Source organism: Amblyomma mixtum, chromosome 8 (assembly GCF_055824585.1).
Source record: "Amblyomma mixtum isolate Tamu chromosome 8, ASM5582458v1, whole genome shotgun sequence".
Taxonomy (NCBI): Eukaryota; Metazoa; Arthropoda; class Arachnida; order Ixodida; family Ixodidae; genus Amblyomma; species Amblyomma mixtum.
The window spans coordinates 130,262,711-130,334,799 of NC_143019.1; the positions used below are offsets into that span (position 1 = coordinate 130,262,711).

Genomic DNA, 72,089 nt, shown 5'->3' on the forward strand with positions numbered 1-72,089 from the left:
CTCATTGACTTTCTGGAGGATGTTTTCCTGGTCAGTTACCGGCACGCCATGTATCTCCAGATTCGTTTTTCTGCTCCTAAACTCAAGGTCATTTATATCAGCATGCAGCTGGCGTATTTCTTCAGCATTATTGGCGTTTTCTACATGTTCGAGCCTTTTCTTAATCTGTACGATCTCTTTATCCTGGTTGTCAAGACGATTTAGGATATCATCAGAATGATCAGACATAGTTTGAATTGAGTGTTCGATGTTGTCGACCTGCTCCTTAAGTGGCAAGAGGGCGTCGAGCTTGCGACTCAGTTCAGCAAACGCGGCCTAGTGGTTTGAGCGCCCGTCTCGGCTGCGGGAGGTGGGTGGTTCGAAACCCACCGCCGGGCACCCACCGGTCAAAAGGGTACAAACGTCCCCCGGCCTGGTGCTCGGCTCTTTTTAGGGGTGCAAGTTTGGGAGAAGCAAAAAAAGGCCACAAATTGGGCTTATGCCGCACGAGGCGGACTTATGGTTGCTTGGCGGGGGAACTTATCACTCATCCGTCAAGGCAACTGTTTGGTCTAAGACCCTTTTCCCAAGCATTTCACCCTAGAAGAGCCGAGCACCAGGCCAGGGGAAATCTTGTACCCATTAAAGAAACCGATGGGTACCCGGCGGCACTGGGGATCGAACCCAGAACCTGCCGAATGCGAGGCGGATGCTCTACCACAAGGCCACGCTTCGGTATATATGCATAAAGTCATTCGCTACCTTATATTCATAGATCCCTAGGAGTCCTCGTAGCCCTCCTGACACAGTGGTGCAGCGATGTCCAACTGCCTTATGATAGCAGGTCCTCCCAGCGGTGGGCCTTGTGCGGCCCTGGTTGCTATCCCCGAGCGACCAGTCATTGATTTAAATGCCACCTGCCACGATGGGTAGCTTCCTCATAATTCGGTGGGCAGGTTGTGATGAGGCGCAAAGCCACGTGACCTAAGTGGCCCACCTGCTTCCTAGGTTGCTCTCCAGGCACCACCTTCCATATTCATGCTCGGGATTTTTCGCGCGCAACACCGAAACCACCGACGCCGGATTTTCTGGGCAACCCGGTCGTTCACCCTATCGCGTTAAAATGTGCATAGTTTTCCCGGAAAAAGTATCCTTTTTTCTCTGTCGCTGCCACTGTCGTCTGGGTACACTCTACAATCTACACGCAAATACGTCTATATGGGATAAAAAAGGGGGGTAAGGTGTGATCTAGCGAACTGCGCTAGAGGTCAGTTTACTCCTTTTTACTGCTTTCTGTTCAGATTGTACCCTGCTTCGTCATGTAGCCACTGCAGAGGAGTCAGCAACACCCACACACATCGGCAGCCAAACTTCAGCCTCCCGTAAAGCCCACTCCCTCGTCCGTCCACTCTCACACTCTTTTGAAGCGAAAAGCTTCACTAGGCTCGTCAACACCGCGCTTCGCGTGAGCCGGAGGCCAGATTTGCCACTTCTGCGCATGCGCGAAACCGGTTGACGTCACGCGCAGCGCAGGTGGCCGGCGACTCCGCAATAAAAAAGAATAAAAATAAGGACAAAAACGAGAATAAAAAAAGTAATGGAAGAAATAAAATATCAGAAATTAAAAAAACAAACAAGAAAAACAGTGCGCCAGGAAAAACTCATATCTTGGTGGACACCCGAACCGTGCCGTAAGGGAAGGAAAACGAAAAGGAAATTGGTTTTAAGGAAAGGAAACGACGCCAGTCTCTCTCATATCTCGATGGATACCCGAACCGCGCCGTAAGGCCGTTGAGGAAAATGAAATCAAATGAAAATTGGTTTTAAGGAAATGAAATGCCTGTCTCTCACATCTTGGCATGCACCCGAAAGGAATGGACACCGCAGTACATGTCTCTAAAACAACCTTCTTAGTCAGCACCGTATTCACTACACGCGCGTCTCCTCCTCCGCCTCCGTACAGGCAGTGTGTGGACGGCCGAACGCCTCCACCGTTATCGCGGTGCTCCCAGTGCATTGTGCGCGAACTGCGACAGCCATGATGTCAAACCAAGCGTAACTGAACCTTTTCGCTTGTGTATCCATGCTTAACCACAGCTAAGCCAATGCCAATTTTTTCTGTGTACAACAGCCCTCTGGCTCCCTACCTGTGACTACGCCCTGCGACGAGGAAGCCAAGGAGGCGCCAAGCTGGAGAGAAGCCGTAAGCACCAGGACCCACGGCGCCGTCATCGCCATCGGCAGACAGTAGATGGACAACAAGCACGCTCAGGAGAGGCACGCTCTATCCGACTCCCGTTTCGTTCTTGTGGATGGTGCCGGCCTCAACAGAAGTCGCCGAGTGCATTCGGACGCATCTTTCCGGCGCAACGGTAGGCATCACAGCTATCGACAGCAGTGTCACGCGAGGGACCCGGATAGGGAGGGTGGTACTCTATTGTGCGCGACTGAAGTGTCGCGCTTTGTAACACGCCAACATGCAATTACGTGCATCATGCGTTGTGTCCACCGCGCGCCTCAGAGTCCGGGAGAAGCCGCTGCCAACTCTCGCCTAATGTTGGGGACGAGCGCCATCTTGCGTGATTCGGCTGACAGGGCGAAATTAAAGAAGCCTCCGTCGAATTCATTCAAGTGTGTCCTTGTGCGTGAGGTGCTTTGTTCGGATCGCTCCTTTCGTCGATATGCCGCTGTCGAAAATATTGATTGCCGAGCCTTTGTGCCCGCACGAGTCCTGTTCAATATTATTTCCTTTATTGTTACAGGTGCCGTCCATTGTTTTTCTTTATTTGTATCTTAAGGAGGAATAGTGAGAGTTCATCTTAGCACCCAAGTCAAGAATTTTTAGACAAAAATATCGGATACTCGAATATTGTAAGGTGCTAGTTAATTAAAAGACTAGCGCATAGAACTAGGACAAAGACAGAGAAGGAGACAGGACGAGCGCTAAACATCAACTAAAGGTTTACTACACCAAACATGTACTTAAAACACTTCAGTGGCACATGCGCACACTGAGTTACAAAAAACTAATCAAGAATTGGCAAACTGTTTCGCCAAACAGTTTGCCAATTCTTGATTAGTTTTTTGTAACTCAGTGTGCGCATGTGCCACTGAAGTGTTTTAAGTACATGTTTGGTGTAGTAAACCTTTAGTTGATGTTTAGCGCTCGTCCTGTCTCCTTCTCTGTCTTTGTCCTAGTTCTATGCGCTAGTCTTTTAATTAACTATGTCAAACCAACTAGCCCAGCTTTCCGCCTTGATTGTAAGGTGCTGTTCTGGAAATACTGAAGGTAATGGTGCATTCTTTCAATGCGCACCACAATCTTTTGCAGTTTTTCCATCGCGCGCATCGAGTAGGTAAGGCTGCCACAGAAAACCAATGGAGCACTTTTTTTGACCATAGCAAAAATGTCAATAGCAAGAAATGCAACCCTGCCAAGGGGATACCTGCTGATTTATTAATTTTTATAGCGAAATCTTACAATATATGAAAAACTCACGTTCATAAACTATTTCACGTTGGAAAATGCTTTCCTCTTGATTTACTCGTTATGTATTGCTCGTGTAGTCAGGCTCTTCCACTGTTATGTGCTATATGCGAACAAAGGGGGCGGAGGGGGGGGGGGGGGGGCTTTTTTTCGCTGTGTTGCAGGCTATTGTGTCCTTTATCGTTTTGTTATTTGTAAATGAAGTCCGCTGCGGAGCTCCGTGTTGGTGTTGGCGTTATCTGGAGACCGCACCTCCACCAGTAATGTAACGAGAAGAAACACATTTAGAGAAGAGAAATGAATATGTGTACAGGGAAAGGCACTCGAAGAGACGAACAACGAAGGGACGGGCAGAGCAGCACCACAACACGCATTATGTCCTCGTCGTCTTCCGCGCAGAGGTACAGCGCTTTGTTCTCGTCGTTGTCCGCGCCTAAGGCCATGACAATCATTAATTTATTGTACTGCTTTTCAGTGCGATTCGAAAACCATTTATTAGTGCTGCAGTGCTCGGGATATGCCTATAATTTTTTAAGAAATAGTATATAAATCTTTCACAAGAAAGCGATTCTTACATGAATAAAAATACTCCATTAACATCCCTGAGCAACTTCCAGCGTGCGAGGGCAAATATCTTAGAGTGTGGCTTGTTTTCAACCCGTTGTTTGTTAGGGTATCGCCAGATAGCATATATTTTCGAATCTAGGCCGGCCATGATTCGAAGGCGACACACGAAAGTTAATGCCGAACAAGAAAAAGGGGTAAGGTTTCAACGCAGTTCAACCGCGTAGACGTGCGAAACCATGTGTTTAGCCTGGTTGGCTCACGGTTTCGCTTTGATAAGCTCTAATTCAGGTTAAACTCTAATCGTGGTTAAGCTGATCTGGTCTGTTCGCGCCGTAGATGGACGTTGACGAAGACGACGATGCGCAATGCACAGCGCGAGAGCGTATTGCCACAGGTCTGTTTGTGACGCTGTTCAAAATTTCTTGCTGGAATCTCATCGACTGCCTTGCTAAAGCTTACAGTATTTTCTTTTTTATGCTTTATTATATTTCGAATTAATCTCTTGTTTTTTTTTTCTCTTTCCCTCTCTTTCTCTTCAATCCAAACTCGCACCTTTTTTCACTCCCCGCCCTCCTTGTGGTAGACTGTCCCGGTGTTGCTCTCCCGTGTGCTTTTATTTTGCCTTTGCTATGTACAGGTGAATAGCAACCGTTACCTACCGATTCTTGGCCGATCCCCCAGTGTGGGTATGTGCCATCTCTGTCAAAGGCTACAACAACAACCACAGCATTTTACCATCAGGCGTGATCAGCTACGGCGATAGAAGAGTGCTCTCGTGGCGTGTTCGAAACCCGGCCGCGGCAATATCGTTTCTGCACCCTCAAGGTCAAGGACGCCCGCAAGATTCTTGCTAGGGTTTGACCCCGTGAAGTAGTGCTTTCGCACTAAAGATCTTTCCACGAATGTAAGTCGACCGAAAAATCAATTCAGAACAATACGCAAACGACGTTTATTTCCATGAACCTGCTCCCGCTCACTCGTCCTTGTCATTCCTGACCTTCTTCTCGCCGTCCTCTTCGTACAGGGCACAATGTTCTGTGCCATCAAGCGCGTTGGAAATGCTGCACTTCTAGAACGAGCGCGCAACCAACCTTTCCGGAACGTCATCGCTGGCTGCCGCGATCCACCTACAACTGCTAGCGATGCGCGCTTGATCCGGCCTTTTGGAGTTAGCTCGCGCGTTTCACTGGTCGCGTGCAACGCCTCGTTCTCTTTCCAGCTCTCTCGCTTTGACCTGTGACGCAAAATATTTCACTTTTCAAGATAGCCCCGACATCTGCCGGAAACTAACAGAAGGCACTCTAAATAACAACAGACAACTAGCATTAGACACTGCAAGTGAATTCGGAAACACACTAACTAGACTTTATACATTCTCTTTAAATACTACTTTAAAGATGGTAATTTGTCTGACTAAAAGCTTGCGCTCCTGCATGTGATACATCTGTTTCATCTAGCAGCTGCGACAAAATTGATGACACCTTGGTGTATTTTGTCTGTTGCTTCTTCTTGCTTTACATTGCGCCTTTTCTTGCATCATTTGCTTGTTTGGTCCGTTCTTGACTGCGGCAGCACCACTATCTTGTATATCTTGTCTTGTAACCTCTCCGTAACGGCCTCCGGCAAATAGTATTTTTAAATAATAAATAAAAACTTTTCAAAAACACTGAGCACGAAGTGGCGAGCTATTCGATGTACAAGCAGCTTGTTGGATATGTGTAGTTCTGTACTAATACCAGAAACGTTGCACAAGAATTAATACCCGTTATTCTCCTCGCATCATCTTCTATGAAGGCCCAGCGTGAAGGCCCAGCGTGCCTTCACGCTGGGCCTTTCATGAAGGCTCATCGTTCAATAAATCACCTTCAAATTGTTACAGGCGCAGGACACACAAATGAAGGAATACATAGACAAACCGCGCTCTCACAACTGATCTCACTGTTCAAAAAAGAGACTATTGATACACGAACCTAGATAAGAAGCGAGGTACAAGGTGCAACACGAACAATAAACAGAACTCTACAAACAAAAATCAGTGTACTCCTTAACGCTGGTGATCAGCGGCTACTCCCGGGGACAAAGATGAAGCTAATCAAGCTGGCTGAAGACGACGCCGCTGTTGGTTTTGGTTGAGTACGCAGGGTGACCAGATCTTTGGGAGTCGCGGATTGAGTGCATTTGGCACGAAGCCAACGGAACGACACACACTGTCAAGCTGCCATTTTTTATTATTAACCCACACACAGAGCAAAGAAAAGGTGAAACAGCGACGCCGCACCAACGGATACATGGCGCCATCTGGTGACTAGCCATAACAATACTGACAGCTGCTGCCCAAGGGATAGCGGCAGTCGTTTAAGCGGGGAGCGGCTTCTGATCGCTCTTCTGTATCCGCTAGTAATAAAGTTTCACCATCACCGCTCCAGTCTCTATCTCTTTTTTTTATTCGTCTCATCCGACCTCTAACACCTTTATAGCCTGAGTCCCTTTCGGACGTTTGGGACAAGCCACAAAATTTTGAGGATGAAGGTAGCTCATTACGGAATTTACATCAGCGTTTTTGGCTCTGCGGGGAACCATATATTTTTAGTGTTGTGTGCAAGGCTCTAATTTGTGATGCCTGGAGTTGTGATCCAGCGAAGAAGAAGTTGATTCTTAGCGCTCGAGCACGGGGCACAGAAGAGGAGGTCAAGCTGCCCTCATAGCGTGAACCAACAACATCATGTGCTCATGTGTGCAGTAGGTAAGCGTCATTACCTTCTTGAAGGCGACAACAACAGCTCGTGCCACGCCACCGCAGTCCCCAGCAGCCGCCAGCTCAGACGCGTTTGCCTCAGCAGCCGCCATGTTCTCGGGAAACGGGCTGCTTCCCGGCGGCGACACGTCGGCGACCGCCGTCCTGCGCACGACGGACGGTGGCGAGTTCCGGGTGCATCGACCGTTCCTCCGAGCGACGAGCTCCTACTTCTCTGCCCTGTTCCACAAGGACAACGGGCCGCCGAGGAATGCACTCATCTCTGGGGTCAAGGGATCCACGCTCGAGACCTTACTCACCTTCCTGTACACTGGCCAGGTCAGTGCCAGCACGCTTCGCGGCTGTTGCAACGCAGAGGGCGCGCCTGCCGCCGTATTCTGCAGCTGATAAACGCAGCTGCAGAGGGCCCTCAAAGGAGTGCCGGCAGCTAATGGCGTTCATCTATTGTCCTTACGACGAGGTCAACCGACTTGTACTTGCTAAAGTGACATCGCAGATGGCTGGCAGGTGTAAGGCGATTGGCCGCGGCGTCCCGGTCGCAGGGGTCCCGACGATGAGTAGACGTCATTGCTTGCAGCGTCTCTTTTGAGGGGCGTTTGCCTCTGGGACTCTGTGTTTTTGAGTTGCACTTAACTATTGAGGGCATCATTATTTGCCACAGAGATGTCCCATATGAGCCAAAAGTTTCCATGGAAATTTCGTGCAGTGCCAGAGTTTCTCACCGGGCCCTTGCTGGAGAGTTCGCGTGGTAACTGCGGTGTTGCACTGCCCAAAAGGGCCGCTATAGGGTGCCTCCCTTTCTCGAAAGAAGCACACGTGCCATGAGAGCTCAGACAGAGCTCCACAAAAGGAACCACGGAAACTTCCGAGAGCTGGACACCTGGAATCTGGCGAGTTAGGCGATGTCATGAAGGCCAAATTCGATAAGGAAGGAAAATAAATTCCATTTATGTCGCAGATGCTCTTCGAGTGGAGGCTGCGCGTTAAAGAAACTGGAGATAGTCGCGCTTTGCCCCGCCTTGGAATGTCTGGCGTTCAATGATATAGGGAATAGACTTGTTATTGTGGTGTCACTAAGGAAATACCAATTTGAGTGGTAATTTCTTTCAGGATATAACTAATGTGGCTGTTGGTTTTATTTTCGACGGGCTGTCACGGAACCGCCCTCTATACGGCTCAAAGCACTTCATCCTCACGCCAGCGCTTCGATCAGAAAGCCTATATTCGTGGGTGCAGCAGTGATTTTCCTTGCCGTAACGCTAACTTTGTCGAGTTAGAATGAAAAGTCATGGTTTCGGGTCCGTTTTCCTGCAGCAGCTAGAAAACTCCGTCGATTTGAAAAACTCCATCAAAACTCTGTTTGCGCCAAACTTTACCTCTCATATTCCCCCCCAAAAAGGGAAAATTCGTCGAATGGAGCGTCATTGAGATGCTGTTGGCGTTACACTATTAGCAGTAAGCAAAATGTTTTATTTCTGCTCTACCTTGAGTTGCAATAGGAAAGAGACAATAGCGAGTTCTCCTCCATGTCTCTCAAACTGCACATCGCTACCTGCGCGCAGACAGGCTAAGGACTCAAGCAGATCCCCTCTTCGTGACGTCTCCAAATGAAGTTGTCTGGCCCCAGCTTGGCTACTCCTAGGATGTAATGGTCCTAAGACCAGATGCTTTTATCTGGAACGTTTATTGAAAATCCACGCGGCCTTAGCATGAGCCTGGGTTGGGATATGACCGCTGAATATAACTTACGAATTGGACGTCGCCATGTTTAACAGGAAGTTCATTGAACGAGTTTTTCGCTTGTGGTTTTCCAAGCCAGAGCACTTTATGAACACTGATTTGCCTGAGGAATGCTAAGGACGAGGCCCACCCTCCGAAGAAGAAGGGACGTTCCTGGGACTTTTTCAAGGAACAAACAAATGCTTATATGTATACCGGCCTTGAGAGTAATAAAATGAAATGAAATGAAATATGCAGATGTAACTGAGCGCCGAGGCGCGTCTGAACTTCAGCACGGAAGATCATGGACAGAGCCCACACATCGCACACCACACAATGATGAGTTCACCACGAGACCACTACGAGTCCACCTCGAGTCCACACTCCTGCGTCGGGCGCAGGTCTTATTATACCCATGAGTCACCCCAGTGTCCCTAGGTGTCTTTATGTAGCAGGCCTGACGTGCGCCCAATCTAGGATTGAAATTTCCATCGCGTGCCACGACAGGTGACCAAATGCTGCGACGTCACCGGACATGCGATGAAAGGCTCCACCGGCGAATGGCGTCTCATGGTGCGTGCAGGCCCAGTCATGACAACATGCATGCCGGCGTGTTGGGGCATAATTTACCCGGAGTTAGGTTTAAAGCATGATGTGTACATGTGAGAACGCGAGATACATTGCATAATTGTAACAATGTTGCAGGGCGGTAAATGTTTGTAGATAATCATACAGCCTTCATTAGGAAAATTTTAAAATTCAAGTATTTTCCCCCCAATGGATAAAAAATTCGTCAGTGAGGACGTCAGTGCAATGGGCAGTTTTCACCAGCTCAAAATTTGTCCGCTGAGGTGCCAGTACTCAAGCAAAACTTGTTGCTGGTCGAGTTGGTGCATATTCTTCGGCAAACGCTAGCGCAACATGAAACAAGCGCGTCGTCCTGTCTTCCTCGCACATGATTGTTTTATGTTGTGCCAAACTTTACCGTAGGTATCAGTAAAGCTCTCCCAGGAAGCGTACCAAAAAATGGCCCCGTAATGAAAGAGTTTGTTCAAAATGAGATGCGCGCAAAACTACTTTGTAGCTTTTCAAATGGTCGCAGGCAAAGTGTCCTTATTATCTGCTCAGCTCTGCGTACACCGAAGAGCCAGAAGTCTGCGATAGTTGTGCACCTTTGAATACTGGCCGTGCAGAGCGCCCATGTGGATTTTAACTTGTGATTCGACGTGATGAAGGCAACGAGCCACTGGAGCACACTGCAGGAGAGTTCTAAAACAAACTTCTCGTTAAAAAACGCGCCGAGCATATACCCTCATGGTAATAAGAATTTCAGTTAAATCTCGGCTAGCATGAAATGTTTGTTATCGGAGTCGCAGTTATTCTGATCAGGGGTGTGTAGTAGGTGCGTGGGGTGGCGTACATCACGCATTGTGTGTCCACCCACGTCCACGTGTTACGCACCATAAAGGACGGTGGCTAAACAATATACAGACCTCCACAGGAGCCTCGCAGCAACAGGTTATTCTGGCTGTTGAGAGTGCGGGAACTTAACCGTCAACTTTTCCCTGTTCTACTGTCACAACCCAACGCCCGATATGGTGGTGCCCTTCGACCTCTTTTTGAAAGGGCCCATAAAGGCATGCGACCGGCGTGACAGGTAGTATGACGCGTTACCGTGGCATTATGCAATGCCATCACCGCATTTTGATTAATTAGTGTGATCACGTTCAAGCTGCTTTCTTTGTATTCATTTCTTCAGTTTCTTGTTACATTCCTTCCTGCAACGCAAAACACCAACTCCGGAGTATCGGGAAACAAGCCCTGAACATATGCGACTGTAAAAATAAACGGTAGCTCTAAAAGGGTACCGTGCCTATACTGGCAGGTTCCTTGTAAAATATCAGTCCCTGAATACAGGGCACAAGACGGAGCACATCTGCAGATGCACTAGTCGAACCCAGTAGAGAGGTCGGCGATGTGTTTCACATGGTGTGAGCATGTACTCAGAATCCTCACCTTCCCCTTTCCCCCACCCCCACCCGAGAGGCATGGGAGACTGCCCTCCTCAACTGTTCCTCACTGGAGACCCAAAGGGCTCTGGTATAGCGGGCGCGAGGCGCGGCCTCTTCGTGCGGTGTCCCGGACTAAGGATAGCGACCATGTAGCGGGGTCTTCTGACCCCCGAACTCTCCGAGTATTAAAAAGTGTTTCATCACTACCGCCACCACTGCGAAACGCAGCAAGCGGTCGTTGAAAATTGGTTTTTGAGGAAAAGAAATCGCGTCGTATCTGTCTCACACCTCGGTGGAAATCTTAACTAAGCCATAAAGAAATAAATAAATGAGGGAGTGAAAGAACAAAGGAAGAAAGGGGTGCCGCAGTGTAGGACTTCGGACTAATTTCGACCACCTGGGTATATTCTAGGCACTATAGCCAGGGGTTCTTTAACGCACACTGACATCGTCACACAGCGCACGGGCTCCTTTTATGTTTCACCTCCATCGAAACGTGGCCGCCGCGGTCGGGGGTTCGAGCATGGGTACTCCGGCTCAGTAGAAGAGCGCCTTAACCACTGAGCCATTGCGGCACGTGCAAGTGGATTTTTTTTTCGGGGCGGCAACCGTGGCTATCGCCTTCGTCACCCGCCGCAGCTACGTCTGAACAGTGAGAACGTGCTGGACGTGTTGGAGGCTGCCGACATGCTGGTTATGCTCGAGGCCCGGGAGCAGTGCTTGCAAGAGCTTCCCAAGTTCCTGGTGCCCGAGAACTGCTTGAGCATGTTGCTACAGACTCGCCGCTACCGCTCCGAAAGTCTCAGCGAGGCCGTAATGGCCTACGTAAGAGCGCACTTCGACAAGGTGAGCAGCCGAAGGCATTCCATTACCCGGCCATGTAATCAGCACCGTAAGAATTGGTGCGACTGCTTCTCCTGCAAGGCAGAGGGTTCTGCTACTGGTCCCAAATTTCGCGTTACAATTGCTCGAATTCGAATTACAGAGCCTCTCGTCAAATGCAGACACTCCCTCCCCCATATTTCCTGACCTCTTCTTTCTTGTGGGATGCAACCTTGAACAATTTTACACAGACGGCATATCATCCATTCTAACAGGTTGCTGCCATACTGTTCGTTGGAACTCTTCGTGCGTGTAGGGGTATACCACTTCGCCCTTGCATGCACCCGATGCTCACAGCTGTCCAGCGAGGTATAGTCCTGCGCCCAGGTTGGAAAAGTTTAAGGAGACGAGAGGCGACGATGCTGTTCAGATCAACTCTATGCCATCCGTGTCGAAAGATTCAAGGTGGTCAACCCGCATGGCATTAAACTGACCGGTCCGGAACCATGCATATCCTTTTTCCACCCTGTCATGTATCTATAAGCATGAAATCCATTGTTACCTCAACGAGGTATCCCCAACCTCTTGTAGCCATTCATGTCCGGTCTAAGCGCCTATCATTTTCTTAATTTCAATCTTCTCAATAACCTGAGTTTCTTCTCTATCTACGCTACTCTTTATCTCAGTTTAAGTTTTCCAATCACGGTTTGGTTTAACGTCCCGAAGCTACTGAGGCTATACGGGAGGCCCTAATGAAGGGCTAAGGAAATTTCGACCACGTGGGGCTCTTTGACAAGCACTGACATCGCACAGTACACGGGCCTCCAGAATTTCGCCTCCGCTCAAATGCGACCGCCGCGGTTTTCCAATAATCGCTAGAACGCCTTGGCGGGCTAGTTGGTTAAGCATCCGGTGTTAAACAGCGCGAACACAGACCAGCACAAGAAACGAGGAAACAGACGAACACTGCGCTGACTATCATCTGAAGGTTTATGTTCGTGCCACTAAGTATATACATACATGGCACCGGTATAGAAACACAAACACGCAAAAAAGAAAAAAATAAAGCTTTTTAACACATTGGGTACTGCTTAAAAAGTTCAGTAACAAAATCTTCCTGCCAAGTACGGCACTCGAGCTTTCTACAAGTCAAAAAGCTGCTTTCTTCTGGTTATCCACTTGAGCTTCTGACGTCAATGGCCGAGTCGGTCCTAAAGAAGAGCATGTCAAGCTGAGCCACTCATGATGCCTAGAATCAGACACGAGTCGCAAACGTGTCGCTGTGATTCCATATCTGCATGGAATTTCATACTCCTGAAAAAGAAGTTGGGAAAAAAGTTGGTGTCTGTGTTCTCTTTTCTGCGCCTGATCATATGGCTTGCTTGTGCCGAGCTGTGAGTGACGAAAAGGGTAAGGTGGCTAAGTGCACAATGAAGAACCAGCAGCGCTTCGTGCCTTGCAATAGGGTGGCTGTTTATAACGTTCGTGTGCCCTGCAGTGGGCAGTACGTAGGGCAATCTGGATGCTGTATAAACTAAAGACTAAACGAATACTGCTATAAAATTTCAAAAGTAGTTTCTGAACACCTTAGAATTCATTGCAGGAATTGTGAATTGGCAAAAAAAAGAAAAAAAAACAGTTCGTGCCGCTGTATCGTGAAACAACAGTCATCGCAAAGACCCAGGACAAAATCGCAAGGGAAATAATCGAGGCATACAAGGTAATGAATCAGGAAAATGCATTTGTCAGCGGCGCTTTGTTTGCACTGCTGCAAAAAGAGCTGTCACTTCTGGGGTACTGATATTCTCTGTTGATTCACTGAGTTTTTTTTTTGTTGCTGTTGTCGCGTTTTTCTTTTTTCGCATTGTGTGTCTTTCCCGACCGGTGAGAAAGGGAGAAGCCCTTTAATGAAAAAGCACAGAATTTAGCAGGCATTTAAAAATTTCTAGCCTGCTACTCAGCGTGGGCAAGGAACTTTGGAAGATGAAGACGGGTGGACAGCGCTGCGGAAAAGGTAAAATAAAAGAAACATAAAGGGGAGAAAAAATGCGGCCATTATGTGCGTACTAAGGTACATCGGCAAGTAAGGGTTAACATAGGAAATGATCAAGTAGATAATCCGATAAATCGTCTAACAAAGCTTCCTGCGTGAAGAATGCATGAAGGTAACATGCAAGGCGAAATTGAAGTTTGCAAGACATCCAACGTAATTTATATATGCAAAGAAAAAGTTGGTTGCATGTCTCTGTTGCCTAAGGCAAGCTAAGAGACCTCAAACACTATCCATTGTTAGAGGCACTAAGGAGAGCTTCTCCATGTTATGTTCATAATGCGTACGCTCGTCAGCATAAGCAGGGCACTCAAGCACGATTTGTTCGACAGTTTTGTTCAAGCCGCAGTTGTCCCAAAGCGGGCAGTTTATTTGACGGAAACGGTATCGTAGGCCGTTTATACATGCAGCATTCAGGAAGTCGGTTATAAAGTAAGGTGTGAAGATGGGCTAGCTGGTTCTTGTTCAGTCAATTCATACCTTCGTGAAGACGTGTCTGCACTTCGTGTGGTGCAGTTTGTGACTCGTTTTGTTGTCCCGGCTTCGCGAAGTTTTAAAATGATCAGTCAAAGTGTTTCCAGATGGCGAGGAATTCTGTGTGGGAGTCTTGATCTTAGATGAGGGTCGACTGAGTAAAGTAACTTGTAGTGATGTGTCGGCAAGCTCCAGAGCCAATACATTTCTTCAGAAGCAAATCCGTTTCGGACGCATCAGATTTCGCCAAGAAATCAGAATGTATCTCCGATGTTGGTGGCCTTTACGCGCCACTTCATCTGCTTTTTCGTTGGCCAGAATGCCAGTCTGCTAATATCCACTGAAAAGTTATGCAGTAGCCTGCGACAATAGCTAAATGATGCAGATACCCGATGTCAATAGAAATGGGCTAATAATTGGTTTCCTTCACCAGTCTGGACAGGATCTGCAGATATGCATTGGAGTCGGTAAAGCAAACCCATCGGCCGGTGGTTTGGCGCGGGATATAGGAAACAGATTCTTTAGTGCCGTGAAGCTCAGCTGTCGTAGAGGATGTCTTCCGCTGCAACCAGTAATAAAGGACATGGCTTGTTGAGGGCACATAAAGGCCACAGGAAGAAGTTTCTTGAGCAGTTGAACCGTCGATGAAGATGTGGGCCTGCTCCGTATATTTCACGATTAAGTAGGCTCGAATAGCTTGCAGAAACGCTGCTCCAGGAGTCGAGGACGAAGAGCCGCTTTGCGATGGCGACATAGGTCACTTCATCGTAACGCAGAGACATGCGTCCGTTTGATTCTGCGATAGCTATATGGATACCTCAGTTGTGAAAGGCAGGTCTAACGCTGGCAATACCACTTGTGCGATGCCTGACTGACTATCTGCGGAGAGTGTCGAAGGCCCTGACCCCACACACAGCAAGCAGTCTATATTATTGTTCTCAGACTTCTTTCAAGGATTTTCGTTCATGCAGAGAGAGTGCAGCGGAGGGTTGAAGCTGTTGAAGTGGCGTATGCATACCTATAACGATCCGCCAATTATTGGTTAATGGTTGGAGCACATCCAGCGTAGAACCAGTCACGCCGCCTTTGCCGACTGAGTTTGTCCAGGTAGAGCCAAGTGTGGGAGTTTGTCCAGGTAGAGCCAAATGTGGCGTTGCGCCCGTCGGCAGGCACGCAGATCTTCGAGGTTTTTTGTCCGCATAGCTTTCCATCCAGCTCGGCTGCGGATAGCGCACAGCCTTCGAAATTCCTCATCATTTGAAAGTTGCCTATCATTTTTAGCTGTAATTCGTGTACTTTCTCTCAGTCAGTGAGCCATTGTAGATACTACTGATGTCATCTATGTATTTACGCGTAGTGGCACGGAAATAAACCTTCAGTTCATAGCGCTGTGCTCGTCTTGTTTCCTTGCCTCTGGTGCCTGTCTGTGTTCGAGTTGTTCGATACGGGATGCTTAATAGAGTGCGCCCGTACTAATGGCACTTGACTTGTTTCCGCTCGCCACTTCGGCAACAATGAGGGTTGGGCCTACAATCATCGAAATTTCCTGCCAAATCAAGCACAGTACGAATTTACTGAATATCGTTCAAGGGCCAGTTCCATCCGCAAGGTTTTAGTGACTGGTGTGGCTTTACGTGTCTTCAAAAATGTTCTACTTAAGTGGATGCTGCAGGCACACTTAAAATAAGAGCGGTTATACTATACTAGAAGCATTGCTCAAGTCTACTTGTAGCCTCCATCTAAGCGCGATTATTTCTGTAAGACACGGTACAGTCACACTAGTCACTAAAACCTTGTCCATAGAATTCGCACTTGAACGATATTCAGTATTCACAGCTGCGACAGAAAAGAGCGTTAAACGCATGTTCGGGAGGCGTCACAATGTCTGAAGCTGTCGCAGGATGTCATCCAAGGAAGGAGAGAGCGAGCGCGTGCTAGGAATAGAAAAGGGTATAGTTTGTCTCAGGGAAGCCCTATCTTATTCAGGAAAAGAAACGCAGTCGGGAATATTATGCATCTGGTGTTTCAAGAGAACCCCTAATCATTCATGCCACGAATCAAGCGTTGTAAACAATAACTAGCGGCTTCTAGACAACTGAATTGTCTGACAACTGGAATTCTAGACAACTGAATTCCGACCGCAATTGAAGAATGGAACCTTCTGCCGGACTCACTAACAAATGTGCACGATGCCGCAAGGTTTAAGGCGATGTTGTTAGATCACCTGGGTTGACATGGCTTTTTTTTCTTCGATTTGTGTTTATATGAAATCCTTTTTCCTGTATGGAGTTTTGCTGCCCTAACCTTTCTCCGACGTGTGTGGTGCTTGTTGCCTAAAGGCATTTTTTACCTGCACCGTTCTAACTATCGCGTTCTTTGCTTCTATTTATGTTCCTATATTGCATTGTTATATTTTTGTGACCTTTGTTTTCCACATCAACCTTGTATACGCTCCCCCCTTATGGAATACCCCGACAGGGGCCTTTAAGGGACAATAAATGTTGATGATGATGATGAACTGGGGCTCGAGTGCAGAAGATGGTTTCACTTTTTACGTGGAGAAGGCATAGGCACTGGGAGAGAAATGCTCTAAGTTCGCGCTTCTTGCGTTAGTCGCAAGAACTAACTACAGCTAATGCGACCATTGCAAATTGTCTAAAATATCTTTCCGTTACACCCATTCTTCCACAGTGCGGTTCAGGTGTTCACATTGTCAACACCCTGCAAGTCTGCTACCGCGTCTTTAATCACAAGTACTCATAACTCCCTAGAAGATGCGCCCTGCCTGTGACTTCTGTATGGCGGGGACGCGCGTGTCCGGAGCTGTGCTGTGAATCAAGAGTGAAGCGTCACCAGCACGTAGAGCTGACACTCTATCTCCGAGTGCCCCGCTGTAACGGGGGACGTAGCAGTAACAAGTACTACCTCTCACTATAAATGCCTGGTGTGTGTCTGGACCTGCTGCTCAACAGAAAACACGTATGACTACGGATCAAGAGATTCTAGGTTCGAATCCATGTAGGCTCGTTTACCCCTTACGGCTGCGTACAGGGAGTTATGATGTCATCGGGGACAGAGTGAAGCCACGTTGTACTGGGGACGTAGTACCAGCAACAATCCTCGCTGAAAAACATTAGTTGCCGTGTTTGCAAGCACGTCGTTACTTCTACCACGTTTGACTACTTCATTATTCGTGGCGCAGATCTGGCGACACAGCGAGGGCTTCAGGAAGATACCGGAGTGGCTGTTGTACGACCTGCTGGCATCGCCGGAGCTCAGCGTCCAGCGTGAAGTGGACGTGCTGGAGGCTATAGCGCGCTGGTGTTCTGCTAGGGCAGCGGACAGCGCCAGGCTGCCGGAGCTGCTGCTGTGCGTTCGTGTAGGCCGCTGCGAACCTCAGTGAGTGACCTGCCGCTCTGGGGCCACCGGAATCAAATGAAAGCAGTTTACTCAGCCTCATTCAGTACATGAGGTATTCTTGTTAAAAAAATGCACAGCGTGATTCTTGCTTGCCTAGGCCCCGAAGCGAATCTAATGAGCTGATAATAATTATCCTCAAATACAAAAGAGTAAGACGCACCAGTACGTTCGTAATTATGCGCATGATTTATAGAATTATGCACACATATCGAGCGCTCAGATAGAAAATCAAAAGCATGCAAACATGTTGTTTCTCATGGCTAATGAAGCGATCTACTTCCCAAGTGCCGATATTCGTAGGTAATAAGCAAGCACACTAACTTCAAAAACGCGTTATGATTGAACTCAGCTCTTTCGAAAGCTGAATTGTACCAGTATCTTAGAATCCATACCAACAGCAACCTCACGTAGTCCGAGCACATCGTGAAGCTTGCAGCTGAGACTTAGAAATCGCTCTGGTTAGGTAAAACTAGAACTCATTTCTAGCCTTACAACTACACTTTGGTGGATGTGAATGCTGAGAATCATTATGCGACAACTATAGACGTCTCTTACTGGAGCAAGCAGAACCTAGTCTGCCTGCCAGAACTTCAGCACGGCAGCACGCGCCAAAAATCATTCGTAGGGCAGGGTTTGTGGAATCGATTTCAGCAACGGCGATAATTATTTTTAACTGAAGACATAACTTCGCCTGAAACAAAACTATCAAGAGAAAAGCTGAAAAGGAGACGAATGTTGAAATAATTCGCAAAAACAGTATCAGCAACTCCAGCCGCACACTATGCTCGGGTTCCGGCGACACCTGTCCACGCAGGACGTCGTGCTCCAATTCAGAAATGAAATCCTAGGCACAGACCTCTCCCACCGGCCGAGAGCGATGCTTACACTAGACCTATCTAAAGCTTTTGATAATGGTAAGCACTCGGCAATACTCATGGGCCTCAGTAATCTGAACGTTGGGAAGGTGGCATACAATTACGTCAGCCTTCCTGAAGGACAGGACAGCACAAATACGATTCGGCTCCGCCAAATCCGACCCCTTCCATATGGGCGGAACAGGTACCCCACAAGGCGCGGTCCTCTCGCCGTTGCTTTTCAATGTGACCCTCCTTCAGTTCGCCCATGAGCTTCGAGAAATTCTCCACCCAGAACATTCTCTGTAGCGGACGATATTACCTGCTGGTCTGATACAGGAAATAATGGCCAAGTTGAGGAGACACTTCAAACCCCTACAGATGTCGCCCAGTCCCATGCCAGGAGCATTAGCGTAACCTGATCCCCGTGTAAATCGGAATTTTTGGTGTTTCGTGAAAAACCCTGGGACTCAAACCCCCCTAGGGTGATAACCGCCCTCAATGGTGCCCGCATAAACGAAGTCCAATCCGTCTGGGTACTAGGAATGCTCCTACAGAACAGTGGAAGAAATAATGCGATAATTGCCCAGCTCAAAGCAAGCGCCAGCAGTACGTCTCTCCTCATCCTCAGAATTACTAACAAACACAGAGGAATAAGGGAGGCGGTCACATGGCGACTAGTGCAAGACTTTGCCCTCAGCCGTATAACATGTGCTATCTCTTGCGTGCATCTATCCTGAAGTGAGAGAGTCGTTAGACATAATCATTCGCGCAGCATATAAAACCGCCTTCCACATACCCAAAAATACCTTCACCAAAAAACTGTTCAAGCTAGCGGTACATAACACAATCGATGAACTGGCTGAGGTGCACCTTGCAGCTCACTAGGAACGCCTCTCCCACACAACCGCAGGAAGGGCTTTCCTTAGAACACTTACAATTGGGTGCATCACCACAGCCACCCTCGGACTATCGCTCTTTAATCAAATTGCAAACCAATTCCTCTGCTCCCCAAAAACACGCACCCTGTGCATGAAAACGGCCGACGCGCCGCCAGCGCCAAAGCACTGCATAAACAGTACTCCCCCTTGCCGGAAACTGTTCACGTCGATATGGCGGAATATCCCGAGAAGAAAGCATTTCCACTCGCCGTCTTACACCCCCACGGACAACTCCTGGTGACGGACACCTCCCTCGACACCTGACTATCGATAGAGGCTGAGGAGGCGGCCATTGCAATCGCCATAGCCAGCATCAAGGCGGGATACATCCTCAGTGATTCAAAGGAAGCAATCAGGAACTTTGCTAAGAGAAGGCTTCATGCCCCAGCTCTCTCCATCCTGGCAAGAGCCAAATTATCCACAGAACAGTTCCGGCTGATATAGTTGCTAGCACATTCATCCCACCCTGGGAACACGGCAGCTCATGAATGTGTGCGAGGATTTATCAATCGGGCACAAAGTGACCAGTGCCCCTGGTTCAGGAGGTAGCGCCTGGTAACCTACCATGAAATCACCCTCCGCTAAAGAAACTATTGACTCAAATACCCACTCCCGCACAAATCCTTCTCCAAAGCAGATCACATTGCCTGGCGGCAACTTCACACGGGTACATTCCCGAATCCTTATATCTACTCTCTGATGTATCCCGCGGAATACTTTCAGCTGCACTTTCTGCAATCATTCTAAAGCAAACCTCAATCATATCCTATTCGAATGACCAGAGGACCAACCACCTCTGAGCTTCCAATTCTCAAACCAAAGTCAGTGGGAGACTGCGCTGCTCAGCCCTGACCTGGAGGCACAACACCGGGTGGTGGATTGGGTCCTGGAGGTCGCAATTTAGCGTGGATTTCAAGCCATCTAGCCCTGCCGAGAGGGCCCACGCGCTTTCTAAACCTTATTCCTAACCCCTGCTTTGTTTTTCATACGACAAATAAAAGTTTCTTCCTCCTCCGCACAAACTGCGCATGTTAACGCTATGACAAAAAACTCAGTGTTGTTACCATGCCCCAATTTTGAGAGTTAGCTCTGCTCTGAGCACAAATCATTTTTGTAGTGTTCTGATTTGAACTGCTAGGCTCTATTGTACACCGACACTTTGGCTGGTGAAGCAGGATGCAGCCAGACGGTGATGCGTATTGGCAGCCTGCTAAATTAGCCGAGAGAGCCACCGCCGTTGGCGCTGCCGTCAAAAAAAAACTTAAACATGCTGTGCTGTTGCTGATGCGTTGTAACTTTGTCCGTAGCCAAGGTTTGCATTTTGCGGATGGCGCCGACGCCGAAAGCGGGAAAGTGTAGGATAGAGCTAAGAAGAGCTAACGCTGAATAAGCGCCGCGTTCAAAGTGGCGGGATCGGCCCTGGCCTCAACGATTTCATTACGATAGAGCTGGAATGCAAAGCCCACCAAGTGCAGTGGTTTTCACAGCAGGCGGTAAAAATATATCCGGATACCTTCAGTAGAGTCGAACTTAGAGCCGAGAAGATTTTTTTAGCACGTCTAAACCAATCAATCAAGCACGAATGTGATGCAGCGCTAGTGTTCTTGCTCCAGGGTATTTCTAATCCATTTTAGTCTTTTATGATTACTTATTACAGCCGTCGTATTCGAATCTCACCGGCGGTTTGTCGTTTTTTTTTATGCTTTCTAACCAATTGTCTTTAAATAACTACGTAGTATTCTCCCACTTATTAACGCCATAAATAAAATAAAAAAATCCCCTTTGCTCTATGGTTTAAGGCTTATGGGGGTTTAACGTTCCAAAGCAACTCAGGCTATGAGGGTCGCCGTAGTGAAGGGCTCCGGAAAATTCGACCATCTGGGGTTCTTTAACGGGCACTGACATCGCGCAGTACACGGACCTCTATGGTTTCGGTGACTGTTGGTATCTTTCATGTATGTCAGAACGAGCCCCTCTTTTCCTTTCTCTTATCTCCTCCGTAGCTAACGAGGGCTTCGGTTCTGGCAGAACGTAGCGATCTCGCACAACTTGCACCCTCACCGCTCGATCATGTTCCTACGTGGCACTTGTGGTAATACAAGACATACGATGTGCCCTTCTATGGACGAGTGTGGCGCTGTAACGCTCATGGTTGGGTCACGCTACACGTAAATACCCCGAAAGCTAAAGATCGGACAGCGGTCTACGTAGCTCAGTTGGCAGTGCACGGGATGAGAAATTCGGAGGTTTTGGGTTCGGCTTCTACCGGTGGCATTTGGTTTTTTCTTCTGCATTTTAATCAATTATCTTAATATATTTTCTCTGGTATTCTCTCATTGATGAACACCACAAATTGAAAGAAAACCACACCCCGCGGAGGCTCAGTGGTTACGGCGCTCGGCTGCTGACCCGAAAGACGCGGGTTCGATCCCGGCCACGGGGGCTGAATTTGGATGGAGGCGAAATTCTAGAGGCCCGTGTACTGTGCGATGTCAGTGCACGTTAAAGAACCCCAGGTGGACGAAATTTTCGGAGCCCTCCACTACGGCGTCTGTCATAGCTTGAGTTGCTTTTGGACGTTAAACCCGAATCAATCAATCAATCAATCAATCAATCAATCAATCAATCAATCAATCAATCAATCAATCAATCAATCAATCAATCAATCAATCAATCAATCAATCAATCTAAAGAAAACCTTCAGTGATCTTGAGAAAAAACACAGCGCTTGCAGACAAAGGACCAGAACAAGAAGGACCCACAACTGCGCTGCTTGCAGACAAAGGACCAGAACAAGAAGGACACACAACTGCGCTGCTTGCAGACAAAGGACCAGAACAAGAAGGACACACAACTGCGCTTGTTCTGGTCCTTTGTCTGCAAGCGCTGTGTTTTTTCTCAAGATGTACCCCAACCAACTCAGCCCAGCAACACACCTTGCTTCAGTGATCCTTGGATTCGGTGGCTGTTGGCTGCCTTCATTTATATGCGACAACGAGAACAGACAACACGAACAGAGGAGTGTTGCTTTGGGACCTTTCATGCGTCTCTGGGCTGTTTATATTCACGCCGTTTTTTCTTCGGTCGGCCCGCAGGGACCTCAACGGGTTCCGGGAGCGCTGGCCAGCGCTGGCAGAGAGGGCCGACTACCAGGAGGCAATTACCGAAGCTCTCAAGCTTGGCCCATGTGAGTGCTCGCGCAACCCGCTGCTGCTCAAACTTCTCAAGCCCGATGAACCACCGCCGGAACCGCAACCAGTGCTCGAGAACGAGTGGCCACTTTTACCGGCAGCGGTCGCACCCGGGGGTCTTCTGGCGGCCCAAGCCTTAGCCGCGGCTCTAACTGCAGCACAAGCACCGCCGACGCAAGAACCTGAACCTCCGGGTCGTAAGTAGAGGGCATTGACTCGGCATTTGCTTCCCTTTCCGAGTGGTCTTAGCTTCACAGCGTTCTCTTTGCGGCAGCGAACACTAACCTCATGATTTATTTATTTATTTATTCATTTATTTATTTATTTACCCACAGCGCCAAGCGGCATTACAGTGGGGGAGGGTACACACAAAAAAAATTACCGACGATTACGTTACTTCCTAATGCGAAATTTGAGCGCAGCAAATAAGCTGTTTCACCTTTTCGATAGATTGAGGCAAAGAAATCGAGCAACACATGTATGCGCTATCACAGAATTTTTTTTTTATTTTTCACACGTATTCGCAATTTCGGCTCGGGCGGTGCACATATACAGATCCGCCGCCACCGATCTGGCTCTCTGATTGCCACCGCACAGGGGTTGCATTGGAGGAGGAGCGAAGAAAGGAATTAAGTTCGAGCCGGCGCTTTGACAACCGGAGACTCGCAGGAAGAGGGGGGAGGGGGGCGGCGTGTACACCCAGCGGCAAACGATGGGGGCAGAAGCGCGCGCAGCAAGCGGACAACACGATAAAGGGAGGAGGGAAGAGATAGCAGCGACTGACTGATGCCGCTGACGCCGATAGCGCTGGGGGGATGAAAGGGGGGCGGAGCTGGTTACGAGGCCGACGCCGACGCGAAACCCAGGAACGGACGCCAAAGAGCTGCGCTCTAAAACAAACATAACATAAGCAGTGTCAGCCATGGAAACGTACAAATTGCATCAAAACAAAGAAAAACAAAAACAAAAATTTCACAGAACCACGAAACTGAAATTGTTATTATAAGGTAGGAAAGAAAACATCATTAAAAATAATGCAAGCAATGTGTGAAGACAATTTGTTGCAGTTGCGTATTGTTCTGGAAAAAACAGACAATCGAAATACATCAGTTTTTGAGGCAATATCCCGTACCTTGAAACTGTGGACTATGCGGTCAGATATATAACGAGGTGCCAGTATATACTTCGTTCTTTCAATGCCAACAGAACAATGATAAATCGCGTGAAGAAACTTCAGTCGCAACTTACGTCGACGGATTTCCAAATGCTCCCATTGCAGTCTTGTCTTTCTCGCTTTCCCGAGGCCCCCGCTAAACCATTCCTTACATTGAAGCTCAAGGACACGCACTTAGTTATTCAGCAGTGGTGCGTTAGTGCGCCAGTTTTTTAGTGCATTAGTGCGTTTTTTTTTCTTCAAAGCTTTGGTGCACTGCACTGGCTTCTAGCGGCGTTTTGCGTTTGTGCTACATCTAGGGCACTCTCAAATACCAGATGTTTCAGGGAAGTCTTTAAGTACTCTTCAAAAATAGGCTTTTTGGGGTAAAAATATGGCCTTTTGCAGCATAGGATTAGCAGTGTTGGCGGACACCGGAACGCCAGTGAATTGTCTTAAGTAGTAAGCTGCAGAACTAATTTCTGATGAATAACTTTTTAGCTAACACAGCTAGGCAACTGGTTGCACTTAGGGACTTGTACTGGTCGTTAGTAATAGCCATATCAGTTTTTAGAATTTCGAAAACGTGACCGCCCTCGGCGCTGTAGCGCGACAAAATTCGGCTACATCGTGCCAAACACCTGCGCTTTCGAAAAGCATGCAGGCAAAGCGACCTTTCCAGTGCACGTAACTAGACAAAAAAGCCAAAATTTTGTCGAGCCACAGCACCAAGCGTAACTGCGTATTTTAAACTGATATAGCTACTCCTAACGGCCGGCTACAAATCTGATTGCAAATAGGCGCCTAACTCTAATAGCTAAAAAGTTCATGATTAAAAATTAGCTAAACAGCTTACTCCTAAAAACCATTCTCCGGTTTTCTGGTGTCCGCAAACACCGGCAATACTATGCTGAAAAACTATACTTTGATCTAAAAGAGCTATTTTTTAGAATTCCTTACTCTTCCCCAAAACACCTGGTATAAATTTTTAATGTCTACTCATACTCCACTTTTGGAGTATGGGTCGATAATCTGGAATCTTCATAAACAGTCCGATATCAGTAAGCTGGAATCCGTCCAAAGGAAAGCAGTACGGTTTATTTGCCGACGGTATGACAGAAGTTTTTCAGCTTCACGCACTCTTCCTGCCATAGGCCTTTCCCTCCTTTGTACCCGCCGCGACAATGAGTGTTTAAAATATTTTCATGGTATTGTTAATTGATCCCGCTTTGCTTCATTGTCTCAGTATTTGCAATTTTCAAAACCTTCATTTACAAGGAGCTACCAGCCGTTGAATGTAATACCCATTCACGCGCGGACTGACATGTTAAAATTTAGTTTTTTTCCATGTGTTATCGAAAGATAGAATTCTTTACCCAATGATGTACGCTCTCTGGAATCAAACTTACTTTTCAACGTTGTTCCAAATCTGTAATTAATCTGCTGAATTACTGCTCTGTATTTTATTGGCATTCACTTTTAAATATGTTGTCCTTCTCTTCCTTTTCTTTTTTTCTTCCTCCCACTCCTGCAATCGCCCCATCGAGGCTGCAGTATATGTAAATAAATAAATGAAATAAATATAAATATGCATATTTAAATTAATACCTATCAGATTTTCTAAGCCATTAAGCATCCGCAGGTATAGCGCACCTCAACATTCTTTGCTCTCGTCAGTCGGGAACATAAGTTTGGAGGGGGGGGGGACGTCATCTCTAACAGTCACCCATAAAAGCGCCTCTGGAATATGCGGCATACTCATTAAGAAATGGCAAGCGCAACAACAGTCGCTTCATATAAAGGCAGACGCGGTAACTGAGAATCTGCTGCTGCTGCCTGCGCTTCGCGGTTTCCTTAATGGAGGAAGAAAGTCAATGATTTTTCTAAATCCCAACTGTTTATAACTTAGAAAGGTGTAGCGCATCTTTGCTTTGTTGGCATATTGTAGGTTTTATCCTATCGTGGGCCTGTTAATATCACGGGCGTCGCACAAGAAGCAGCGCCGAGGTCTGCCCCGTGCAGCTTTGTCGTGCTCCAGAAGAGACTTTATCCGGGATGGCAACGCCGGTTCATACCGCTTTTGGCGTCCGCGAGCTGCTCTGACTGCATGGTTACAAAGTATACTGAAGGGCCAGTGACCATACACACCATTTCTGCGCTCCTCTCGAGCAATTGATGTTTTTTACGTTTCGGAAAGTTTAGCACGAAGAATCCCGTAACTTTGAATACTCTATAGCCAAACGGGCGAGTTGGTGGTACATATTAAATGCCAACAGCGCAAACGACGCCGACAAAGTAGAAGAAAACACAGCACACAGCGCTTGTCCTGTGTACGACTGCATATTAAAATCTGACTTTAGCCTAAGTATGGTTTTGCTATTGGCTGTGGGTGTTCCCCGACGCCAGACATGTCCCCTAAAGTGGATATTTACTGCAAGGGTGTTCCCGTTGGCTGTAGGACATGTGTAAAGCACTCTTGTAAATGACTATATAGCGAGGCAGCTTGCTAGGCATGCCAGTTAGACACGGCCACCAGCGTGTGTAATCAAACCATTCCTCATTTCTGGCAGCCCCCATCCCTCTGACGCAAGCCCGCTGCCACGACTGTGGGCGGGTAAACCCGGAGCGGTGGCTGCCCCGCCTGCCGACCGAGCTGATTTTCGTGGTCGGTGGCTGGAACAGAGGAGTCTCGCACTCCACCATACAGGCCTTCGACATCAACGCCAACCGCTGGTTCGAGTTCAAGACCGAAGCGTTTCGGCCAAGGCAAGTCACTGGGTTTACACTATACGCAAAAACTTTTTCTGGATGAAGAACTCGCCGTGGTGGCTAGGGGGTTTTGGCGGTCGGTTACTGATCCCAAGATCACGAGATCGAATCCCGCCCTTGCGGCCGCATTGAAATGCAGGCAAAATGCAAAAGATGCCATGTGCTGTGCGATGTTAGTGCACGCCAAAGAACCCATGGAGGTCGAAGTTTTTGCGAAGCGAATGGGCAGCCTGAAAGCCCATGGGCAAGCTGATGCAGACATTGACCGGTTTTCTCCCGACTATAACAGCGCCTCCAGACAATAAGCTACGCATTGTACAGCTGAGCCTCCGTTGCAGTTGCTTAAGCAAGGCGCTACTGGCAATGTGCGTGATAGCATGCTAACGCAGAGTTTGTTTGATTTTTTGATCCAATGGACATAACTTCAGCAACAGCACACCAGGGGTCGTATTCTGCAACAATCCATTTCATTTACTCTACACGCCATTTGGTCGTCTGCCATTAGTCGCTGCTCTCATTTCTGTAGGCCGTTAGAGCAGACGTCACGCTGCTTGTGACACAAAAATGCCCATGATGCCACCTTTCTTGCTTTGGTCACATTGACGCCATAGCCAAATGAAACGGAAAATGAAATACATTGTTGCAGACAATGACTCCTATTCTAATCAAAGCCTCTACTGCAGCCGCACTGGCCAAGAGAAACCATTCGATTTCTCCTGAATGCTTGACCAACTTTAGTCGGCGAGTCAGGGCCAGCGAATCGTTTACAAGAACGGCAGCGACTGTGCAATCCGGAACCAGAATTCATTTGGCATGCGGACCTTTCCAAGCTGGCGTAAAGCACTTTCGAGGTGTGGTGGATGTAGAACACATTTGCATGGGACCCATACTGCAACGTATTTAAAAGCAGTATGATTATGTTTTATGCGACTTCTGTTGCACCTCCAACCATAGTAGTCATTAGTGCATGGAAACCATTGAGCTATGATCAGTAGCTTGACTACACCCATAGCAAAAGAAAGGCCCCTCCCATATCTGGCCAGTTGGCCCGGTCCTGTGCCAGCTGCGGCCACCCTATCGCCGCAAACTTCTTAATCTCATCCGCCTGCCTCACTTTCAGGGGCTCCCTGCTAGGCTTTCATTCGCTTGGAATGCTGTGGACATAGTTGTCGGATACGTAAGCATGGAGAACTGCGTATGGGGGCGCAGTTCTACGCTGTCAAGCACCCGGGGCGCTGCCATCCAGCGGAGACATCATTTGTGCGAATTTTCAGCAACTTTGCTTGTAGAAGTTCTGTAGCGTCAGCAAGGAGGCTTAAAGCGCACGTCCTGGAAGGAGTTTGAAACCGGCGCGCTTGCATTCGTTGGAGCGCAGCCAGAAGCCGGCATTCAAAAAAAAAGGAAGTGTAACTAATCGAGGCATTCCGCTGTAGCTCCCAGTGCTGCCTCAGCGCTAAAATAAATGTAAAGGAAGTTAACATTTCTTTTTTCGTTTTCAACCGTCTAAACAAAAAACACCCTCAATATATAAGAAGAAAAATTCAATCCAAAGCACTCAAAACACAAAACTCAATACTCATCTAGCATATTCCAATCCACATTTTTATTCACCGGTTCCTTTTCTGCACTCAATGAAATGAAACACCATGTAGAGCGCAGACCTGACATTTTAAGCACGTATCAAGTGTTGAGGTTGGGATTTTTATCCCATGTCAGTTAATGAGAATCAACAACATTAAACCCTTAGTGTACTGGAGAAAGCTAGCAAGAATCAAATTCCTCTTTAAACTCTACCATTCCCAGTTCCGTCTTGTCCCCTCAATGTATATGTAACCTTCAACAACTAGAGTAACAAGGCATTACCATGTGCACAAATTGTCTCCTTTGTTTGCCCACACCAACAACTTTAAATATTCCTTCTTTCCTCGCACTATACAAGAATGGAACAACCTACCCCCTCACGTGCTTGTATCCGAAAATGTTCTTTCCGCGATTGAACAAGTGCCTGATCGTTAACCCTTGTCTGTTATTTGTTGCGACTTGTTTTATTTTCATTCTCTGTATACTACATCGCTTGCACTGAACCCTGCTGTTGGCGTTGTCTTCTGCTGGTCGTCGGAGTTCTCTGTTTGTTTTATCCCACTCCTGCTTAGGCCTTTATGGCCTGCATTATTGCATAAATAAAAAATAAATAAAATTAGGCTTCCGCCTCGTATGCAGGATGTCCGGCGTCCGATCCCCAGCGTCGCCAGTACGCACCGGTTTTCCAATGGGCACAGCTTTCCTCCCGCCTGCTGCCCTGTTTTTCAGGTTTCTTGGGAAAAAGGTGTTGACCGGCCCCGCCCATTGGTTAGTCATCATCATCATCATCATCAGCCTGACTACACCCACTGCAGGGCAAAGGCCTCTCCCATGTCTCTCCAATTAACCCTGTCCTTTGCCAGTTGCGGCCACTGTATCTCCGCAAACTTCTTAATCTCATGCGCCCACCTAACTTTCTGCCGCCCCCTGCTACGTTTGCTTTCTCTTGGAAGCCACTCCGTTACCCTTAAGGACCAGCGGTTATCCTGCCTTCGCATTACATGCCCTGCCCAAGCCCATTTCTTCCTCTTGATTTCAACTAGGATGTCATTAACCCGCGTTTGTTCCCTAACCCATTCCGCCCTCTTCCGATCTCTTAACGTTACACCTATCATTTTTCTTTCCATAGCTCGCTGCGCTGTCCTTAACTTAAGCTGAACCCTCTGTGTTAGCCTCCACGTTTCTGGCCCATAGGTGAGTACCAGTCAGATGAGTAAGGTGAGTACCGGTACCACGGCTAGCGTGCGGGGCAAATTGCGCTGCGTCGCGGGATGAGCAGGGGAGAGACGCGAGTTCCTAGCCCACTAATTAGAGAGTGCACCGTGCGCGCGCAGAGCCTACCACGCCGTGGTGCAGATGGGCCGGCGCCTCTACATCATCGGGGGCTACGACTGGCGCAACATCCTGCACTCGGTGCACAGCTTCAACCTGGACACGTGTGAGTGGCAGGCACTCTCGCCCATGTCCAGGCCGCGTGCCTACCTGGCTGGCGCTGTGCTGGGGGAGTACATCTACGCCATCGGAGGGCGCATCGGTGAGTATAACCGGAAGCCGTGGAAGGGAGAAAATGGGGAAGAGGAGGGCCTTACATCTGCGCCGCCTGAGGATATGTACGTGGCCGAAATTACGTGACTTGAGAGGCCGCCTTGTTCAGGCGCTCTTAGCAATCAGTTCCAAATGAGTTGTAGTTGCCAAGGTAAAACAGGCTTACGGGCGGCATATCCTAGGCACACACAAAAAAAATCGCCTGAGACTTAGCTTGGTTAAGCCCGGTAATTGCGAATGCAATTTCCCCTGGCTGCGCCTAGGTTGGCTGGTGGTGTGTCTTAGTGGTGCTCTTAGTGAGGGTTATGCTATCAAAGTTAGTTAATGACGCCTAAGCTTCGCCTTTAGGAGTGGATCGCGACAGCGTGTTGTAGCGCTGCCAGGCAGTCCACGGAAGCACAAGCCCATGGACTCCTGGACCAGTAAGGGACCACGCTGGAAGATTTTTTTTGTGTAATAAAGTTGTTTCCATCCATCCATCCACGGAACGCCACCACCCGTTCGGCGCGATGCCTTGCCCTTTGAACGCGACGCTTTTTGAGGAAAGGAAATGACACAGTAATTCTCTCTGCCATCTCGGTGGACACCCGAACCGCACCGCTCACTGCTGTTGGTAGCTACCGCCGCTCCACACTGACGGCGCGAGCTGGGGCCCTGGTTTTTCGCAGCTGGTGTGACGTCACAACAGAGGTGAAGCTAAAGGTCAATGGTAACTACCGCCTCGCCACGCTGAAGGCACAAACCGCTAGCCGTATTGCTTTCGCAATAAAAAGCCCTCTGAAGGAGTAGGGAGAGCTTTCCTGGCCGCTTTCACCACTCCATGCTCGCAAGAGGTGCGCGACCATCTCGTCCGGGGGGTTCTTAGCAACGCTGTGAATGGCGTGGTGGTTATTTCAGTATAGGTGCTCTTCCCGCTTATCGGAGAAATTAAGGAAGTGCCCTTCCTGTCCTTTTTTTCCTTCTGCCATAGCATGGGCTGCTGTTGCTGAAACATGCGCGTGCTAATCTCCACTGCTGACATCCCATCACCACCTTCATCAGCCTGTTTGAGGTGACGCGAGTTCACGAACATGGTGGGCGTCGATGATCGGGAATATGTTGGGAGCACAGCTTTGCACGGCTAGTGACGATTTAAGTTTGTAGTTTGTTAGTCCTCACAACAGTTTCTTCTTTTGCTTTTTATTAGTGTTTTTATACACCTGTTACACACAGTGTCAAGCTCCGCTGAACGGCAGTTGAGCTCTCCGACTCATGTTGAACAGAACTGCAGCCGCCTGCAGTTATGAAAGGCACGCTCCGCGAAAGCCCTTCATCCTCTTGGTCACGTGAGCGTGCCACGCGTAACATATATTTTAAAGATGCTTGTATTTTGGTATTCGTAACGTTCATCGTATAGTTTACTTCAATTAATTGCAATTTCTGAAAGTTTTTTGCTTTGCGTATGCGTATGCGGCAGTGGACCATCATATAATCAGGATAATCTAGTGGAGGCAATTTGCCGATGCTACGTTCGTTCACGTCTGAAAGTTTCTGCAGGAACTGAGTATCGCGTCTACTACTCAAGGGAAACATTTCAAATAAACTTGTCATAATCAAAATGGAACACTTTAGATCACAAATGTGTTGTCACAGCTTCTGCGAGATTGAAAGCACGGGCGGAACGCTATGCCTGTTTGCAACTTTTTTATTTATTTATTCATACTGTTAACCCACTGTTAACCCTCTTATTTAAGGCTGCGTGAGGATTTGTAGAGGTCGGTCGCGACGACAGTCCTCACCATTATATGCTGACATCCACGGATGTTTCTTCTGGTTGAATCTGTTTCTGAATCAAGATTTCTGCAACAGCAGTCACGACCGTGCAACGAAAACGTGCTGCCAAAAGTCACCATACCGTTGCGATGAAACTTATCATCACCAGCATTCTATCTACGACCACTGGAGGTCAGAGGCCTCTGCCATATCTCTCCAGTTAGCCGTCTGCTGCGCCAGCAGTGGCCACATCACCCCCGCAAGCGTATCCGCCCACCTTCATCGCTCTCGACCCCTGCCACTCTGTTACTCTAAGGGATCAGCGGGTATCTTGCCTTCGCGTTACATGCTCAGCCATGCCCATGTTTTCTTCTTGATTTCGACCAGGGTGTCATAGACTCACGTTTGTTTTCTGTTCCAATAGGCTCTTCCTGACTCTTAACGCTGCGGCGCGGGCTGGGCGCTTTGTTTTTATTTGTTTTTCTCCCCTAACCTATCTCTGTCTCACAACGCTACACCTTTAATTTTCCTTTTCATAGCTCGCTCCGCAGGCCTCATAAGTTCATCCCTTTTCGATAAGCTCCAAGTTTGTGCCCCATACTGCAGTAACCCTAAGATACAGCAGAATCTGCATTTAATGTGGACATCAAAGTCGAATGGACGTTACTCGTGTCTTTATTGGCTCAGTGAGTGTCAAGTTTAGCGGCAACTACTCTTTTCTTGCCCGTGGGCGATCCTCGTAACATATGTGTTCCACATTTATCATCTTGAGGCCTATGACGTGAAAATAGTTTTTTCTGTGCATTAAAAACTGACCGAATGCCATACTTTTTAAATACAGCAGTACAGGGGTAAGAGAATGTAATCAGTTTCTTTGAATACGCAGTAATCAGCGTGTCTAAAAGTCGTTGAAACCATTCCTGTCTTAAAATCCTGCTGGGACGTTTTTAATGACATAGGATGCAGCTCTTGCGTTAAGCACGGTACATGCGAACTTTGTTCTGCCAACCAAATATTTATTTGTGGAGAGAGTGCCGGCGTCTTTTTTTCAGAACTATGTTATTATGAGACATAACTTCACCAGCGAAAGAACGAGACACCAGCAGAAGAAGAACACAAGACAACGCTGGACTAACAACTGAAGTTTAATCAAGAAACAGCCAACCTCGGTCACCAGAAGACGCATGCGTATCAGACACACTGAACAAAACAAACAAATACATAAGTGGCAGATGACTGAGGAGTGGATGCACGCTCCAACACTGGCAAACAACAAAATACAGATAATAGGCGCCGCCGCGGTGGCTCAGCGGTTATGGTGTTCGGCTGCTGACCCGAAAGACGCGGGTTCGATCCCGGCCGCGGCGGCTGGAATTTCTTTGGAGGAGAAATTCTAGAGGCCCGTGTGCTGTGCGATGTCAGTGCACGTTAAAGATCCCCAGGTGGTCGAAATTTCCGGAGCCCTTCACTACGGCGTCTCTCATAGCCTCAGGCGCTTTGGGACGTTAAACCCCATAAACCAAACCTAACAGATAATAGGCCTATCAATCTTGCACGCGCACACTTCTGCTTAGGAAATTAACTTCCTTGCTAGTGAGGTGCAAGGACTGTGCACTGACGCATGTGTCACTGCCTTGCAACCTGATATGGTAGGCCTCAAGGATTTCCCTCTCCTCCGTGTTTTTCCCTTTTCCGATAACTGAAATGTTGTTAAAACCGGGAACACACTTTTTACAACTCCTGCAGTGACGTGGGAGAGTATTTTGATCTGACAAATTTTTCAGAGAATTATTATGTTCGCGTGCCCGGTCATTAACACATCTGCCAGTATGGCCCGTGTACACTCTACCACATGGCAGGGGTATCTTGTAAACGAGCCGAGTCCAACAAGCAATGAAATTGTTAGCATGCTTAACAGTGCAGCTCTTGGACTTCTTCCCCTCACTGGCCTTCACAATTCGTGAACACATACCAGACATCTTACAAGGTGCCGAGAACACTACCGTCACACCGTGCCGTTGTGCCACTTTCTTCAGGTTATGCGACACACCGTGAAGATAGGGCACCACTTCAACTTTCCTCCCATCCAGTCTAGCACTTCCGGACCCCCGTGCGTTCTGGTTTTTAATCTTCTGCAGCAACGACTCACCAACTGCAGTCAGCACGTCATCCGGATAACCCGCGTCGCTAAGCCGACGGACTTGCTGATGAAAGCTGTCATTCAATGCATGTGGGCAGGTCTTCTGCAAGGCATTCCCTAGGCAGAGGCTAGCTATGGCTCTTTTAATCACCTTGGAGTGCGATGAAACATAAGGCAAAAGCGCTTTCTCAGTTCTGGGTGAGTAGCTCCCGCAGATGTGGCCTTCGTTAAAGGTTAGCAATAAGTCTAGGAACCGAATGACATTGTCACTAGGCATTTCATGCGTAAAATTCAGTGCATTGGCACAGTCATGAAAAACACTCAGCACATTGCTGACGACGGTTGGGAGCGAGTCACCAGGTGCAAGCTTAAGAATTATTAAAAAATCGTCAACGTATCTGAACACACGAAGAACGTGGTCGTCATTTAGGCTGCGTCGAAGAGAGTTGACAAACCTAGACAAAAAAATTCCGCACAACACCGGAACTACACTGGCACCAATACAAATACCATTCTTTTGTACATACTTTTTGCCTTGAAATTCAACAATAGTGGACGACAGGTAAAACACCAAGAGCTCAATGAGAGTGTCCACATTCAGACCACTCGCATTCTGAAAGGCAATGGCACCTGACTGTTCGATGAGCTCGCGCACCGTACACAACAGTTCAGCATGGGGTATGGAATAGAATAAGCCTTCTATGTCGATTGAAAACGCAGAGTTGGCTCCAGGAAAGCCCTCCTTCAGTTCATCAACTACGCTGGCCGAGTTCCGAACGACATAAGGGTCATCCACTGGCAGCGTGTTCAACTGGCGCTGCAGAAATTTACCCGCCAGCTTCTGCCAGGATCCTTCCTCGGTTACGATGGCCCTGAACGGATAATCGAGCTTGTGAGTTTTGACGGAAAACAACACCTTAAGCCTATCTCGCTCCGCTTTGTTGACCGCCTTCTCCAACCAAGGGAGGTTGAAATCCTTCAGATACCGACGCTTGTCGTCTCAGGCGTGGAAGTCTTTCCTTCGTTGGGGCAAAGTTCTTGGACATGGCATCACCCGCTTTTTTTGCGAACGAACCTTTAGGCAGTACGACAAACCTACACACTTTGTCAGATAACAGTAGCCTAAGGTCATTGTCAACAAAATGTTTGACCACTTCGTCGATTTGTCGCTTCCCGCCCCTACCAGACACTGGCTCATACATTAGAAGGCAGTGAACCGCTTCAGAGAGGCACCTCGACCTTTCTTCGGTGGGAGCCTTATCCGCAATTCTTCGGGCACACGCCAGCAACTCTTGACTAGAAGCTCTAGGAGGTAAGCCAGACTTAGGGCCGTTCTGCAGAAACGCATCCACATCCGGCGGAACTTTGACACCGTCCATGTACGTAACGGTGTCGTTCCGCGAGGAGGCCCTCGTTGTTATCCTCTCCTTTCTTGGTAGCTGCCGTCTCAGAACATTCCAGTACCACTCGGTAAGCTGACCTACCATACGACGGTGTTCCTGTAGACGTCGTGAATCCAACGAGCTCATCTGCTTATCAAGGCACAACACGCGTAGCCGGTCACCTAAAAAAATCGCACTTGCCTCCAGCACTCCTCCTTGAAGACTTTGCAAATCCGCTTCCAGTGGCCCGTGGAGGGGGCAAGAATCCCAACTGCTGCGGTGATGTCAGGCGGGCACAAGCCGTTCTTGATGCAGTAGGACAGGTAACGGCCTCGGAACGTCGTGAGCGCGATGAGGCTGACACACATGGAAATTTGGTAACCGGGAGACCCACGAGGTTGGCCGTTTCTCGATTAAACTTCAGTTGTTAGTCCAGCGTTGTCCTGTGTTCTTCTTCTCCTGGTGTCTCGTTCTTTCGCTGGTGAAATTATGTCTGATGTACACCAACTAGCCCACATGGGTACCTTGTTACGTTATTATGGCTTCGCCAGTGCTGTGCCTAATGGTGATATTAGCCCATTCTCACGAAATGGCTGCCTTCGGTCCCTTGGCAGCGCTGCTTAATTGGAGTTTGTTATTATGGGCCTTAGAGAGAACGGAATCATACTCATCGTTCCCACGATAGCATCTTAGAGCTCCAAGCCAGGTCCTTAGAAATTCTTCCTATATTGAAGACGGATTATTTGGCCTCAAACCTACAAAGTGGCGAGGATGTACCAACACCTCGGTGCGTGGTCGTGACGTGAAATGTGTTTCCTGATGCTCCTGGCAATTGCTCCGAAAGGGGTCCTGTTAACATGACATTGTATCACCTTCTGATCGCTACCGCAGACAAAGAACGGACGGGCATGGTGGAGCGTTATCATCCGGACACCAACCAATGGATCCTGATTCCTCCTATGTACAAGAAGCGCAGCGGCTGCGCTGCGTGGCCTTTAAAGGCCAGTGTCTATAGTTCTCGAGGGGTTTGACTGACGAGCGAACTGTTTCGCGTGCCTTCTGTGCAGAGCACTGTTTCTGGCGAGTACAGCTCCACCTGGAAGACAACCGCAGAGTTTTCTACTTCGTAAAAGGGCGCACTTGGGTGCAGCTTGACGTGTCACGTTCAACTCAAACAGTATAGCATCCTACTACATTGTTTCTGGCAGAAGAGAGTCGGAATGGTTGGAAAAACCCGTACGTTGGGATCACGGTCGCCGACAGCTTTTGGGAGTAACGATAAACAACAACATCCTACTTGCAAACTGCTACTAACGAACATCAACAGAAGGCGGCACGACGCTTAATTCGGAACACGAAGGGTCACCCGACCATGGATAGTCCAGTGGGACCACTGGACGGAGGTTGTGCTTGTGTTCTATGTCTGGCCTTTCAGTGAGCACTTTTTTCCTCGCCCACTTTGACTCCCCTCTTCATGGCATTCACTTTGCTAATACTGTTCCTGCCACCAAGCCACTTCCCTTTCCGTCACTGCTATTTCACAAGAGGAACGATCTGTCCGGTAATACTTTGCGTATCAACAAATGTAGTTCCAAATTTTAGTAGATGGTTCCTTAAAGCGATTGCCACCCGGCACTCAGGGTGGAGGCGACAGCACTGGCGGCGACCACGTGAGTGGCCGCGAAGAAAAATGGACGCAAAACTTAGAAATGGCCAGGGCAGTGTTAAAGAAAGAAATATTTCGGTCCTCCCAAACTGGGGGCCTCATTTGGTACACTCAGCGAATGGGAGAGGTGGGCGGTCATTTTGAAGAAAACCCTATTTTTGTGAAGGCCTGGACGGGCCTTTAAAATAAGTCCACAAGCTCTGTGACATGGACAGCTATTGAAGCGAGGACCTTGTGTTAACGATTTGGAGTATGTTTGCAGTAGGGATCACTTGACATGCAGGCTATATGATATATAGGGTACAGGCGCAAAGCTCAATAAAACCGTCAACCTTCAAGTGCACTGACACCTGAACTCGCATTACAACGACGCGTGCAAACCCGGAGGGCAGCCTTCCTCCGACATCGGACGTACTACTTGCTGAAGGTTTGATTGGTTCATGCTATAAATTTGAACCGTGCGATGTACACGAACACAGGAAATACTCTGGGCTCTTTTCTGTGCTCACCATTCATATATACGCCTGCCATCTCCTGCAAGAACCTCATCGTAGCTGCCACATGCTAGGATCTTCGCTTATTGCCTGGAGAATCTGATCATCTTACAAGAAGTTCAAAGCATTTTTGGCTGTTAGCAACCATCATGAGGCCGCACCTAAAGGATTTACAAGATTTTGAAATCAGAAAAGTGGAGACAAGTTTGTGGGCTATAAGTCTGGTTACTTGTCTTGGTGCTTGACTCCCGGAACCGTCAAAGCACTCAGGGGAAGTTTCTAGTATTCAAGAAGCTAGCGGTCAGCACAACAAGGCGCCCTTTCTATCCACGTTGTATTTCCTGTGTTTGTTAGGTCAGAAGGTTAGACGCCTGTCTGTGCTCACCATAAAACACGTAGCTAGAAGAGGCAGGAATAGAACGCACATAAGCATACACCGCGCTAATTTCCATCAAGGTTTAATTAAAGGTGGCAACCAATTCCTATACCACCCGTGTTATTAGCAGTCCCACCATCGCATGCAGCATCGTATGTTATCTGTAATAAAACTTCTGGACGGTCGCGCTTTGAGTGTAAAATCGTTTTGTACTCATCTTTGTACTACGCGTTTCATGTCCCGCCGCCTTTCCGCTCACTCTTCGCTCCAACGTCCCTACCCATACAACCCGCGCACCACCGGACTTAGGGGTGCTTTAAACAAGGTGGCAGCTGCTTGCTTGTGGTGCATCAATCAACGGCTCTCTCAAAGGCTCAAAGGCGGATCTGCAGTAGCTGTATCCAAGAAGTATGCCGAAGGGAAATAATAGTCACACAGGGATGCTCTGGAGGGAGCACCTGAGAAGGCCCCGCGTGGGCAAGGGCGGGAACGGACCATCACTTGTGACCACATCATCATCATCATCATCAGCCTCATTATGCCCACTGCAGGCCAAAGGCCTCTCCCATGTCTCTCCAATTAACCCTGTCCCTCGCCAGTTGCAGCCACTGTATCCCCACAAACTTCTTAATCTCATCCGCCGACCTAACTTTCTGGCGCCCCCTGCTACGCTTGCCTTCTCTTGGAATCCACTCCGTTACCCTTAAGGAACAGCTGTTATCTGCCCACATACTATATGCGAAAGAGTCCTCACTGCGGAAACGTCAGCTGCCAAAAGTACCCCGCACGATTCTTACCCTCCTGCCCACCACAGTTTTCTACAGTTTCACACCCCGCTCAAAGAGACACTATTTGCTGAATTGGTTTAACATACTGCCTCTTCTTATACGTTTTTTTTTCAGACTATTTTCCAGCTTCTCCAGACTCTGTGCGGGTGGAAAGTCCAGATTTCTATTTTAACAAGTTTTCGACCCCCCCCCCCCCCCCCCCCCCTTTTCACTTGAATGTTATGCGTACCAGTATCCTATTTAGCCCAACGTATTCTGCGGATAACATTGCTTGACAGCGTCAAACAATGACCGCGCCGCCATGCGCGGCCACGTCCCTCTGCGCAGACCGCCTCTACGTCAGCGGTGGGCACAACGGCAGGAAGGTTCTCGAGAGCATCGAGGAGTACTCGCCCTCCCTGAAGTGTTGGAGTCTGGTGCCGGGTCTGCCGGGCCCACGCTGCAGCCACCGCATGATAGAACACTGCGGAAGGATCTACGTCATCGGAGGCTACGACGGTGTCCGTCGGCTGAAAACGGGTGCGCGTACGTTCAGGGCTGCTACTGGCTTTGTTTCAGTCCATAAACGAAGTTTTAAGCTCCAGTTCAGCGGGAAAAACCGCCGTAATTGTTGGCGTTGGCATGTCGAGAAAATCCCGATTGGTCGAGAGGGTCGCCACGAATGACTGAAATGTGATTGACATGTAAGAATGTAAAGGAAATAATTACGCTGACAAGAAAACCGGGGTGATTAGTATGAAATCAAACCCATGACCCTTGGGCTGAGAGTCAGACAAGCTACCCAAAGACTATTGAGGCACGTCCGTTCGACTAGTTTAAAGGGTCAACTGTTGTGTCTTTGTGGTGTATCATGTGGCCTAGTATGCCTACTGATTTTTGGTGATTGTATATATAAAAGGATATCAATTAAGAAAGAAAGTAGCAATTAACCAATAACGTGCTGCTGCGTTATACAGTTCATTGAGTGTCCCCCTAATTTTTTTGCGTGTCGATGTTACGAAGTGACAGTTCCTATAGGCTTCCTTTCCAGTTTATGCGCTGTTGTTGGCGCTGTAAGACATCGTGGGTAACGCATCACATTGACGGGTCAGAATGAAGTGCCGTCTCGGATGACGTCATGGCAACGCGTACAACGCTGATTTGCCGGAATGCCAATCACTGAGTGGTTTGAAGGCGATCACGACACTTATAAAGTCATGAAACCCTCTTGAAAGGCTACAGTAATATGAAAGGCTACAGTAATATGATTCAGACTCCCACAAGGATAACCACAAAATCACCCACACTGATAGATCTATTCATAACAAACCTGCCTAAGCACGAAACAACAGCAGGTACAGTTTCGTCAAATATCAGCGACCACTTAGCAATAGTTTTACTCTGTAAAACAACACCTAAACGTACGATGTAAAAGAACACCTGAACGTACGAATACTGTATCACTTCCAAGCAGAAAAATTCAAAACATCAGTGAGTCTACAATATCCACTTTTCGTAGTAAACTTATACAGACAAGCTGGAGTGATGTTTATAGCACGAAATCAGCTGATGATGCATATAATAACTTTTTAAATAAATTATTAGATGCATATTCGCAGTCGTTTCCCTTCATTACTGCAAAAAATTCAAGAAATCACGTGAACCTTAGATTACCAAGGAGTCCCTAAAAATGATAAAAAAGAAAGACAAACTCTTTCATTGATTTCTAAGCACGCGCGATACAGAAGATTGGAAAGCCTTCAAAAAATATAGAAACAAAATAAATGCCATACTGCGGAAAGAAAAACAGCGGTATCTTTACCTATTCTTTGAGACGGGTCATAGCATAAAATCTGACGTTATGTGGAAGAAGTTAAATGAGCTACTTAATCGGAACCCTCATAGTCAGAACACGCATGAATTAATTATAAATGACAAAGTTATTTGTGGACAACAGCTAGCTGAAGAATTTAACAACCATCTAGTCAACCAGGTTACTAGTGCTCACTGTGTAGAAGCAACGGGAAATATTGCTAGAAATTTAGACAGCATCTTTTTTGTTCCCACAAGTGAAAGTGAAGTCCATGATGTATTTAGTTCTCTTCGTAACAGTTCGGCGCGGGACATAAACGATCTTCAGCTAAGGCCTATAAAAAGTGCACTCGACTTGCTTACACCACATCTCACTCATATCTACAATTTAGCTCTCTCCACAGGCGTTTTCCCAGCAAAGATGCAAATATCTAAAGTAATAACAATTTTCAAAGGCGGCGATCGCAACAATTTATCAAACTATCGCCCAATATCCTTTATACCTATCTTTTCAAAAGGACTTGAAAAAGTAATTCATATCCGCATCATCAATTTTTTCGAAAAGCACAATTTGTTAACACCGACACAATTCGGCTTTCGCAAAGGCAAATCCACAGAACTAGCATTGCTCACACAGAAAGAACTAATACTAAAAGCATTTGAAGAAAAAGAAGCAGTAGTTGGTATCTACATTGATTTTTCCAAAGCTTTTGATCGTCTTAATCACATAACATTACTAAAAAAACTAGAAATATATGGGGTAAGGGGAACAACACTAGCACTCATAACTTCATATCTAAAACATCGAAGGCAAAGCGTTTCAATAGATAACAACATGTCATCATACAGACCTGTAACCACCGGCATACCTCAAGGAAGCATACTTGGCCCCCTCCTATTTAACGTATACGTAAATGATATCACATCTGCTAGCCCTGTTCCACATTATATATCCTATGCAGATGACACTACCTTATTATTCCACGAGCGTAACTTTCAATCCTTAGAGGCTGGTATTAACACGATCCTTCAATATCTCTACCAATGGAGTAAAGCGAACTCCCTGGACATTAATACGAAAAAAACAAAGGCAGTCATGTTCACTCCCAGGCAATCGAAAGCACCACACTTCTTAAATATCACATTAGGATCGGAACCAATAGAATTTGTTGATTCAGTTAAAACACTTGGCGTATATCTGCACAAAAATATGCTATGGGACACTCACGTTAATTATGCTATAACAAAAATATCTAAATCTGTCGGAATACTAGCGAGGTTCCACTCTTTCTTACCACAAGCAATTAAACTGCACATATACAATGCCTTCATTATATCACATATAAGTTACTGCTTTCTTGTTTGGGGGACAACAACCGTCACAAATCTAAATCGTTTGCACGTACTCAAAAAAAATCTATTCGGCATATCGTAGGGGTAGACTCGCAAGCCCACACAGGTGAATATTTTATGCGGCTTAATGTAACAAGTGCACATAATCTATACCTAAATACATTGGCAAAAGATACAAACAACAACTTCGTAACAGCCAGCAAGAATTAAAATATACGGCACAGTTAACTCGATCAACACATGCACGTGATACACGCTTTTCAGAACCTTGGAAAGTTCCTTATTCGCGGACAAATTATGGTCAACAAATGCTACGTCATTCATTACCAACACTTTTAAACAATCTCGAACATAACGGAATTGACATTAACCACATTAGTATTTCAAAAATTAGGTCTTTCCTGTCGGAGCAAGCATCAGACAACGCATACTAATTAATGCAACTGAAATAATAACGTGCAATTCTGTTGCAAAACCGTTTTTCTTTATAAATATGTACCTGTATGCACTTTCCATTCTGTTTGTAAATTACTACAGTTTATTTTTTTTTGTCTTCGTACTTGCTGTACATATCAAAAATTGTTTAAGTTCCACAAGAGAGCTTTGCAAAACCACTCTATATTGTTTAACCTTGTGCGTTTTGTTTGCTTTCTTCCATATTTCCATACTCCACGAGTATATTTCATATCACATCCACCTGTGTGTCTCACTGCATGCCATGTAAAAGGGGCTTGAGCGCAATCAAGTGAACATGTTTCACTTTTTGCTCGAGCCGCCTCCGTTGACTTCTTTCTGACGGAAAATAAACTGCATTTGATTTGATTTGATTTGATTCTCTGTCTTGCCAGTTGTCATCTCGGTAACTACAGGCACACAAACAAGGGGTTAAAGGGTGCACAACAAGTTGAGACTGATCATTATTCGAAACAACACGTATTCTTACACCCTCTAAATTGCCACATCACAAAATATACACAGTCGAAAAATCTGCCCTCCCTATAATACGAATTAATTAGTAACAGACTCGCACAATCATCCCCTTTCTTTTTTATCGAAAACGCCTCAGTTAGCTCACATGGGACCTCGTCATGGCTCTTCCGGAAAGTTTAGTACTGTCTTGTCATTAAAGGCCGACAAGGCTTGTTGCTTGTAGCTTTTGTCATGCGCCCCAACATAGGGGCAAATTTGACTCCATTGTGTTCTTCATTGAAAGCTAGTGCTCCCTCAAGCGATCGCTCATACAATGGCCCGTATGGTCGACGTATATCTTCGCGCAGGTTGTGGGGATTTCATGAACCACAGCTGCACGCATCTGACGAAAGGAATAGACGATACGCGAAATTGCTTGGCGGTCTGGCAACACCGCGCCCACAACTTCCGGTTTCCATCTTAGTTCGGTCGAGCTCGTCGAGCTGGTGCATCGTTTGCTATGCCTAATTTCTTCTTGCGAGTGGAATTTCAACAGGCAAGCTTCAGCTGCTGCGTTGTTTTCACAGCTGATCTTTGACCAAATGTTGGTGCTTTCAATAAGCGCCAGCTTACTCCTACCGCGTCCTCGGCTTCGCTTGAAGTCTGGCGCTGATGATCGCAATAACCGGCACTCGAAAGTGGGTTGGAAAGTCGAACCGTGACCGTGTGCTGTTGTCGTTTTAATGCTCGCATTAAAGCACCAGTTCAAGCATCACGCATTATCATGGCTATTTTATTCCCAGGTGGACGCGAATTCATCTGATAGGGCAGCGAGCGGTTATTTTGCGCTGAATGCGCACGTATGTTGACAAACTTCTGTTACAGCGCGCCGACGCCAGGAGCTTCATGCATTGCAGTATAATCACACAAGACCCTCAACCAGCTGCGTAATTCGATTCCTTTACTGTAATGTGCAATGCGCATCCGCGGTTTTCAACGTCACCGTTTCAGAGCCCAGCGTCGGTTGATTTTCGCCACAATTCGTTTAAACCGCGTCCTGCTTAAGACGCAGTCAGTCAGTCGACATTAACAAGAGGAAAGTAGGCATGCACATATAATTAAAAATATTGTAAGCAAAGGCGCAGCTTTTTTTTTTCAGATAAGCATCGAGCCACCGCGGCGGCGTTGATTAGAGAAAGATGCTACAGCTGTAGGTGCATGCACGGACCCGATACGCTGCTCAAGCTGTGTGTGCAGGGGCGAAATTAGCATGTTCGGTTGCTTCCGAAACTTAATTAGCTTACTCCCAAACTTGGACAAATGGCTTTGTTGCGAAGCAAGCTGTTGGAGCTTGCCACAACGATAATAAAATCTGATGGCCTGAAGCGTTTTCAGAACACTGTTGCACGTACTTTCTAGCTTAGAAATGCGTCCCTCCTTCGTAATAAAGTAGCTATATTAATCGCTTTTTTTTTAGATTTTCGTCGCCGCAGATATCGAAGGTATAGGAATCGTCAAGAAATAAAGCATTCGCACCTCAGTTTTTATACGTAGGGTGTATTGCTTCACAAAGACTCCTTAACGCGCATAACATATGCGTATGGTCCAGAGAGTTTGCTCGCCCTTCTAAAACTAATTGAACACGGGAAAAACTTAACTGAACAAGTAGCAAACTAAGCAGTAATCGGCATATGGTTCTTCGAGTAAACCTAATTCGCCACGGCATGAGCGATTGGCCCGCTGAAAAAAATTACCGTCTCTATTACGTTGTTCAAGTATGCGTCTATATGTATTCACGCCCGACCGGAGAGTAGATAAATGCACGAAATCGGCTTCCAATTTTGATCAGAGACAACAAAGGCTGTGGTCTCTATCTTAATTTAAACGCAAATCACCTCGAGAGATTTGTCAACAATCAGCGCAGAAAGCGAAAGCTGCGCACTGATCCGCATGCTGACACATGATACCTCGCATGGGGTTTTGTGTTACTAAAACGTTGGGATGGAGTAAAAAAATAGAAAAGCGAAAAGCTGGAACGCACCTAGTTCTGGCACGCATCGTAGTGTCTTTTCACAGTGGAGAGGGTAGCGCAACACTGATCGGCATTTTACTTTTCAAACGAAGCGCAGCCGTTTCAACCCAACGCTGGGCAGCGGTTTCGTTTTCTGTACCGTACCAACATGGAGGACTTTGTTCTCGGAGCGCCGAGAGATGGCGCTGCGCATTTCGCATATCGTCTATTGCAGGACGCTCCAAGCACACCGGTGCTCTTTTCTCTTCGCACATGATGCGAGGGCACAATGAAGGCACCTTGCAGAGGACGCAGAATACAGCAGGTTCACTGTAGCGGTTCGCCACCCTCTTCAAATTGTGGGACACCCTTAGAAAGCAGGATAGCACCGATGGCCTCACTTCTTTTAGACGGCCACATTCCTGGCATGGCCTAGCCTACAATTTCCAGAGAAGCTGCGCCTTGAGGTAGAGCACCCACCTTGCATTCGGGAGGTACTGGGTTCGATCCCTGGTGTCGCCGGTTTTCTAATGGGTACAAGATTTCGCGCGGCGTGGTGCTCGGATCTTCTGGGGTGAGATACTTCGGAAAAGGGTCGTGGACCGAACCATTGCGTTGACGGGCCGGTGATTTGTTCCGCCGTTAAAACATCCCTAAATCCACCTCATGCGGTAAAAGCCAACTTATGGCCCTTTTCATCAAGGGTGTACGTGCAGCTAACATCTGTACACCTCTCCTAAGTTCCTCTGCGAACGCATTCGCATTCCTTGGGTTTCTGTCTGCACGAAGCAAGCTGAGTTGAGTTCCGACTGTGGGGTTCCACCACTTCCGAGTTGTTCCTTGGCCCCACGTTCGACGAGACTTTCGAGGCACAGGCTACCATTCCCATGCGGTGCACCCCTCGAAAGCCAAGCGCTATGGCCGGGGGACCGCCTGTTCCCATTGGTTTGACCGGCTGGATAGACCAGCGGCCGCGGGGATCGAACACCCGACCTCCAGAAGCCAAGGCGAGCGCTCACACAGCTTTCCTTTGTAAATTGTGTAGCTTTCCTTTGTAGACGCATGCCTGTGCTTGGGTGGATGTCACTCAGTAATTACTTCCTTATTAAAAATCTACTCCTCCTTTAGGGATTGCCCTAAACATCTGACCAACACTGTTTCCTCTACGAGTTACTGATCAGTTCGCTGTTGCCCTACCATGAACTTGCTGTCCCGGTTAGCTCACTTGGTTGAGCGACTGCTCCTGTAAAGCGGTGGTCTCGGGTTTCGAACCCCGGACCACTAGAAATATTCGCTACGAAGTTTCTGTGGAAGCTGTATATCGTTCATTTATAGCGGTATGACTGCGCTTGGGTTGATGCAAATAAAAAATTACTCCCTCATTATAATGCGCTGTCGCACCACGCACTATTCGCAGTCATACGCAGCGAGGACAGCCTACCTCTGCGCTGGCGCGAGTTGCCTAAAATGGCCACTTCGCGCAGCACCTTCACAGTGGCGCAGGTCGGCAATGACATCTACGTCATCGGCGGCTTCAACGGTGAGCGCAAGCCAGCCAATCACTGCACGCGTCATTCCTCGCACTATTCACCTTTCCCACGCAGCGTCTCCACGTATGCACGTCCCTCTTCTTCTGCCCTGCATCGACCACTAATCGAAGACAAACCAACAGCCTGTTTGAGCATGCGCAGTCCATGTTGGCGCCATCTACCCCGTCGCATGCGCAGTTGGCATTTTATGGCAGGCGATTGCGCCTGCAGTAACCACATGCGTCTTTTTTCCCGAGCACTTTTGTGTGTAGCAGACGAACTTTTACGCGGTACCTATAGAAAGCAAACATATTGTGACGTCATTAACAGTAAACACACTCTAAAAAGCTGTTGAAAGCGCTGTACGAAATCCCTTCACTATAATGCAACACTTCGGACATGCTTCGCAGTGCTGACCATGGGTCCTCCGTGGATAAAAGTCCAATATGCGCTTTAACAGGAAGCAACCGAAATACGAACGAGAAACCATGCGCGAATTTTGTGCTGCTTTTTGTAATCGCAAGATTAAACTGCTTTCGCCGACTACATTTTACAATGCCAACTGTTAAGGGCTTCTTGCACGGAAACCGGATAATTCGCGCAGAATGACAGCTTCATAAAGTGACTGTAATTGGTGATGCCATCATTGGTCACCCGTGTGACCGATTACAGTCTCATTAATAAGTTAGACCTCTTACATGTGATTGTGGCCTACTTAAACATAAGCGCCCTCTCAGTTATAATAATAATAATAATATTTTTTTTCTGATCACCATACTTTGATAGAGGGGATCGGAATAAAAGCGATTAACGCCTGACAAAGTTCCCACCCCTCTGTACAGCTAGTGAGGAGTTGTATGCGACGGCACTTCTGACATGATCGCAAATAGAAAGGCGTGGCTAAGCATAAGTGCGAAATAAGAAAACAAATACACAATCGCCAATGTAAGTAGACAAAGAAAAACTGGTGGAAGCAACAACAATTACAGCGACCAAACAAGAATGATTATAGAACAGCGAAATAAGAATAACAGTAATCAAAAATACACTTATAAAACAGTCATTCGACACTAAAATGAAGAGTTTGAGAAAGGGGGGCTTCAAGGAGAAAGTAGTCGAGGAGGCTAGAGTAGCTAATGCTTCCTATGTCAATATTTGCGTCAATTAATTCATTAAGCAGTAATTGAAGTTGAAATGCTACCATTTTGCTTCCCCAGTTTGTTCTCACTTTCAGTAGTGCCCAGTGTGGTTAGTGACTGCGTGAATATGTGTAGTGAGTGAACTGAATCAGGGCTAAGTCTGATACACTGCTTGTGCATCTTATTTATTGGCGGTAAAATTCGACTCATGTTATGTGAACGCCCCCCATGAATGCAGGCACGACCCTGGTCGCCGACGTGGAGTGCTACACGCCGGGTGACAAGCGCTGGCGCAAAGCCAGACCGCTCAGCGCTCCTTTCAGCGGCACGGGCGGCTGCACCGTCCAGGGCGTAGAAGTCTGCAGGAAGTTCTCTGCCCGCGGTGCAACCCTTCAACCGGTTGCTGCAAGTCAGTAGCGAAGCTAAGTTCTCGGTGCGCGGCCTGGCACCCTAGAGCTACGCGTAGCCCGCCTCGATCAACGGACACCTCAACCTTTATGGTTATAGCACGGATTTTCCTGGAGGGGAACAGACGGCACCACACCCAAGTGCTTCCTAACACGCCTAGGGTGCGGCGAACAGACCGTCCACGACCAAGCCTGAAGTCGAGCAAACGAGCCACTGCCGACCACTAAAATTCATACGTTTGCGATGGGCTGCCCCATATCTAAATGTATCAACGCAAAAAAAATTGTTTCCCTTGAAGTTCAGATTTACCTTAGATTGTGTATTATTTTCATAGCCCAAGATTAAAGGGATTAAAACATAGCGCCTTTCCCAAAAGTGTGCAGCCAAAGAGGCTTTGTTTCAGAGCCGCGATGTTTGTTTGCTGTAAACGCTATAGATGTCCTCACTTGTGATCGTGTGAGAGGAATAATTTCCTCACCTACGAGTGACTGGGAACTGTTACGAGGCAATACTACTACTTCTGTGTAGTCCAGAAGGAACTACAATAGACTGTATGTTTCTAGCAAAGCATTTAGGTATTATGGGAGTGCTAATAAGTGCGCCAGTCATTATTTGCAGCAAAGGCGACAGTATTACTGCATTTATTATCAAAACCGTTTTTGTTGCTCGGTTACTCGTGTTTCTGTACCTAGTTTAGGTATATGTGCTTAAAAAATGTATTTATGCTGCTATTTACGCGATATATCCTTGTCAAGTACACGCTCAGCTGTGCCGCGAAGCAACCACTTGAATAAAATGGTTTCGACGCTTTACCCTTCATCATCATCATCATCAGCCTGCCTGACTACATCAGCCTGCGCTGCCCTCTTCCCCCTCGGCCGGTCTCGACGCGCTCGCTCGTTCGCGCGTCGAGATCGGCCGTGCTTCCCCAAACTGGTCGCAAGCGCGCACCGCCAGGCGCCGCCGAGCGGTCGCTGATTGGCCGGAAGTGACAACGGGCAAGTGAACAGCTTGCCTCGCCAGCGAGAGCACGTCAGGTGAATACCTTCCATTTTAAGGCGAAAACCTTTAATGCCTCATACTGTCGTGACCAAGATTTGTCAGCAAATGTGTCCGCGTTTGGGATGCATGCCTCATATGGGCATATGCCAATCAACAGCCAATCGATACTTAATCGGGTGCAATCGAAAGACATCGGAACATGATATAAAGGGATTTCATCATTATATCATTTCACTTAATGACTAATCGGTAATTAGTAGTAGTTAAGAAGTGGCATGCGGCAGCCCGCGCGTACCGGCCCCCACCACCTCCATCGGAATCTCTGGAGCCCAGGTGCGCCTGGACCGGCAGCACGCGCCCACAAAGCGAATCTGCTCGGGCATCGGCTCGGTTCTCGGGCGAAGGCGTGCTCTTCGAAGTCTCGGATAGCGCCTTGGATCCGTACTCGTACGGGTTGAGGGCGACAGAGATAACACGGCCGGGGATCTTGTCAACCTCGCACCACCCGCCCGACAGAGATTCCCAAGCTCGGTCAAACGATCGCGAAGGGGTTACGCCCCTATACGGACAGCGTCACCGGGGGGAAATGACGGTTGGGAACGAGCTCACGGATGGCCGTGCGCGGCAGCAGCCTCCTCCATAGCTCCCCAATGCACAGAACTCTGTGCGGTGCTTCAACTGTGGCCAAGCTGGTCACATTACACATGCGTGCCCTAACGGCCAGGAAAACGAGACAGGCCGCCGGTAGTGGCGCCGGCGGCCGAGGCGGAACCGGGCGATGCAGCCGCAATCCGTTCATAGAGCTTGCAATCGCAGGATTTACGTTCAAAGCACTACTCGACACTGGCGCGAGCACGTCGCTCATCGCAGACGAGATCGTCTCTCATCTGGGATGGAACGACATTCGGCTGCGAAAGCGCAACCTGACCCTCAGCGCCTGTGGTGTTTTCTTCTTTGTCCCGGTCCTGTGTGCGCTGGAAATTTTCCAACAGACTGCCCCTCCAACTCGCGCGAGGAGAAGCGTGCTCCGGCGGTGATGCGCGCCTGGTCGTGCGCTGGAATCAGCGTAGACCACGACAGCGCTTCATTCACCTGCCTGGACTCACGGTCCCCGTCATCCTCGGACGAGATTTCTTGGCGAATTCGGGAATCGTGGTTGATATCGGCAACGGCGGCTACCGGGAAAGCCCGCTCACGCCGCTCAAGCCGTTCGCTACAGCACCTACCGGGAGTACTCGGATGTCAAAAACTGAAGTGGAGAGGAGAAATGCCTCTCGAGAGAACAACGCTCCCCCACAACCGCTGGAGTCAGTAGCTGGGGCCGGTCCCCGTCCCTGCGTGTTTTCTGCGGACAAGGACGCGGAATTACACGGTATCCTCGCAAACGCGGGTGACTTGACGGAGCGTGAGCGCGGCCGAATCTTCTCCTTGTTAAGCAACTTCGAGGAGATATTTACAGGCCGTCCCGGCCGCACAAAACTGGTGCAGCACCGCATCGAAACAGGGGACGCACAGCCTTGGAAATCCAATCCCAGACCGGTCAGCCCCACCAAACGGCAGGCGATTGACGCAGCACTGCAAGAACTGCTCGATGCGGGCATTGTTCACCGCTCAACGAGTCCGTGAGGATTCCCAGTCGTACTCGTCCCCAAAAAGGACGGTAGCTTGAGCTTGTGCGTGGACTACAGGCGGTTGAATGCAGTCACACAGGAGGATGCGTACCCGTTCCCAAGCATTGACAATATCGTCTCAAACCTTGGGGGAGCGAGGTATTTTTCTGCTCTGGACACTAGCAAAGGCTATTTTCAAGTAGAAATGCGACCAGGCGACGAGTGCAAAACGGCATTCACATGCCACAGGGGTCTCTACGATTTCGTTAGGATGCCCTTCGGTTTGTCCGGAAGTCCGAGCACCTTTCAGCGGCTGATTGACCGTGTATCCGGCGACGCCAAATGCCATCACACCGTCGCCTACCTGGACGACATTGTCATTTACGTAGATTCGAGGAACACGTCGATCATCTCGGGGACGTCCTGAGAAAGCTCGGAGTGGTAGCCCTCACACTCAACCCCGTCAAGACGCAGCTGTGCAGAGCGGAAGTCAGCCTACTTGGCTACCGCGTGCGACGCGGACAAGTGTCCCCGGACCCAGAGACGCTGCGCTCGATTCTGGAATTTCCAGCGCCGAACGATGTGAAGTCCGTGCGCCGCTTTCTCGGGATGGTCGGCTACTACCGCCAGTTAATTTCCAACTGGCTACGCCTGCAAGCACTCCTGACAAAGTTGTTATGGAAGGCAGCCCCGGGGGAATGGGGAGAGGAAGAGCAGATGAGTTTTCATCAGCTGGCCGAAGACATCGCCGACACCGCATCACTGAAACTGCCAGACCTAAACAGGACATTCGTGATCCAGACAGATGCCTGAGATTTCGGAGTGGGCGCAGTGTTACTGCAGATAGAGGACGAACAACTGCGACCCGTGGCATTTGCCAGCCGTGCGCTGACGCGGGCCGAGCGCAACTACTCAATGCTTGGCAATCATCTACGCACTACGAAAATTCGAGATGTACGTGGAAGGCATCACGTTCACGGTCGAAACCGACCACATGGCCTTGACATGGCTAGCCCGCCTCCGTGAGCAGAGCGGAAGGCTCGCGCGTTGGGCCCTGATGCTACAGCGCTTTGAATTCGAGCTCCGCTACTGAAAAGGGCCCAAAAACGTGGTTGCTGACGCGCTGTCGCGTGCGCCGATGAATGATCCCTCCCCAAACGACGGAGAGGAGGAGCCGGCGCGGCAAGTTCCCTACGCTTCGGGAGAGCGGAGCCGAGCGAAAAAAAGTCCCGCTCGATTGCCTGTGCATCTCGTTGGTGTGAGGGTTCCCATCGAGAGAGCATTCAGCAGAGAAGAGCGTATCAAGGCTCAGCAGGAAGACGTACTGTCGGAGGCTGGTCGCCGGTATTAGTGAAGAGACGGACCGCCCGGAGAATCTAGTCAAAGGACGCCCGGAAACCGCAGGTAACGCGCTGGCGCGAGCTTTAGTACAGCTTGCAGCACTACGAGTGAGCTGGAGAGTTTCCTGCTTGATGCCGACGGAGCATTGCTGAAATACGCGCCAGGTAATGAGGACTCAAACGAGTGCTTCAAAGCCGTCGTCCTGCATCAGTTCAGGCAAGCTGCGATGCAGCATTACCACGACGCGGACGGTCATGGGAGCGCGCCAAGGACATGGAAGAGACTATGTCGCTTCAGCACCTGCCTCGGAATGAAGGTTGTGTATGTAAATACGTACAAACCTGCCATGTCTGCCAAGAGCGAAAGCCGAGAGGGGGAAGGCCACCCGGCTTGCTTCAGCTGATCGTGAGCACAAAGCGATCAGAAATCGTGGCGTGCGACCTGATTGGACTGCTGCCGCGCAGCAAAAGAGGGCACAAATTTGTGCTAGTGGTCACTTGTCACTTCATCGGAATCGCTGAACTCCATCCACTGCGAAAAGCGACTACGAAGAAGATCCTTGCGAAAATCTCAGGATTATTCTGCCGTTTTGGATTCCCCGACCGCTTGATCACCAACAATGCATCGTACTTAATAAATGGCTTAAGTAAATGGCTTTTCGTGACATGTGCGCAGCAATGGGAATTATCATTATCATCATCAGCCTGACTACGCCCACTGCAGGGCAGAGGCCTCTCTCATGTCTCTACAATTAACCCTGTCGTTTGCCAGTTGCGGCCACCGTATCCCCGCAAACTTCTTAATCTCATCCGCCCACCTATCCTTCTGCCGCCCCCTGCTACGTCTGCCTTCTCTACGCCTCTAGAATTTCGCCTCCATCGAAATCCGGCAGCCACGCCGGGGATCAAACCTGCGTCTTTGGGGTCAGTAGCCGAGCGCCGTAACCACTGAGCCACCGCGGCGGGCATGTCCTGAATGAATTAGCAAGGTAATGTCATCAGCGAATCGCAAATTACTCAGGTATTCTCGATTAACTCTTATCCCCAAACCATTGCTCGGGGCATACGCCCCGACGCACAGCGACGGGGACGAGCACCTCGACGCCATCACCTTCCCACTGCGAACGAGCAAAAACCGCTCTACGGGCTTCACGCCGGCTTTCCTGTTGTTCAGGAGGGATTTTGAGACGCCAACGGGCGCTATCCTTGTCAAAAGAAGGGATGCTGCTTCAGCCGAAGTGGCAGTTTCCGACTACTCGCGGCGTGTGCGAGAACGCCTAGTAAAGGCAGTGAAGGAGGCCAGCCGCAATCGAGCGAGGGCCAGGGCGAGCCAAAAGGCGGCTTATGATCGAGCGCATCGGAAGCTGGAATTCCAAGTGGTAGATTTGCTTCTGAAGTACAACCACGCGCTCAGCGATGCGAGCACAGGATTTCCGGCAGGCCTCTCGCCGATATGGGTCGGCCCATTCACTGTTGCTGAGAAGCTCTCACAACTGAATTGCAAGCTGAGGAATCCGAATACAGCTCGACTCAGCGGGCCCATCCACGTGCGGGAGCTAAAAAGGTACTTCCAAAGGAGGTAGAAGTGCAGGGGGAAAATGGGACCACGCGAAATCGCGGGGCAAGGACACTGACCCCAACGCACTCCTACAATACCCGCAGCAAGCGAAAGCGCTGCTAAGGGGACGCACTGGGCGAAAGTTGCCCCGAGCCGCACCGGACGCGAATTCCCGGACGAAGGACGACGGAACCCGGGAGATTGCACCCACCGGCGCAACGGTCGACCAAGGACGCAAGGAAGTCAACGGACATCAAGGTTCTCAGAAAATTCGGGGACCACGTCACGACCTCGCCAACCCCTGCTCCTTGTACGAACCGCAACTTGACCAAATGGAAAGTTACGATTGGTGTAGAAGCAAAGGGAAGAGCCAATGGAGAGCGTGGATGCGTATTCCATAGGACACTGCGGGAGGACGGTCGTCAGCTCGCAGTGATTGCGGCCTTCATTTCCGGCTCCCACGAAACCATGGAAACATCCCCAGGTACGCCAACGGAGCCAGCAAGGGGGCCCATGCTAGACCTCCCGGTCGACCGCCGGCGGCAAAGGGATCGCGGGCACTGGCCAAGGAGACGAAAGAACCAGCCGGTGCCGCGGCCCCACGCAGGACCGCGGCAACACGGAGGCCGCGGGTCAGCGGGGCAGCACGCTGGCTGGCCACAACGGTCTAACCCCCGCCGCCAGCCTACGGGGGCCGCGCCCGCACTTCTCCCTCAGAATCCTGCGGCCAAGCGCCGAGTCCCAGCTCCGGCCGGGACAGCCGGGCCGGACCCTGTCGTCGGTCCGTCTCCACGTGGACACATCGGGACGGCGAGGCGCCACCTCGCTCCTATGTAACCGTGGCGCCGTGGGACCGGCAGCTGCAAGTGGAGGCGGGCTTGGCGCTGGCGCCCGCGATATTTCGCTGGTGCGCCCCTCAGGACTACCTGGCGGCGCACCTGGCCGGCGGAATGCTACCAGACCCGGCGGCCACGTACTGCCCGGAGTGCGGAGGCCCGGAGGTGACCTGGAGGGCCCACGTGGCTTCCTTCCACCATGCACCGGCAGCACCAGGAGGGAGGGAGGCAACCTAGACGCCGAAGTGGTGCAGGCACGGATGGCTCGGAACCCCGTGTTCACGGCCAGGGTGTTTCGCGTGGAGAGCGCCCCATCCGCCCCCGGAGCCTCGAGCGCTGGTCGCACAGCCGGGGAACGAGCCTCCACCCACGCCACCTTCCCCAGGAGCACTACCCCTAGAGGACGACGACATAGGGGCCATGGTGATCGACTTGGATCTCCTGAGAGACCTTTAAACGGCCAATAAAAAGGTGAAGACTTGAATGAGATCATTGCAGTCTATCGTCCGCTGAACTCAGGGGACGTTCGGTCTTTAAGGAGGAGGAGTGTGGCAATTTTGGAATGCCGTATCCTTCCCTGGCCGGCGAGGCGCGCCGTGGAGACAGGGAAAAGCGGACGCTTTCTCCCCTCCCCCCCCCTCCTCACGGGTGAGGAACCAGATGGTCCGCTCGAGAGCGTTGTGCTGCCCTCTTGCCCAAACTGGTCGCAAGCGCGCTCCGCCAGGCCCCGCCGAAGCGGTCGCTGATTGGCCGAAAGTGACAACGGGCAAGTGAACAGCGAGCCGCGACAGCGAGAGGACGTCAGGTGAATACCTTCCATTTTTCTCTCTTTGTTGTCGTCATCTTGCCCCGTCAGCCGCACGACCAAGCCAGACGGCAAGGGTCGAAGATCAAGCATCCAGCATCCAGCGATTGGGGAGAACCCAATAACCGTTTGGCTCCTGGCAAATAATCCTGTTCTGTGTCGTGTCCTCATTCGCATTTCCGTTGCGCCGCCGCCGTGAGAACGGCCGCGTGTGGTGTGCGATACCGGGGGCTCGGAGTTCACGGCCTTGACCTCAAAGGAGGCTCAACAGCCTAGTAATAACCCCCACAGAACATGTATTACCAGTTGGTGCGAAGAAAACATCAAAAAACGTTGGAGATCGTCAAGCAGCACAGATATTCTATCCTCGGTGCCGCAAAGCATTTTGGCGCTCCAAAAGGCGCACTTCACAGAAGAGTGACAAAGCTGAAGAAACGTGAAGGCCTAGAGCTGTACAAGCAATTTTTGGGGTCAAATCTGCGCACCCTTTCTCTCGACCAAGAACAGCTCCTTGTGCAGCATATTCCATCCATGCAAGAAGCACGTTTTTGGTTTAACTTACAATGATGTCCACCAGCTCGTCTGCAATTACTGCGAGTCCATTAATATCGCCCATCCTTTCAACAGAGAAAAGAAAATGGCTGGCTCAGACTGGTTGAGCGCGTTCATGAAGAGGAACAAAAAGGTAATTTCTCTCAGGAAGCTGGAACCGCTCTTCCTGTAGTGAGCGCAGTCGCTTTCGAAGCATCGCGTGAACCGATACGTCGAACACCTTGAAGAAATAATCTGCCGTGAGCTTCTCACGCCTTCCCGTATCTTCAACATGAATGATATTGGCGTGCAGACTGTCCACAAGCTTTGGAAAGTTGTTGCATCGACAGGAAAAATGGCTGTTTTGGCAATATTAAGCGCTGAAAGAGGAATAACGGTGACTGTAGTATGTTGCGCAAGTGCAGCCGGGTTTGTCCTTCCGCCTGTGATGGCGTTCGCACGAATGCAGGTTCGGCATTACCTGACAGCACAAGCTCCTCCTTGGACATTGCAGTGTGTCTCTGACAACGGCTGAAGGAAGGAAAAAATTCTCGTCCGCTTTTTAGAGCACTTTGTGGAACACGTCCGCTGCAGCCGTGAATAAAAGGTGATGCTAGCTTGGATGGACATTGCAGCTGCACAAAGAACTTGGATGCAACTTGGAACTTGGAGGCTTTCGACAGAGTACCTCACAACCGGTTATTAATGATACTAGCACTGCTTAATATTCACCCTCTTGTCATTGCATGGGCTAAAGATTTTGTACGCGTAATATTTATACATGCATTGCAGTTCTTTTCTACGAGCACATGCGTTTGCGCAGTGGTTGCGCTCCAGACCGAAAATTTTCGACCCATCTCGGTGCAAGGCGTGGAAATTGGTCGAGATTTCATGCTGTCGTAGACGTTTCTTTGGGATGGCCACAGACACCCACAAACACACGCTTGTGAGACACCACCCGGAACGCTGTGGGACAAACTGTGGTCGCATCACAACTGCGATGCGAATGCCTGGGAACGCATCAAATTTAATGTGCATAACACCAACCTGAACGATGCACGACAAACGGTTGCGTCACAATTTTGATAGGAATGTCGGGAAAACTGACGCTGCATAGAGATCCACCAGTATAGATTATATACAGCCGAACATGTACAGGATTGTCTGAAGTGGCGGAGCTGGGCTTGCTGTGAGCGTCATAGGACCTTTCATATCGCCCTGATTTACCAACCATAGTTGGGATTTTGTGTACATAATACGAGTACAAACGCAAGCAGAAGAGATCGCTAGAACAGAGCTTGGCAACTGGTCAGTGGCCAAGTTGTCCACCATTTGCACATTATTGGTGACCAATCTGGGCTTTCGCTTGAAAATTGTGATTAGCCTACAATTGCCGAAACATACTGCCGACAATCGACACACCTTGGACAATGAAGGTGGCCATGACTTTCACTCAATTAGCACTTTTTGTGTTTGGAGAAGCATTTTGTCCAATGTATGTTTTAGCACTTCCGCAGCATGCAAGGTAGTTTGTCCAGGGTTCCTTGTAGCACTTTTTCAACGTGCAAACAATATGTCCAAGGTTTGTACTAACCATCTGCAGCAAATGCAGAGTCCAAGGTTTCTCCTAGCACTTTTTCAACGTGCTAACAATATGTCCAAGGTTTGTACTAACCATCTGCAGCAAATGCAGAGTCCAAGGTTTCTTCTAGCACTTTTTCAACGTGCAAACAATATGTCCAAGGTTTGTACTAACCATCTGCAGCAAATGCAGAGTCCAAGGTTTCTTCTAGCACTTTTTCAACGTGCAAACAATATGTCCAAGGTTTGTACTAACCATCTGCAGCAAATGCAGAGTCCAAGGTTTCTTCTAGCAATTTTTCAACGTGCAAACAATTTGTCCGAGGTTTGTACTAACCATCTGCAGCAAATGCAGAGTCCAAGGTTTCTTCTAGCACTTTTTAAACGTGCAAACAATATGTCCAAGGTTTGTACTAACCATCTGCAGCAAATGCAGAGTCCAAGGTTTCTTCTAGCACTTTTTTCAGCTGGCAGTGTAGGCAGTTGCTGGCGTACGTTAGATTACAAATAATATTATAGACCGTGTGCCAATTTCTGCTCCGGTGGCTGCAATGGCACAATGGCACAATTAGTGTGAACAGAAAAAAATTACTCTTGCAAGAAAATATTATTCACTCCATCCAGCGAAAAGGAAAGTGACGCCAGAAATATCAAATCAGTCGGGACTAAAGTACGAAGCCTATTTTCACCAACATGTTCCAGTTCCTGTCGATAGCAATTCTCCTAATCCACGAGTTTCGAGCAACCTCCTTGTTGCACTTCAATTAAGAGATTGAAAAGCAACGTGTAGCAAAACTCATGCACATGAAATAACCGGAAACTCTAGATTCAAATTCGAATTGCTAAAAATGGACGAGGAAATTGGTTTCACTTTGCAAAAAGGGCGGTAGTTTAGCTAGTTATTAGGGGTTCATTATATTGTCGCACCACAGAATGACTTCTGTTATACCACGGCTGGCGTAGTGAAAAAATATGCGGAATAATACGCCTGTCATAGGAGTCTATTATGGTGGGGCCTATCATGTCATGCTCAAGTGACTGATTTATTTGTTGTTTGCTTTTGAAATATTGGGATTGTAGCGCCACCGCTTCGGCACGCGGAAGACGTTCGACGAAGCGGTGGGCACGCTCAGGAGAACGCCGGCTCGCGCAGGAGAGAACGCTCTGGACTTCGGCCTCGCCGGACGCTGCGGCCGCTGCTCTGTCGCTACCTCTTCTCAGGCAGCCTCAAATAAACGTGGCCGTGGTCGCCTCCTGGGCGACCTCAACAAATTGAGGTGTCCCTCAAGTCATCGTAAGGGTGTTCACCCGGCGGCGGAAGGTCAAGCTGGGAAAAGAGATCGGCGGGCAACTCCCTTTTCACGAGGAGGTACCGCCAGATCTGTGATCGGACGCCGTTCACGTGTAGCTGAGCGTCCACTTGCAGAAACCAAACGACAGGGCTGTGCGGGCGGAACGGCCACAGCTGCAGACGTGAAGGGTCGAGAAGCTCGGGTGGCTGCCACTCGTCTTGAGCCAGGTCCTTGGCGAGAGGGCAGGAATTCGAGGGTGCGGTCGGTGTTAAAGCAACCGGGCCGGAGACGCTGGACTGGGGTGGAAGAGTACTGGCCAGTGACGGTTGCGGCGTGCTGTTTCTCGAGGATGCAGCCGAAGACGAGTGCGATGCTGGTGCGGGCGCAGGCTCTGGCGGAGGCGAAAGCGAGTCCGCCTCATCATGGAGCGGCAGCGGGTAGTATGATGCGCCGTAGTAGACGAGGACGGCAGCGCGCAACTCGTCGTAGGGCCGGCATCCCGAGGCAGGGCAGGCGAGTCGGCAGAGGAGGTCAGGCGGGAGAATGTCGCAAAGGACTGCGTGTTTAAACGGCTGGATGGGAATGCCGTTCAAGTACATCGCAGCCTCCAGTTGGGCGAACCACCCACCGACGCCTGCAGGCCGGAACGCTGGGAGCGGGGGGTTGAAATCCAGGTCTTGCCAGCCTGCCATGCTGGGACGCCGCTGGGATAGAAGGCGCGGCTCTCCGGGTCACCACGATGTGGAGGCCAGTGTTGAGGTCGCCCAGGAGGCGACCACGGCCACGTTTATTTGAGGCTGCCTGAGAAGAGGTAGCGACAGAGCAGCGGCCGCAGCGTCCGGCGTTCTCTCCAGAGCGTTCTCCTGCGCGAGCCGGCGTTCTCCTGCGCCTGCCCACCGCTTCGTCGTCTTCCGCGTGCCGAAGCGGTGGCGCTACAGGCTAATGACACCTGAACTCGTGAAGACGAAAGCCCCAATCAAGAAGAAGAAGTGGGTGTTGTGCAAGTGTTCTGGAAGCGCACGTCTTGGTCTACGCCGCTGTTGACCCTCGGCCGCTTAACACTCACGTGACAGTATTAATGTAGGGTTTACATATAAAATAGCCGAAAACAGTCGGTCAATGGGGCACAGGAAAATTTATACAGCAATCTGCAATCCAAACAGCAATCCATGCATCAATCAGCAATGCAACATATATATAAGGTGGTCTTGGATTTGCCATTTCTATAAATTCTGAAGCAAAATTATACCAAAATTGCGCTGCCGAAAGTAAAGCTCACTGAAAAATAGGCCGAATACTCTTGGATAATCAAGTGATTAAGGCGCAGACGCTGCGTGAGAAAAAAAAAATGTAGCAGAGGGTAAATAAAGCGCTCAATTGAGCCAGGACAACAGCATATGAGCTCATGCTGTTTAGCTTCTAGATACTTTTCATCCCAGGCAGTTATAGCATAAAGCCCATGGACCTGCAACGAGTCGGTTGATACGACAGCATTTTTAAAGGAGTACAGACTCCTAATTTTCGGCGCCGTGTTGCCTTCCTAATTATGGCTGAGGCATTGCTATATATGGATCAACCCGTTGCATTCGCCCACGGTCGATATGTAATTTCTAAACAAGTTTCTCTCTTAGACTCCTTCCGTTTCAATGCCTGCGACGTCGAAGGTGCGTATAGATCACGTGCGGCATAAAAAACGTTGATATAATTACCGTTTTGTCCCTCTCTTCAGTAAAATGATAAAAACAGCCATCTTCAAGAGGCAGAATGACCACTCATGAACTTTTTTCTCAACTGACGAAGCTATATGGATGTGTACCTCTTTCCTGGTTTCAAGCACAAACAGCGTGATATGAAAATTCGGTTATAAATTATTTAGGAGTTGTAGGGAACACCACTTTTGACCCGTTTTTAGAAATGTCTTATGAATCATTGCACGGAAGACGACATGCAAGGAAATTTAGGCGTCAGTGTTTCTTTAAAAAACTGCAACTATCACACTTTGCACCACAAGTAATCTGCAACATTCTGTCAGGTGGCATGTAGGACTAACTGGCTTGAAACCAAAGACATGGCAAAGCTTCCAAGCCTAGCGGTGTATTAGAAAAGCTTTCTACCATGAAGGTACAACCATTATAGGGTTACCTGCATTGATCTTCCACTCTTTGGCACTTCAGGCCGAGGCCACTGCCCCATGTTTTTTCTAGCACTTTTTGGTTTTTTTTCCCTTTCTCTCACTGTTTCCTGTATTTTCCAAGCTGTACATCTCCCATGCTCTGACTACACCGAAGCGTACTATTGTTTATAAGAAGACGAAAGATTGCAAGGAAGCATTATAAGGCGGCAATTCCTCCTATTATTTGAGCTTCCCGCAATTCAGGCACTTCGGCCTAGGGCGCGCGCGACCTAGCCGTACCACACAGAGCGCATGTTGGCAGAGATTTCGGCTTAGTTGGCGGTTAGCCATGTTTGCAATGCCGCTAAGAAAGAGTGTATCGATGCGACTGCGTGCTCTCGACGAATTTGAAAACTGGTCTCGATGCCGCCGAATTCAAGCCTGTGGCACATGCGGTGCGCTTGCTGCTTTATACCCGGCAGCGCACAGTGCGGTCACGCCGCGACGCGAACAATATGCCCGAATGATCTAATCAAATCAAATCAAATCAAATCAAATCTTTATTTCCATCGGTGCTACAGATGGAGGGCTACGGAAAAAAAGCTGCCACTTGGCAACTTGACGAAAAACCTGTGCGTTGATTGACCTTCAACGATGACGCCGGGGATAATGGAGCACCTCAAACACAAGAACCTCCGATAAATGTAGACCAACAGAAGACACCAATACATCACAACTAACAGCAGATACTGCAGCACGTTATAAAGAACGCACCTGAAGTGATGCTGCGACTGCCTAGAAGCTTGTAAGTATTCTCCTATCCTCCAATCATCCGCTAACCACAAATGACACCAAGAACGCTACAGAATTCCTAAGCATTCTTAACGCGGAAGTTTTCTTCAGCGCTTTCCTCAATTACATTTCGTAATACAACATTCATGTCGAAGTACTTTGTCTCTAGCCACGGAGGCTGTTCAACGGCCCCTCTTAGCCAAGCTGTTTCCAGACCCGTGCCAAAAACATGGCCCATGGTCCGCCATTACGCTCGCTTATGGCATGGTGGCCAAGTTCTTTATCAGCAGTGTGCCCGCCGTCGCTTGAGTTCAGCTCTGTACACTGTACAAAAAGAAAGCTCTTGTGCTGTAGTTTTCCAGTGCCTATAACTCGCAACCTTGCACCAGCCCCAGAAGAGTATTTTATGCTTTCATAAATCTTTCAGGTGGGACGATTCGAGAAAACAAACGAAAACACGTGATCTTGAGTTCCTTGCTGCGTCACATGCCTTTACCGCTGAGCCATTCGCTTTTCAGTATTTCTTACACCCCTACACCCTTCAGGAAAAATGCATGCAAAGGGAAATAATTTGTTCCGCTTTTAGTATCTATAGTATTTTTGCATTTACCGATTATGATGCTACGCAATGTAATCTACCTGCACTACCGAAGCTCTTCATAGCAGCACACAGGTTTTCTGCCCATTCGAAAATATATATTGGGGTGCAGACTAGAATAGTGCAGTAATGTGGAAAATGTTTAGTATAAAAAACAAATCCATACACAAACTACAATAAGCACCACGAAAAAAATTGTAGAAGAACTGCAGACTGGGCTAGTTGGTGTAGATTCATAGTGATGGTTCAACAATGCAAACACACCGACCAAGAAGGAGACAAGACACACTGAGCGCTGTGTGTGTCTTGTCTCCTTCTTGGTCTGTGCGTGTTTGCGTTGTTGAGCCATCACTATGAAAAAAATTCTTTAGTCTCATCAAAAGAAGAGTACTGCAATAATTTTGAGTAACAATGCACCATACCTGCTTTTATCGGTAGTAGTAGTGGTAAAAACATTTATTGTTGCAAAAGGAAGAGTAAAGGAGTAGGGGGTGGGGGATAGATAGATGTGGAGCTTTAGTGGTCGGTCTTCCCTAGTCCAGGATCTTGTTGGCCTCCGCCGCTGCTTTGACCCTCGTCACCAGCATAAGCTGTGTGCTCGGGTCGGAGTCAACCAGGAGGGCCTCCCACTGCTCTAGACCAGGGCTATTTATGTTTGGTAATAAAGGGCTTTGTTCACAGCCTCAGGTGGCGTGGTACGTTGTGGCGTAGCCGCCACACCACACGCACTCTTTCGCTTATCTGTTCGGCCACATTTTATGACACATGGCTGTGCTTGGGTAGGTGTCTGTTTGTAGTCGTCTGAGCGTGGTGGCCTGCTCTCTGTTGAGGATATCCGCCGGAGCCGAGTATTTCTTGCGCACTCCCAACAACGCCTTCATTGCCTCACCCGTAAGATTCTGGCGTGCTGAACGGTTCGACCGGCAAACCCGCCCTCCGGTTCGTGAACCCTCGGACAACGGTGTCTGCCATGAAATTTCTCTCAACCCCATTGTCAGGGACCCAAATGATGGTGTGTTGAATGTTTGTGTTGTTTGATCCATGTCTGTGTTGTTTTTGTTCCAACAGGATCCTGGCGGCTTTGCGACCTATCCTTCCATCTCTGTATGCCATCGCTGCAGCCTGAGAATCCGTCGCTATCCAGTAACTCAGTCCCTGCCGTTTGGCTTCAGTCAGGGCTAGAGCTATGGCGATCTCTTCCGCTTCTTGTGTTGTCCTTATGTGCATTGATGCACCAGTAATTATCTTTCCTTTGGCGTTCACTTCTGCTACCGTCCTAGCGTTGTCCTCCGTTCTGTACTTGGACGCGTCAACATACAAAACTATGTTTCTTCTTTAGGAACCTGTCCAACTCGGATGATCTCGCCGCCCATCGTCCTTCGTAGTTCTTCGAGTTCATGTTTCTGGGCACTGGTTTAACCACGAAAGTGCTCCTAATTTGGCCTTCAATGTCTCCCTTGATTTCGTCCTCGTCTTCTGCCGGGCATCCTAGCTGGAAATCTGAGAATAGTTTCATTGTGCTCCTCATAGGTGTCGTACACCCCCATGTTCATCAACTTCTCTGTCGAGGTGCCGGACATGACGCCTAAGGCTTGTTTATACGCCTTTCTGATGCATGTTTCCATTTTGTTCTTTTCCCTTTTGTTAGGTTGTAGGTACAGAACAGCGTACCTAACCCTCGGTATGATGAGCGCAGAAGTGATCCTTAATGAATCTCGCTCCTTCACCCCTTTTCTCTTGTTCGTAATCCGGCTAAGCATCCTGCATATCCGTTTCTTTGAGTGTTCCAAGAGCTGGATGGTATGGACCCGTTTGCCTTTCTCCTGCAGCCACATTCCCAAGATTTTGTCCTTATTACGGGTTGTCCATCTATCTCTAATTCTATCGTTCCCCTGTCCTCTTTGTTTTTGTGAAGTCTAATAAATTCTGATTGTTCAGGGGAGCACTGCATCCCGCTAAATAAAGCAAATTGACCGATCGCATCCGCCGCTCTTTGCATTATTTCTTGTTTGTTTCCCGTCGATCCTTTTGTCGTCCACACTCTTATGTCGTCCGCATAAATTGAATGTTCTACATCTTTGATGTTCTTCAGTCGCCTAATTAATCCAGTCATTGCTATGTTAATGAGCAAAGGGGAGATGATGGGTCCTTGTGGTGCCTCTCTGTTTGGCGTCGTCTTCTTTACTGACCTAATGTTGTTGATGCCGATCGTTGCTGTTCTGTTAGACAGGAAGGAATTTACGGAATCGACGATCCTCTCTCCACAGTTTGTTGCCGAGAGTTCTGTGAAAATGGCGTTGTGGCCGATGTTGTCGAAGGCCCCCTTGAGGTCTACAGTCAAGATTACGCCTTCTCGAGCTCCCGATGTTTGTTTTAGTACCGTGTCTCTTAACTGGAGCATCACGTCTTGCGTCGAGAGCCCCGTTCTGAACCCGAACATGGTATCCAGAAACAGACCGTTGTCCTCCATGTAGTTGCTCGGTCGAGTCTTGACCGCTTTCTAGTATAGTTTACCAAGGCATGAAGTTAGTGATATCGGCCTAAGGTTCTCTAAATTGGGTGTTTTCCCTGGTTTAGGTATCACGATAATCTCAGCGTGTTTCCACTCCGCCGGTACCGTGCCCCTTTCCCAGAGCTCGTTGATTAGTCCAGTCAGGCTGTCGATGTGGTAATGACTGAGGTTTCTGATCATTGCATTTTTTACTTGATCTTTTCCCAGTGTTGTGTTCCTCGTGAATGACCTTGCAGCCGCGTATACCTCGTAGTCTTTTACCGGTTCATGCAGCTTCGAGTTCCTTGTCCCTGAATATACCATGGTGCAGGGTGGCACCTGCGTGCTTCCGACGTACCTGGACCAAAGAAAATCTCTAATCTGGGCGTCCGTTCCCTGAAAGTTCTGCGTGATACGTTCTATCGTTTTGCTGTTTTCTCTCTTCGATTTTGTCGTGTCTATGAGGTGCCTGAGCAGCGCCCATGTTTTAGTGCTACCCAAGTTGCCGTTTAGCTCTTTACAAATTTGGTGCCAATTTTCTCTAAGTACGTTTGCGGTGTGGCCTTCTATCTATTCTTTTATTGGTGTTATGGTACTGCCAGAGTAATATTTCATTCCGCTGACATCTACCTCCACTGACATCTACCGGTATGGGTTCGGTTGAGTTGCGGTCCCACGGTCGGCATCATTGGCGTCATTTACCGCCCTCCGGACATGAATTCTTCATTCGCAAGTGAGTTTTCTAATTTACTAAGCGATCTTACTTGTCGTTTCCCGAATTCAAGCTTACTTTTACTTGGTGACTTTAACTTTTCGGCTATTAACTGGTCGTCATTAACAGCTCTTGCCAATGATCCTGAAGCTCAGGCTTTTCTCCAGTCCTGTCTCGATTTCTCTTTGCAAGAACTTATTTCTGAACCTACGCGTCGTTCCGCCACTACAGCCAATATTCTCGATCTTATCTTGACAAGTGATCCCTTTGCTCCAACATTGCGCTCTTAGAAGGCCTTCCCGACCATTCCATAATCACGGGTAACCTGAATTTTGTGCGCCATAAAAAGGTAACTCGTACAAAACAAATAAGGTGCTACAACCGAGCAAACTTCGGTGAAATAAACGCTCAGTTGTCAGTCTTTGCTGATAAATTCCGTACACTTCTGAATCACATGATAAAGGATGCTAACATTGACATATCAGATATAACACCAAAAGAACTGCGTTTATTGTTTGTATAATGTTGTGATATGATTTTCTAGTTCTTCTTGCCTGTTTTATACTAACTTTTTCAACGATGTTGCCATATCCGACTGTGTTCTCTTGCCGCACGCTTCTGTCCTACCCCGTGTGTTGGGGGGTCAGGGCTTTTCAAGCTGTTCACACAGCTTTTCTCCTGTCCTCCTCGCAGCATCTTTTTGTTGTGGAATAAATTTCAATTCAATTTCAATCATTTTCTTCATGATTTTTCGTCACGCTCCGTAGAAACGAACTGGAATCTGTTCAGCGTGAAACTTGCTACTCTCATTGACAGATTCATACCCGTCATCAGTATCCCGTGCACTAACACAGCGCCTTGGTTTAATAGGCATCTACGTCGCCTTAATAACAAGAAAAAGCGCCTTTACAGACAAGCCGACAAGAACAGACACTCCGAATCTTGGCAACGGTACAAACTGTGTGATAAGGAATATCAGTCTGAGTTGATATCTGCACGTAGGCACTTCTTCACACACGATCTACCTGCAATGCTAACAAACAGTCCACGGGAGTTCTGGCGGATAATAAACCCCGCTAATCATCCTGACATTACTCTTACCAACGCGGAAGGCAGCAGTGTTCCAGTGGCCGAATGCGTCGAACTTTTCAACAACGCATTCACATCCGTTTTTACCCGTGAAGATCTCCCTCTACCTCCTATTTCTGTCAGCACTTCTAATACGTCTATGTCCGATATATATATCAGTGAGACCGGTATCTTATCGTTACTAGGGAAGCTTAAAACAACATCAGCATCAGATCACCCTTGCTTTAATAACAAGATAATCAAAAATTCATCTGATGGTATTCATCGCATCTTGTCCGCTATTTTTTCACAATCTCCATCATCAGGCGTGATTCCGCTGGACTAGCGCCTAGCTAAAGTTGTGCCAATTTTCAAGTCTGGCGATCGTTCCTCACCACTAAATTACCGACCCATTTCATTAACTAGCACTGTTTGCAAACTTCTTGAACACGTAATTCACTCGCAGGTAATTAACTATCTTGAAGAACATAACATTATCTTTAAATATCAACATGGGTTCCGTAAAGGCTACTCATGCGAAACGCAACTTGCCGGATTCATTCAAGAAATACATTCATCGATTGATGCTGGCATTCAAGTAGACTCCATATTTCTTGATTTTTCTAAAGCTTTGAACAGAGTGCCTCAGAACCGGTTATTAATGAAACTAGCACTGCTTAATATTCACCCTCTTGTCATTGCATGGGTTAAAGATTTTCTCTTTTCCAGGTCTCAATTTACAACTGTCAATAACCACAATTCGTCTTTCAGCCAAGTACACTCTGGCGTCCCACAAGGAAGTGTGCTTGGCCCCTTACTTTTCCTAATATTTATCAACGATTTACCGGATTCCATTTCTTCCCATATCAGACTTTTTGCTGATGATTGTGTAATTTATCGCAAAATTTATTCTAACACCGATTGCCAATCCCTTCAATGTGACCTGGATTCAGTAACAGCATGGTGCTCAACCTGGCTTATGCAACTTAATCATTCAGAAACTAAATTGATGTCTTTTACTAACCGAATGTCTCGAACAGCATACTCCTTAAATAATAGCTCACTCGAGCTAGTCACCACGTATAAGTACTTAGGACTTCACCTTCATTGAGACTTAGCATGGAAACACCATATTAACCTTATGCTTGCATCTGCTAATCGGTCATTAGGTCTCTTAAAACATAACCTAAAGCATGCTCCTCCTCACCTCCGTGCTCATGCCTATACCACTCTAATTCGACCTAAAATTGAATATGCCTCGGCTATTTGGGACCCTTCCTTACCAATCTTACCTAATAAATAACATTGAATCATTGCAGAACCGCGCCGTTCGTTTTATTTACTCCGATTATTCACGTAACACCAGCATCACAGCCTTAAAGAAACGCGCAGGTCTCCAGGATTTATGTATTCGCCGTAAAATTGCACGACTATCACTTTTTCATAAACATTATCATCATCCATCACTTCATAATGACTTTTTTTCTTTGCCTCCTTCGATTTTTGACCGCCGCGATCATCCCTTTAAAGTTAGACGTTTCACGTGCAGAACATTTATCTATGCGCATTCATTCTTACCATGCACAATATCTGACTGGAACACTTTGCCTTCACATATCGCAACCACCACTGATCCTGAAAAATATTTTAAACTTATATCTTCAATAACTACTGCTTAACTCTTCGCCTACATTGTTATTTTATTTGTTCATGGCTTCCTTTTTTGCAGGGTTTGTTACTAAAAAGATTCATTGTATTCGTGTTCTGTTTGTATAATTTTAATACTGCAGTAATGTTCGTTCTTTGCCGCGCTACCATTCTTTTGATTCTTTTGCTTACTTATGTCATCCAAAGTGTCTTATTTGTGCTTTTGTTGTTTGTTTTATATTTGTGGTTTTGTTTTATTCTGTTCAATTGCCTGTCCCCCCCCCCCTATGTAATACCCTCTCAAGGGCCTTTAGGGGTATTCTGTATAAATAAATAAATAAATAAATTGAATACGCGAGAAACATTGCAATAGTCATGCCGTCTCTGCGCCCCTACACAACGCACGAGTTGGAGCCCTTGGATGTCGCTTTTTTTCGGTCCGTTCAAGGCCGCATACAACGCCTGCCGTGAGTGGGTGGTTAGTCATCCACCAGTGCGGATTACGATGGAAAACATCCGGGAGTTGGTATACAAAGCATTGGAAAGGGCGACAAGAACTACCAACATCTTTGCCGGATTCCAGAAATGCGGCATCTGGCCATTCAGCCGCGAGATAGTTAAAGACCCAGAATTTGGCGATACAGAGACAGCGAAGAAGAGTGGAATTCAAAATGCTCGCGTACCCAATTTCCACGAAAAACGATAGAGTGGATCAATTTAGTTGTGGCGGCTTATGGAAGGAAGCCGCTCCAGTATCTGAGTGGATCCTGAGTTGTTCATGCGGGCAATGGGCTCACGAAGATTGTGTTAGTGCCCACAGACCGAACTATGTGTGCATTTGTTGCAAGTTAGTGGTTGTTATTTTTTTAATTTCTAAGATTGTGTCATTTTGCCCTCACGCCCTGTCGCATGTTGCCCGAGAGGTTGCGGCATAATGCGACATTTCGAATTTTTCAAAATATTAATACTTTGTAAACTTCCGCTTCGGCTTCGCTTTTCAATTTACTGCGCGGGAGGCTAGGAAGGTGCCAAATAATGCTACAATATTTGTTTCCGTGTACCTGTGACAAATTTTAGAAATCTGCAATTTGCAAATTTGTGTCACGTTTTGCCTCGCTCTCCCCTACATGTGCTACATGAAAGATTAGCACTGCTGCAAAATGGCCGACAAAGGCGTTCGATAGTGTGTCCCATTCATACTTTTTCTCTTTTAAATCACGTCAATTTTTATTCAATTCTTTCTGCTGAGGTACGTCTTTGTTACGAGAACTGTTGCACGCACTGGATTGTAAATGGCTCTCACAAGCAGTTCACATTCACTCCTCTGTGAAACAGGGTTGCCCATTGTCCCCGGTCCTGTGTGCTCTATACTTGGGGTTATCTTGCATAAGTGTTATAAGCAGCAGAAGCGCCAGTGGTTTCCATATATGAGTCACGAACTCAGGGGATTTGCTTACGCAGATAACCTCGTGTTTTTCTGAGCTGATAAACCAAGCATGGATGGGGTTATTCGCTTAAGGGAAAATTTCGGTTCAGTGTCAGCAGCTCGGATCAATCGGTCTAAGAGTTGTGGTCTTTTATTTGGTATGTGGCGGACGCACCTGCTTTTGCATTGAACACGTAGGCCACCCAATTGAGTACGGCTGCGTCTCTTATAGTGCCTATAAGAAAGTGCACATTGCTGGAAAGACCGCGTGACAACACTTCAGTGCTATGTTAAGACTTTTGTCCCCCATGGCTCTGGATTTTTGGCAACGTGAGCGCATGTATTCTGTTTCTAACCAGTAAATTTTATTACATACCCCAAATTATGAATTTCTCAAGACAGTACTTCTAGAGTTGTCATAGGGTTTTCGCTACTTTAGCGTGGGATTCGTCTTTCGAATCTATGAGGCGTGATAACCTTTTCCGACCTGTGAGCGCTGGCGACCTTAGCTTACTCGACTTGTATGTCCGACATAGAGGTGGACACACTCGTATGTGTGTCCACTCTTCCGGAACACTAGACACCTAATAGTGCGTGCATTCTTGCAATCAATTTATTCCATGTTTTCACCATCATCATCATCAGCATGACTACGCCCACTGCAGCGCAAAGGCCTCTCCCATCTCTCTCCAGTTCACCCTGTCCTTTGCCAGTTGCGGCCACCGTATCCCCGCAAACTTGTTAACCTCATCTACACAACTAACTTTCTGCCGCCCCTGCTACGTTCGCCTTCTCTTGGAATCCACTCCGTTACCCTTAAGGAGCAGCGATTATATCTTGCCTTTGCATTGGATGCCCTGCCCAAGCCCGTTTCTTCCTCTTGATTTCAACTAGGATATCATTAACCCGCGTTCGTTCCCTCACCCACTCCGCCCGCTTGCGATCTCTTAACGTTACACCTATCGTTTTTCTTTCCATAGCTCGCTGGGTTGTACTTAAGCTGAACCCTCTTTGTTAGCCTCCACGTCTCTGCCCCATAGGTGAGTACCGGTAAGATACAACTATGGTATACTTTTCTTTTGAGGGATATTTGTAAACTTGAGAGAACGTGCCATTTGCGCTCCACCCCAATCTTCTAGTTATTTCCCTCTCATGATCCGGATCAGCGGTCACTACCTGCCCTGAGTAGAAATATTCTCTTACTACTTCGAGCACCTTGCTACGAATTGCGAACTGCTGTTCCCTTGCTAGGTTGTCGAACATCACTTTGGTTTTCTGCATGTTAATTCTTAGCCCCACCATTCAGCTCTGCCCGTCTAAATCATTGATCATGTTTTGCAGTTCATATGCTGAATGATTTAGCAAGGAATTTCATCAGCGGCTCGCAAATTACTTAGGTATTCTCCATTAACTCTTATCCCCAACTGTTCCCATTTCAGGCCCCGGAATAGCTCCTGTAAACAGGCAGTGAATAGCATAGGCGAGATCGTGTCGGCCTGCTGGACCCCTTTCCTTATTGGAATTTTATTGCTGACCTTGTGGAGGACTGTGACAGCTGTGGAATGTTTTGGATCGTCTGAATTTATGGGGCGTAATGCATGAGTTGCGTTTCGCAGTTAGTTTCCTACTTGTTCAGTTTTCCCCTCAGTGCCTGATTTCAGTGTCCAGGAGACTGTTCTAGAAAGATTTAATTTGTATGGTATTCTCTACGGGCATGTAGCTCTCTGTGTATTTTGGTTTACCGGGACATGACGTCTTCGAAAGAGTACGTGAAATGCCGCTCTCGCCGTCTACAAACATTTTTCTATGAGCTAGACACCACGACATTACACGTTAAAACATTAAAGAAAATATTTATTTTTGTGCTTACGGTAAACTGCCGTTTTGTGATGCTTCTTTGACGATTGAGAATTTTTCTTTATTCATTGCAAAGATGCAATACTCCTCGGGAATATCATGCAACGGACATTGAAAAAAAAAGAGTTCATATGACACCGTATTCTGTACGATATCTCACTGCACTGCCATTTGTTGATGTACCTTTAGACATGTTCCTTCTAAGTGGAGCGGTACTTTCTAAAGGCGCTCCCGAGGTCGGCTCAGCGAAGAAAAAATCAGCTGAGATTTAGCTCTGGTTAAACCGGGCGAGTTAGGTAAGCAAGGAACAACTGTTCTGTCTGAGGCGAACGCACGTATTTATTCCCCGTTTCCCTCCCGCTTCCTCTCTCCTCTGTCCACATCCCGACACATGCGTCGAGAGCTGAGCGCGGCAGCGGCGGCGGCGCAGCGACGGTCCTGCCGCCTGATGGAGCGCGGCTGAAACGGTTGCTGTGGCAATGGCGCTCCATCTGTTTGACTTCGGCCATAGGAGGCTATGCTTCGGCCAACGCCGGGAGCTACACGACGGCTGGAAACCTGGCGCAGTATTGCTTACGCAATAAAAGCCGGACCCTTCTTCCTTGAAGTACTGCAGAAAAGCCTTCTAGAGCCGGAGTACGTCCTATGGAGGATCGATCCATTCCTGCAGGCTACACGGGAACGGTGGTGAGGGCGCATAGCATGAAGTCAATTGAAATTTTAGTCTCACCAGTGGGGCTCTTCCACGTCCACTTCCTGTTTTTTTTTCATTTCTGGAGGAAGGTATTCATGATCCGTAAATTATTTCCCTCTGCGTACTCTACTAATAACCCTCCACTGCTATTCCTGGAGCGTGGGGCATAGTCGCCTACCGCATGGTCTCCAGCCTACTTCTTGCCTACCTTCGCATTAAAGTCGACCATTAGTACAGTGTACTGTAATTTTACTTGGTTCATTGCGTATTCCACGTCTGTATGGAAGCTTTCAACGATATGGTCATCATAGCTTGATGCAGGCGCGCAGGCCTGCATCAAGCACCAGCTTCAGCTTGTACCTCTTATTAAGCATAATTTACACAGCTGCCACCCTCTCGTTAATACTCTAGAGCTCCTCTATGTTGCCAGCTATATCCTGATAAATGAGGAATGTCATACCTAGCTCTCGTCTGTCCGGTAATCCACGACGCCGGCCCCTTTGTACTGCATACGCCTAATCTGTCCTCCTAACCCTACTAAGCCCTATGATTTTCCATTCAATACCCGCTACTTACTCGAACAGCACTGCTAGACTTGTCTCACTGGGTACGGTTTTGGCGTTAAACGTTGCGAGGTTCAATTTTCAATGGAGGCCTGTCCCGAGCAAGACATTTTTAGCACCCTCCGCTGCGTCACAGGTGTGACCGCCGCCTTGGACAGTTGCACCGTAGCCGCTGGGGACAAAAGGCCACCGAGGGTTACTTCCTTTGTTCATAGAAGGCTGTGGCCAAGTGCTTCAGCAGGGTGACCAAATCCTGCTCTAGTGAGGGAGTGGATTCGAAATATCTAGCGTCCAAAATGCGCATTTGAAAGCTGCGAACGACGTGCCCTTTGTTTAGGATCAAAGTTCGCCATTCAGCCCCGCGTGCAAGACCGTGAGCTACCCTCCGTGTTGAAGTAAGATGCCAGGCAAGCACCTGCAAATGAACTTTACATTGTATGAGAAGGTGTGAACATTTTGCCCAGGTATAAGACTCCCTCCGCGAATTTGCCTGTGGCAGGTACCGCGTCGTATATA

General features: G+C 48.2%; 1 protein-coding gene across 1 annotated transcript; it reads left to right on the top strand.

Annotated features, from left to right (window-relative positions):
* The first annotated feature begins 6,878 nt into the window (after window positions 1-6,878).
* LOC149334432 (kelch-like protein 6) lies at window positions 6,879-47,448 on the top strand. The gene is made up of 10 exons (XM_089556238.1): window positions 6,879-7,106; window positions 11,159-11,365; window positions 17,068-17,264; window positions 22,176-22,468; window positions 25,995-26,190; window positions 29,109-29,308; window positions 35,485-35,598; window positions 38,245-38,436; window positions 45,399-45,521; window positions 46,888-47,448. The coding sequence occupies exons 1-10, from the start codon at window positions 6,879-6,881 to the stop codon at window positions 47,064-47,066; spliced, it is 1,929 nt and encodes a 642-aa protein (XP_089412364.1). The 3' UTR covers window positions 47,067-47,448.
* The last annotated feature ends 24,641 nt before the right edge of the window (window positions 47,449-72,089 follow it).

Bases quoted from the DNA above. Each gene is read 5' to 3' on its own strand.
- LOC149334432 (XM_089556238.1), top strand. From the start codon at position 6,879: ATGTTCTCGGGAAACGGGCTGCTTCCCGGCGGCGACACGTCGGCGACC. The intron at 17,265-22,175 runs GTGAGTGACCTG...GTCGGCCCGCAG, and splicing joins GTAGGCCGCTGCGAACCTCA to GGACCTCAACGGGTTCCGGG. The intron at 35,599-38,244 runs GTGTCTATAGTT...CCCTCTGCGCAG, and splicing joins TGCGTGGCCTTTAAAGGCCA to ACCGCCTCTACGTCAGCGGT.